Source organism: Gorilla gorilla, chromosome 12, assembly GCF_029281585.2.
Source record: "Gorilla gorilla gorilla isolate KB3781 chromosome 12, NHGRI_mGorGor1-v2.1_pri, whole genome shotgun sequence".
NCBI classification, from domain to species: domain Eukaryota; kingdom Metazoa; phylum Chordata; class Mammalia; order Primates; family Hominidae; genus Gorilla; species Gorilla gorilla.
Window position 1 is genome coordinate 90,366,464 of NC_073236.2, and position 72,089 is coordinate 90,438,552.

At 35.7% G+C, this 72,089-nt stretch overlaps 1 long non-coding RNA gene across 1 annotated transcript; it reads left to right on the top strand.

Annotated features, from left to right (window-relative positions):
* Window positions 1-10,230: 10,230 nt before the first annotated feature.
* Window positions 10,231-57,116, top strand: LOC129531818 (uncharacterized). The gene is made up of 4 exons (XR_008677242.2): window positions 10,231-10,326; window positions 28,756-28,803; window positions 31,623-31,917; window positions 56,987-57,116. It is a non-coding gene; the product is annotated as an uncharacterized lncRNA (long non-coding RNA).
* Window positions 57,117-72,089: the final 14,973 nt, after the last annotated feature.

Genomic DNA, 72,089 nt, shown 5'->3' on the forward strand with positions numbered 1-72,089 from the left:
GCACTGTGGTCTGAGATACAGTTTGTTATAATTTCTGTTCTTTTCCATTTGCTGAGGAGTGCTTTACTTCCAACTATGTGGTCAATTTTGGAATAGGTGTGGTGTGGCGCTGAAAAAAATGTATATTCTGTTGATTTGGGGTGGAGAGTTCTGTAGATGTCTATTAGGTCCGCTTGGTGCAGAGCTGAGTTCAATTCCTGGATATCCTTGTTAACTTTCTGTCTCATTGATCTGTCTAATATTGACAGTGGGGTGTTAAAGTCTCCCATTATTATTGTTTGGGAGTCTAAGTCTCTTTGTAGGTCACTAAGGACTTGCTTTATGAATCTGGGTGCTCCTGTATTGGGTGCGTATATATTTAGGATAGTTAGTTCCTCTTGTTGAATTGATCCCTTTACCATTATGTAATGGCCTTCTTTGTCTCTTTTGATCTTTGTTGGTTTAAAGTCTGTTTTATCCGAGACTAGGATTGCAACCCCTGCCTTTTTTTGTTTTCCATTTGTTTGGTAGATCTTCCTCTATCCCTTTATTTTGAGCCTATTTGTGTCCCTGCATGTGAGATGGGTTTCCTGAATACAGCACACTGATGGGTCTTCACTCTTTATCCAATTTGCCAGGCTGTGCCTTTTAATTGGAGCATTTAGCCCATTTACATTTAAGATTAGTGTTGTTATGTGTGAATTCGATCCTGTCATTATGATGTTAACTGGTTATTTTGCTCGTTAGTTGATGCAGTTTTTTCCTAGCCTCGATGGTCTTTGCAATTTGGCATGTTTTTGCAGTGGCTGGTACTGGTTGTTCCTTTCCATGTTTAGTGCTTCCTTCAGGAGCTATTATTTTAGGGCAGGCCTGGTGGTGACAAAATCTCTCAGCATTTGCTTGTCGGTAAAGTATTTTATTTCTCCTTCACTTATGAAGCTTAGTTTGGCTGGATATGAAATTCTGGGTTGAAAATTCTTTTCTTTAAGAATGTTGAATATTGGCCACCACTGTCTTCTGGCTTGTAGAGTTTCTACTGAGAGATCTGCTGTTAGTCTGATGGGCTTCCCTTTGTGGGTAACCCAACCTTTCTCTCTGGCTGCCCTTAACATTTTTTCCTTCATTTCAACTTTGGTGAATCTGACAATTATATGTCTTGGAGTTGCTCTTCTCGAGGAGTATCTCTGTGGCATTCTCTGTATTTCCTGAATTTGAACGTTGGCCTGCCTTGCTAGATTGGGGAAGTTCTCCTGGATAATATCCTTCAGGGTGTTTTCCAACTTGGTTCCATTCTCCACGTCACTTTCAGGTACACCAGTCAGATGTAAATTTGGTCTTTTCACATAGTCCCATATTTATTGGAGGCTTTGTTCGTTTCTTTTTATTCTTTTTTCTCTAAACTTCTCTTCACACTTCATTTCATTCATTTCATCTTCCATCGCTGATACCCTTTCTTCAAGTTGATCGCATCAGTTACTGAGGCTTGTGCATTCGTCACGTAGTTCTCGCGCCGTGGTTTTCAGCTCCATCAGGTCCTTTAAGGACTTCTCTGCATTGATTATTCTAGTTATCCATTCGTCTCATTTTTTCCCCAAAGTTTTTAACTTCTTTGCCATTGGTTCAAACTTCCTCCTTTAGTTCGGAGTAGTTTGATCTTCTGAAGCCTTCCTCTCTCAACTCGTCAAAGTCCTTCTCCGTCCAGCTTTGTTCCGTTGCTGGTGAGGAGCTGTGTTCCTTTCGAGGAGTAGAGGTGCTCTGATTTTTAGAGTTTCCAGTTTTTCTGCTCTGTTTTTTCCCCATCTTTGTGGTTTTATCTACCTTTGGTCTCTGATGATGGTGACGTACAGATGGGTTTTTGGTGTGGATGTCCTTTCTGTTAGTTTTCCTTCTAATAGTCAGGACCCTCAGCTGCAGGTCTGTTGGAGTTTGCTGGAGGTCCACTCCAGACCCTGTTTGCCTGGGTATCAGCAGCAGTGACTACAGAACAGTGGATATTGGTGAACCGCATATGCTGCCGCCTGATTGTTCCTCTGGAAGTTTTGTCTCAGAGGAGTACCCGGCCGTTTGAGGTGTCAGTCCGCCCCTACTGGGGGGTGCCTCCCAGTGAGGCTACTCGGGGGTCAGGGACCCACTTGAGGAGGCAGTCTGTCCGTTCTCAGATCTCAAGGTGCGTGCTGGGAGAATCACTACTCTCTTCAAAGTTCAGTTGAAAATGCAGACATCACCCGTCTTCTGTGTCGCTCAAGCTGGGAGCTGTAGACTGGAACTGTTCCTATTCAGCCATCTTGGCTCCACCCTCCTAGCGTATTTTTTATAAGTTCAAAGGGTTGGTCACCACAGGTTCTATCACACCTAAGTATCACCCATAAGTGCAGTGCTCCTTTTTGCAACTTTCTCATACAACATTGGTAAAGGCAACCCTGTGCCTTAGATTTAGGGATTTTGTGCCAAGTCATCTAATAATATTGAACACACTCTCTCTCTCCACCCCATATTCCATCTTTGCATATGTGTCCTAGGGGTAGCAAGTGTGTGTAATATTCAAGGACATAATGGTCATCATTTCTTACCTACAGGATTGAGTTGTGATTGATGCTGATTATTCTTCTGTATGTCATGTATTTTTAAAAGATATGGTCTCAGAAGTGGAATTCTATGCTAATTTTATTTTCTTTTTCATAGTTTTTATTTTCTGTGTTACCTGGTTTATTTTTACAAATGACAACATGTTTTTAAACAGACAAAACAAGAAACCTTTTCCATATGTATAACAATTATTAATTTTTTAAAGACGGAGAAAAGAAGATGCAAAAATGGTCCACATATTCCACATACAAATAATCTCACTGATATTTTTAAAATCAAAGTAACACTTTGAAAATTCAAACAAAAGAAACATACAAATAAGAACTAAAAATCTTCTCTCATTTCCCATCTCCAAAGATAACCATTGTTGCCAATACTTCTTGTATGTATATCCAGAAAATAATTCTACACATATGCCACCATATATATGTGTGTTTGTATATTCACTGTTTTTTCAATATAAGATATAGTTTAATATATCTTATAAGTCATTACATATATGCACATAGAAATGTAATAGGTATTTCTAAATAAATGTATACTTTACCGTTGTATCCCTAGTGACGGTCATTTGGGTTGTTTCTAGGTTATATTCTTTATGGACATTTAGGTTGTCCTGGTTTTTTGTTTCTACAGACTGTGCTAGAGTGAATATACTTGTTCATTTATTCTGAGATAATTTGTCAACCACATTGTACACTTACGTTACTAGCTATGGAACTCGGAATCAAAATATAGATGTATAAAAATATTTTATAGATATTGCCAAAATAGTTTCTAAAATGGCTACAGCAATTTATATTCCCATTAACAGTACATACTTCTATGTATTCTTTTTTTATTAAACACAAAAAATAGCATTTTATTGTAACTATATCTTTTGATGAGATGATATATCTTTTTTAGCAATTACTTCACAAAGCTGTTTATGAATATTACTGATTTATAAAACGAGACAGTTTAGCATCAATACTATCCCTATTTTTTTCCTTTTTTATTATACTTTAAGTTCTGGGATACATGTGCAGAACATGCAGGTTTGTTACATAGGTACACATGCGCCGTGGTTGTTTGCTGCACCCATCAACCTGTCATCCACATTAGGTATTTCTCCTAATGCTATACTTCCCCTAGCCGCCATCCCCCAACAGGCCCCTATGTGTTATGTTTCCCTCCCTGTGTCCATGTTTTCTCATTGTTCAGCTTCCACTTTTAAGTGAGAACATACGGTGTTTGGTTTTCCATTCCTGTGTTAGTTTGCTGAGAATGGTGGTTTCCAGCTGCATTCATGTCCCTGCAAAGGACATGAACTCATCCTTTTCATGGCTGCATAGTATTCCATGGTGTATATGTGCCAAATTTTCTTTATCCAGTCTATCATTGATGGGGATTTGGGTTGGTTCCAAGTCTTTGCTATTGTGAACAGTGCTGCAGTAAATATACATGTGCATGTGTCTTTATAGGAAAATGATTTATAATCCTTTGAGTATATGCCCAGTAATGGGATTGCTGGGTCAAATGGTATTTCTGATTCTAGATCCTTGAGGAATTGCCAGACTGTCTTCCACAATGGTTAAACTAATTTACATTCCCACCAACAGTGTAAAAGCGTTCCTATTTCTCCACATCGTCTCCAGCATCTGTTGTTTCATGACTTTTTAATGATCCCATTCTAACTGGCATGCGATGGTATCCCATTGTGGTTTTGATTTACATTTCTTTAATGACCAGTGATGATGAGCTTTTTTTCACATGTGTGTTGGCTGCATAAATGTCTTCTTTTGAGAATTGTCTGTTCATATCCTTTGCCTACTTTTTGATGGGGTTGCTTTGTTTTTTTCTTGTAAATTTGATTAAGTTCTTTGTAGATGCTGGATAGTAGCCCTTTGTCAGATGGATAGATTGCAAAAATTTTCTCCCATTCTGTAGGTTGCCTGTTCACTCTGATAATAGTTTCTTTTGCTGTGCAGAAGCTCTTTAGTTAAATTAGATCCATTTGTCAATTTTGGCTTTTGTTGCCATTGCTTTTGGTGTTTTAGTCATGAAGTCTTTGCCCATGCCTCTGTGCCGAATGGTATTGCCTAGGTTTTCCTCTAGGGTATTTATGATTTTAGGTCTTAGATTTCAGTCTTTGCTCCATCTTGAGTTAAATTTTGTAAAATTTTTGTAAATTTTGTAAGGAAGGGGTCCAATTTCAGTTTTCTGCATATGGCTAGCCAGTTTTCCCAATTGATTAAATAGGGAATCTTTATCCCATTGCTTGTTTTTGTGAGGTTTGTCACAGATCAGATGGTTGTAGATGTGTGGCATTATTTCTGAGGCCTCTGTCCTGTTCCATTGGTTGACATATCTGATTTGGTACCAGTACCACACTGTTTTGGTTACTGTAGCCTCATAGTATAGTTTGAAGGCAGGTAGTGTTATACCTTGGCAGTAATTAATAGCCTATCAACCAACAAAAGCCCAGGACCAGGCAGATTCACAGCCGAATTCTAGCAGAGGTATAAAGAGTTGCTGGTACCATTCCTTCTGAAACTATTCCAAATGATAGAGAAAGAGGGAATCCTCCCTAACTCATTTTTGAGGCCAGTATCATCCTGATACCAAAACCTGGTAGAGACACAACAACAACAAAAAAGAAAATTTCAGACAAGTGTCACTGATGAACATTGATGTGAAAAGCCTCAATAAAATACTGGCAAGCCAAATCCAGCAGCACATCAAAAAGCTTATCTACCACAATCAAGTTGGCTTCATCCCTGGGATTGCAAGGCTGGTTCAATATACACAAATCAATAAACATAATCCATCACATAAACAGAACTAATTACAAAAACCACATGATTATCTCAATAGATGCAGAAAAGGCTTTTGATAAAATTCAACACCCTTCATACTAAAAACTCTCAATAAAATAAGTATTGATGGAACATATTTCAAAATAATAAGAGCTATTTATGGCAAACCCACAGCCAGTATACTGAATGGGCAAAAGCTGGAAGCATTCCCTTTGAAAACTGGCACAAGACAAGGATGCCCTCTCTCACCACTCCTATTCAACATAGTATTGGAAGTTCTGGCCAGGGCAATCAGGCAAGAGAAAGAAATAAAGGGTATTCAAATAGGAAGAGAGGAAGTCAAATTGTCTCTGTTTGCAAATGACATGATTTTCTATTATGAATACCCCATCATCTCAGCCCAAAATATCCTTAAGCTGATAAGCAACTTCAGCAAAGTCTCAGGTTATAAAATTAATGTCCGAAAATCACAAGCATTTCTATACACCAATAATAGAGAGCCAAATCATGAGTGCACTCCCATTCACAATTGCTACCAAGAGAATAAAATACGTAGGAATACAACTTACAACGGATATGGAGGACTTCTTCAAGGAGAACTACAAACCACTGCTCAAGCAAATAAGAGAGGACACAAACAAATGGAAAAACATTCCATGCTCATGGATAGGAAGAATGAATATCATGAAAATGGCCATCCTGTCCAAAGTAATTTACAGATTCAATGTTATTCCCATCAAGCTGCCACTGACTTTCTTCACAGAATTAGAAAAAACTACTTTAAGTTTCATATGGAACCAAAAAAGAACCCATGTAGCCAAGACAATTCTAAGCAAATAGAACATGGATTCTTACTGGAACTGGGCTTACAAGATTTTTCAATTTTTCAACAACTTTAAACAGAGAAAACTATGTTAATTTGTTTTGTTTTGGATTTTGGATTTCTTTAATGGCAATTTTAGTTAAGCATACTTTTATAATTTTATTGACTTTCTGAATTTATTTTAGGTAAACTCTATGGCCTTATTCATTTTCATGTATAAGTAAATTGTCTCTTTTTCTTACTGACTTCTAGAAGGTATTTTCATTTTGGAGAAAATTAAAAAGGAAGAAAAGAAGAAAGAATGGAAGGAGATAAAGAGAGAGAGAGAAAGGATAAAAGTATTCCACCCAGAATGTATTTTTAAACACAATATCTTACCATAAGCTGATATATCAAATTAGTCCAATTTAAGACACATGTTTTGAATGAATACGTGCTATGTGGAAAAAACTGTGCAAAGCACTACAGAGTATGTAGAAGCAGGAGGAAAGTCACAGAGCTAGAGATCTCTCATCAAGAAATGTAAGAATTTTTTCTTTGCCTTAAAAGATCTAAATTTTAAGATCTACTCTGCCTGAGAATAGTATATTTTCTTTAACAAAGAATGACTTTCCATTTGTTTCAGACTGTTTTATTGTTCAAATTATTTTTTACCTCTCCCTGGGGATAATTAATACTTCTCCTTTCCATTGATGGCAGGCTTGACCCTGTGACTTGCGCAGCCACACTCTGAAATGTTTAAGACAGATATGGCAACCTGAGTTCTTGTGAGACTTCATGGTATAGTACAGCCACTGCTGACTCCTGATGGATACGTGACATGGATCCAAATTAAAACTTTGGCGGGCTAAGGCACTGACATTTAGGGGGCATTTGTTACATCAGTTTCTCAGTCTGTTTCCTGCTGCTGTAACAGAATACCACTGACTGGGTAATTTATAAGGAAATCCAAGAACACAGTGCCAGCATCTGTTCGGGGTGATCCCACAGTAGAAGGGCAGAAGGCAGAAGCAAGCACATTAGACAGATAGAGGAATCAGGCCAAACTTAAAAAATTTTTCATTCGACATATATTTATTAATGACTCATTATCTTCTAGGCACTATTCCAGTCACCAAGAATATATCTGTGAAGAATGCAGGTGAAGTTACCACCCTCTCAGAGATTAAATTCTTTCATCTTTCATTATTAATAGAATTTCATTATAGTCACTTAAAATACTTTGCATGAATTCCACTTATTTAAATTTGTTTAGGTTTTGTGTGTGTGTGTGTGTGTGTGTGTGCTTCATACATGTTAAAACCTTGTTGTTAGGTAGGTGCGTACCTGTTTAGGATTGTTATGTCTTCTCCAAGCTCCTTTTGCTTATTGTTTTCATGGTATCTTTTTTCATCCGGTTGCTTTTAATCTTTGTAAGTCTTTATGACTAAACTGGCTTTCTTGAGCCCAGCACCTAGATCTTTTTAAAAAGTTAATGTAACTACTTTGATCCCTTAAGTGGAATGATAGACAATTTCCATTGAATATAATTGTTGGTGTGGTTGGACTTAAATCTACCATTTTATTTTACTTTTTATTTTTATAGATTTGTGGGTACATGTGCAGATTTCTTACCTGCATATATTGTGTAGTGGTGAAGTCTGGGCTTTTAGTGTACCCACACCCAAATAGTGAACATTGTACCCAACAGGTAATTTTTAACCTTCACTCCACTGACTTGCCCACATTTGTAGTCTCCTATGTTGACTATTCCACTCTATATATCCGTTTGTCCACATTGTTCAGCACCCACTTTTATGTGAGAACACGTGGTATACTAGTCCATTCTCACATTGCTATAAATAACTACCTGAAACTGGTTAATTTATAAAGAAAACAGGTTTAATCGACTCACAGTTCCATAGGCTGTACAGGAAGCATCACTGGGGAGGACTCAGGAAGCTTCCATTCATGGCAGAAGGCAAAGAGGAAGCAAGCATGTCTTACATGGCTGCAGAAGGAGGAAGAGAGTGAAGGGGGTGGTGCTACACACTTTTCAACAACCAGGTCTTGTGAGAATTCACTATCACAAGAACAGCAGGGGGAAATCCACCCCCGTGATCCAATCACCTCCCACCATGCCCCTTCTCCATCACTGGGGATTACAATTCAACATGAGGTTTGGGCTGAACACGAATCCAAACCATATCATCTGGTATTTGACTTTCTGTTCCTGAGTTATTTTACTTAGTATGATAACTTCCACAAAGTTGTCCTTTTATCAGGAGGCTACTCCTGTGATAACTAACCCATTCCCTCAATAACAGCATTAATCTACTCATAAGGGTGAAGCCCTCGTAACATAATCACTTCTTAAAGGCCCCATTTCCCAACACCCTTACACTGGCAATCAAATTTCAACATTAGTTTTGGCAGAGACATTCAACCCACAGCAAACAGTGTATTTTAAGCTATGCTAATAGACACAATGGTAATATTGTAAAAATACAGGCTTATTATGCACACCCCAACCCATGGAGGGAAAAAATACTGCAAGAAAGCAAGAAATCATAAAAATTTCCACTATCCAGAAATAGCTACTCTTAATTTTAAGTGATATTTCTGGGATGATGAATTGACCGATGAATAAATATAAATAATTCAGAATAAAGTAATTATTCTTTACATAATATTTTAGCTTATAAAATATTACATTTGACTTGTTTGACTTAAAAAAGCCACAAAACACAAATTTAATGAACATCTCAAATTCAGATATGAGTTTATTCATTACAAGAAGTATATATTTTTAAAATATTCTGAAACTAAAAGATAATTTAAAATTTTTTAAAACATATTTGTTATTCTTCTAAAGCATGTGTATTAATTTTAGTTAGTGTCTTGATCCTGAGCTATGAAAGATGAATAAATTAGTATAATTACACTTTGTCTCTGACTCCTTTCTCACACTCCTCTCCCTCTTATTTTGTTACTATTATGCTGATGGTGGTTATAACATTACAATTCTGCTCTGATACTATAAATCTACTCTAAATAGTTCTCCATCTTAATTTTATATTTAAATAGAATCAGTGCTCACTATAATTTCTCCATTGCTAAGTTATTAAGGTGATTTTGTCTTAAAAGACTGGATTTTGCTGCTCAATAGTAGAAAGGCTGGTGGCTTAATAGTTATAGTAGTTTTGTTTTAGAAAGGTCTTATGGGGATGATTCCAGTATGCATGCTTGCCTTTCATACTTAAAGAACAACCTGCCTCAGAGTAAATATCCTAAGATTAATTTATCTCACTGATAAATGTGTTGACATTGTTTCACCATCTTTTGGTGTAAATATGTTGCTTTGGTTACAGCCTAAGGCCAAAATGATTGATTTTTTTCCTTGTCTGTGACATGCTTTTTCTACCTGAATATCCATTTGATTCTTTTTGTATTTGAAGTTCAGTAGCTTTGTTTGATTATACCTTAGTGTTGTAATTATTCAATATGATTTCTCAGAAACACATTTTATTTCAATTTGCATACCCAAGCCTTTATTTCAAAAATGCTTTCCTCTTTTTTTCTTTTGGGAGCACTTATTATGTTGAAGTTTTTCTGTTTTGTTTTGTTTTCTATATCCATTATCTCAATTAACAGTATTTACAATTTTCTTTTCACTTTATACTGTACATTTTCCTCAAGCTATCCACCATGCATCTTATTTAGCTTTAATCACAGTTAGTCTGTACTGCATGTGTGTTTTAGCTGTGGTATATTTTCATTTTTCTCTTCTATGTTTTCATGTTGCTCTGTTAGCCTTCATTCATCGCTTTCAGTTTATTGCATCTGAACCCTGAATCTCTGTAACCATATTGTCTTAATGATTCTGGAAAATTATTTGTCTAAAATCTTAATGTTAATTTGCATAAATGTTGCCTTTTCCTCATGACTCTTTACCCAGGCACCCCATTTTCCCCATTTGTTGGTTTTGTATCACTATTGCTACTGTTGTTGTTTCTGGTTTCCGTGGGGAAGTCTTTTGTGACTTTTTGTCTGATTATTATTCATTTTTGTATGGATTCAGTGCTTGCTGAATAATGGTGTGGTTGTAACCCAACACAGGTCTGCCACGTGCTGCTTGCAGAGTCCAGTGACAAGTGCAAGGTATGGTAAAAAGAAAGTTACTTTATTAACCAAAACTAGTGATGGGGAAATGCCCAGATTCTCGTCCAAAGTAGCCACTTTGAATTTCTGGGGAGGAGGCGGGGATTTCAAAAGGGAAACTTGATATGGGGAGGCATGCAGGAATTGTGCTGAGTACAAGGTCTGCATGTCTTGTTTCAGTGGCTATCTTGAGTCTCATTCCACCCGGAACATGGGCTGGAGTCATCTCAACAATGGCCAGGTTGTTGACTAGCCTCCTTGAGGTAATCTCTGAAATTGCGCAGCTGGGTCTCCAGACTTGGTTTGTCTGTCTCAAGATTAGCCCTTGGAACTTATAAGTAAGCACATAATTAAGTACTAGCGTACAGTTAGATAAATGTGAAGGGAGTATACAGTGGGAAAGGGAGGGAGGTAGAGTCTATTTTAAGGTTATGGGAAAGGCTTCTGCAGTTTGCTTTCAGGTTACATCTCAAGACAAAGGAGAAAAGAAAAAAGTTTTAAAATGCATTTTGAAGTCGAGCTGCTTGGTTACATGGGGAGTTGAAGAAAGTGTGCTGGGGGCATGATTTGGGGGTCTAACACTCTCCTGGAGAAATATATTTTTTCTACCTTCAAGATTGACATGGCCCACAGCAGTATACTGGGCACAAGCTCTTTGTGTTGCAATATGAAATCCACGATTTTTCTCCCTCCTTTTCCCTACTTTACTTCAAGAAATGGTCTTTGACTACAAGGTTTAGGAAAGCAATATCCCAGTGAACTTTGAAGAGGAAAGTGTTAGCTTTCAATACATTCCCTTACAATTTCACAGTACTGTTTTACTTGATATGCTTTATATTTTGTGCTTTAAATATAGATAGATAGATTAGATAGATAGATAGATAGATAGATAGATAGATAGATAGATAGATAGATAGATACACATATATATATTTAGGAGTGTGGCATTTTCTTTGTTTTATTGATACTAGAGAAGTTTTATCCTTTGATTTTTGATATTTCAGCTGTTGTCAGTTGATTCCTCTGAAAAGTAGGACAAAAAATACTTTATTCTTTGGTTTGTGAATAATGTTTTTAAATTTTTGGTAAGCATCACCATGTAACTTATTCCACCTCTTGGTAATTTAAAAACACATGAAGTTTCTTACTAAAGTAACATGCAAGTATTGATTCAGCACATATATATACATCCTTTTCTTCTAGGGTTATGGGAGATAGGCAAAAAAACAGTGTAAAGTTGCCCCTTGGTATCCAAAGGGGATTGGTCCCAGGACCCCCACAGACACCAAAATCAGTGCATACTCAGGTCCCACAGTGGGCCCTTCAGAGCCTGCATATATGAAAAGTCAGCCCTTTGTATTCATGGGTTTTTGCATCCCCCAAATACTGTTGTTTGTTTGAGATGGGGTCTCACTCTGTCACCCAAGCTTGAGAGCAGTGGTGGTCATAGCTTATTGTAATATTGAACTCCGGAGCTCAGGTGATACTCCTGCCTCAGTTTCTGAAGTAGCTGACTGACTGTATTTTTGATACACATTCAGTTGTGGATGTGGAACCTGCAGTTATAGAAGGGTGATTGTATTTATTTAAAAAAAATCTACATATGTGGGCCCACACAGTTCAAATACATGTTGTGCAAGGGTCAAAAGTATCTGCATTCAAGAAGCTAAGAATCTAGTTATTATTTTCTAGTTGTACAATAATAATAACTTTTAAAAAGATACCTGCTTGCCCTTCGAGAATGCAAAGTTTGCTTTACTCGATGTTAAGCACTTATTTTTTCCTAATCAAATTATTAATGTTTGTGAAAGGTGGGTGCTTACATTGCAGGACTTCAGTTTACATGCATGTAGATACAGTAAACTTAAGGAATAGGTACCATTAAATAGTTTATTTGAGTTGATTTCTGTAAGTGGTGACAGATAGGGGTTCAGTTTCATTCTTCTGCATGTAGATATTTTGTTTTCCCAGCAACATTTATTAGGGACTATCCTTTCCCTAATGTGTGGTCTTGGTGTGGTCTTGGTTGAAAATTAGTTGGCTGTAAATGTGTGAATTGATTTCTGGGCCTCTATTTTGTTCTGTTGGTCCGTGTGTCTGTTTTTATGTCACTACCATGCTTTTTTCATTACTATTATGCATCTAGCTTTCTCTCAGTATTGCTTTGACTATTTGAGGTGTTGTGTGGTTCCATAAGAACTTTTCAATTATTTTTTTCTATTTCTGTGCAAAATGTTGTGGATATTTTGATAGGGATTGCACTGAATCCACAGATCACTTTGGATACTGTGAACATTTTAACAATATCAATTCTTCCAATCTATAAACATGGGCTATATACCCTTTTATTAGTGTCCTCTTCAATTTATTTTATCAATGTTTTATTGTTTTCATTGTAGAGATCTTTCACTTCCTTGGTTAAATTGTATTTTTAAGTATTTTTTTGTAGCTATTGTAAATGGGGTTGCTTTCTTTGTTTCTTTTTCAGGTAGTTTGCTATTGGTGTATAGAAACACTACAGATTTTTGTATGTTAATTTTAAATACTGCAACTTTACTGAACTTGTTCATTAGTTCTAACAGTTTTTGGGGAGTCTGTAGTGTTTCTATATATAAGATTATGTCAATTAAAAATAAGGACAATTTAAACCTCTTCCTTTCCAATTTCAGTGCCTTTTATTTTTTTTCCCCCTTCTTAACTGCTCTAGCTAGGACTTCCAGTACTGTGCTGGACAGAAGTAGTGAAAGTGAGCATCCTTGTCTTATTCCAGTTCTTAGAGGAAAAACTTTTAATTTTCCCCCATTTGGCATGTTAAATGTGGGTTTGTCATATAGGGTGTTTATTATATTGGGTATATTTCTTCTATACCTAATTTGTTTAGGATTTCTATTATGAAGGGATGTTGAATTTATCAAATGCTTTTTCTGCGTCTGTGGAGATGATCATTAGGTTTTTGTCTTTCATTTAGTTAATGGGATGTATCACATTTATTGATTTGCCTATGCTGAACCATCCTTGCATCCCTGGGATGAATTCTACTTCATCATGGTGAATGATCTTTTTGATGCAGTGTTAGAGTTAGTTTCCTACTATTTTATTGAAGACTTTTGCATTTATGTTCTTTGGGGATATTAGACTGTAGTTTTCTTTTTGGTTGTGTTCTTGGCTGGCTTTGGTATCAGACTAATGCTGGCCTCATAGTCTGCGTTTAGAATTCCCTCCGCTACATCTTTTAGGAATTGTATGAGAAGAATTGGTATTAGTTCTTTTTTAAATATTTGATAGAATTCAGCATTTAATCCATCAGCTCCTAAGCTTTCGTTAAACAGAAGACTTTTCATTACTGAGTCTCATTACTTGTTACTGATCTGTTTAAGTTTTTTGTTTCTTTTGATTCAATCTTGGTATGTTTTATGTATCCAAAATTTATCCATTTCTTTTAAGTTTTCCAATTTTTCGCCACATACTTGTTAGACTTAAATTTATGACCTAAAACTATGAAAGTACTAGAAGAAAACATAAATGCTTCATGATACTCATCTGGGCAAGAATTTTTTTAATAAGCTCTCAAATGCACAGGCAACAAAAGGAAAAAGTAGACAAAATGGAATTACATCAACTGCAAAACTTGTGCACAGCAAAGGAAACAATGAATAGAATGAAGAGACAACCTACAAAATGAGAGAAAATAGGTACAAATTACGCATCTGACAAGGAATTAATATCCAGAATATAAGAAACTCAGGAGGGGACAGAGCAATAAGGACAAATAGAATCCTCCACCACTTATCCTTCCTGCAGGCACACCAAATTGAACAACTATCCACACAAAAAAGCACTTTGATAATAACAAAAAATCAGGTGAGTGATGAAAGTACCTGATTTAACTTCATATCACTAAAAGAAGCACTGATGAGGCTAGGAATGACAGTCTTAAATTCCAAGGTCACCCCTCTCCATTCCCTAGCAGTGGCCATGTGACTGACAGAGAATCTGTGCACTTGTAGGAGGGAGAGCACAGTGATTGTGGGACTTTGCATTGGAACTCAGTACTGCCAACACCAGGCAGAATTTAGCTGACACCCACAGTGGGAGCATTTAGACAAGCCCTAGCCAGAGGATAATTGATCAGTCCAGCAATCCGAACTTGAGTCTGACAGCTTTTTCACTGTGGGCTGAGATGCTATGGGGGTCTTAAATAAACTTGAAATACAGTCTAGGCCACAAGGACTGCAACTCCCAGGCAATTCCTAGTGCTATACTGGTCTCAGAGCCAGTGGACGTGGTAGTTACATTACATAGTGAGACACCAGCTGGAGTGATTGAGGGAGTGCTTGTACCACGCCTCCGCCAATCTCAGGCAGAACAGCTTACAGCTCTAAAAGAGACTTATTCCTTCCGCTTGAGGAGAGGAGAGGAGAGGAGAGGAGAGCACTGGAGTAAAGAGGACTTTGTCCTGCAACTTGGATATCAGCTCAGCCACCGTAAGACAGAGCACTGGGTAGAATCTTGAGGTCCCATTCCAGGCCCGAGTTCCTGGACAACACTTCTAGACACACCCTGGGCCAGAAGGGAACTTGCTGCCTTGAGGGAAAGGACCCAGTACTGGTAGGATTCATCATCTGCTGACTAAAGAGTCATTGGGCCCTGAGTAATCAACAGCAGTAGCCAGATGGTACACCCTATGGGCCTTGGGTGAGATACTGAGGCGTTTTGGCTTTAGGTGTGTCACAGCAAACTCACAGCTGTGAGAGACTCCATCTGCTTGAGAAAAGCAGAGGAAGAGTAAAGCAGACTTTGTCTTTCAGCTTAGGTACTAGTTCAGTCACAATAAGACAAAGTAGAAAGGAGCCTCTTGGTGCCCTCAATTCCAGGTCTTGTGTCTTGGATGGCCTTTCTGGACCTACCCTGGGCCAGAGCAGAGCCCACTTCCCTGAGGGGTGAGTCTCAATCTAGCAATATTCACCACAAGCTGACTAAAGAGCCTTTGGGCCTTAAGTGAACATCAGCTGTAGACTGGCAGTAATCCCCATGGACCTTTTGTAGTGGTGGACATGGGGAGAGACACTTCTGGCTGTGGAAAGGGGAGGGAGGAGTGGGAAGAACTTTGTCTTGTGGTTTGGGTTTCAGTTTAGCCACAGTAGAATAAAGCACCAAGTAGACTTCTAATATTTCCAACTCCAAGCTCTGGACCTACCTGGGGCCTTAGGAAACTTGCCACCCTGAAGCAAAGGACACAAGCCTGACTGCTTTGCCACCTGTTGATGGTAGAGCCCCAGGGCCTTGAGTGAACATAGGCCATAGCCAGGTAGTGGTTACATCAGGCCTTGATTAAGACCAAGTGCTGTGCTGACATCAGGTCTGACCCAGTGCAATTCCAGTAGTGGTGGGTCCAGGGGTATTTGTGTCAACCCTCACCCAGATCCAGGCAGTTCAGCACAGAGAGAGAGAGACTACATTTGTTTAGGAGAAAGTAAGGGAAGAGAACAAGAGTCTCTACCAGGTAAGCCAGAGAATTCTTCAAGATCTTATCCAAGACCACTAAGGTGGTATCTCTATGAGTCTGCAGGAACCACAGTATTACTGGGCTTGGGGTGCCCCTTAATGCAGATCTGGCTGCAGTGACCTAAAATTTATATCACAACTCCCTAGTCCTGGCCAGGTGCAGTGTCTCACACCTGTAATTCCAGGACTTTGGAAGGCCAAGGCTAGCAGATTACTTGAGCCCAGGAGTTTGAGACCAGCCTGGACAACATGGTGAAACTATGTCTCTACAAAAAATATAAAAATTAGTCAGGCATTCTGGCATGCACCTGTACTTCTAGCTACTCAGGAGGCTGAGGTAAGAGAATTGATTGAGCCCAGGAACTCAAGGCAGCAGTGAGCCATGATCATGCCACTGCACACCACCCTAGGTGACAGACACTGCCTGAAACAAACAAACACATAAACAAAAAGCACCCAAATCCCTTGAAATATCTGGAAAGCCTTCCCAAAATGTATGAATACAAACAAGCCCAGACAACAAAGATTACAATAATAACCTATCTGTTCAATGCCCAGACACCAACGAATATCCACAGGCATCAAGACCATCCAGGGAAATATGACCTCACCAAACAAACTAAATAAGGCATCAGGGACCAATCCCAGAGAAACAGAGATATGTGACCTTTCAGATAGAATTCAAAATAGCTGTGTAGAGGAATCTCAAGCAGAAAAGAATTAGTGAGCTTGAAGTCAGGCTATCTGAAAATACACAGAGAAGACAAAACAGAAAGGAATAAACAAACAAACAAAAAACATACCTACAACACTTAGAGAATGGCCTCAACAGGGCAAATCTAAGAGTTATTGTCCTTAAAGATGAGGTTGAGAGAGGGGAAAGTTTATTCAAAGAGATAATATCAGAGAACTTCCCAAACCTAGAGAAAGATATCAATATCCAAGTACAAGAAGGTTATAAGACATCAAGCAGATTTAACCCAAAGAAGATGACTTCAAGGTATCTAATAATCAAACTTCCAAAAGTCAAGGATAAAGAAAGCATCCTAACAGCAGCAAGATAAAATAAACAAATAACATACAATGGAGGGCCAATATATCTACCAGCAGACTTTTCAGTGGAAATCATAGAGATTGGCATGACATATTTATAGTGCTGAAGGAAAAAATTTCACCCTAGTATAGTATATCTGCTGAAAATATCCTTTAAATATAGAGAAATAGAGAATTTCCAGACAAACAAAAGGTGAAGTGTTTCATCAACACCAGACTTGTCTGACAAGAAATGTTAAGGGAAGTTTTTTTAATATGAAAGAAAAGGACATCAATGAGCAATAAGAAATCTGAAGGTATAAAACTCACTGGCCATAGTAAACACACATAAAAACAAAGAATATTACAATACTGTAATTGTGGTGTGTAAGCTACTCATATCTTAAGTAGATATACAAAAAGATGAACAGATCAAAAATAGTACCTACAACTTTTCAAGACATAGTACAATACAATATAAGTAGGTACAAACTTTTAAATGTGAGAGAACAAAGTGTGGAGTTTTTATTAGCTTTCTTTTTCCTTGTTTGTTAGTCTGTTTATGCAATCGGTGTTAAGTTGTCATCAGTTTTAAATAGTGGATTATAAGATATTACCTGCCACCCTCATAGTAACCTCAAATCAAAAACATATAATGTATACACAAAATATAAAAAGCAAGAAATTGAAACATACCACCAGGGAAATTTACCTACTCTAAAAGGAAGACATAAGAAAAAGGGAAGGGAAAGGAAGGGGAAGGGGAAGAGGAAGGGGAAAGGGAAAGGGAAAGGGGAAGGGAAAGGGGAAGGGAAAGGGGAGAGGGAAAGGGAAAGGGGAGAGGGAAAGGGGAAGGGGAGAGGGAAAGGGGAAGGGGAGAGGGAAAGGGAAAGAGGAGAGGGAAAGGGGAAGGGGAGAGGGAAAGGGAAAGGGGAGAGGGAAAGGGGAAGGGGAGAGGGAAAGGGGAAGGGAGAGGGAAAGGGGAAGGGGAGAAAGGGGAAGGGGAGAGGGAAAGGGGAAGGGGAGAGGGAAAGGGGAAGGGGAGAGGAAAAGGGGAAGGGGAGAGGGAAAGGGGAAGGGGAGAAGGAAAGTGGAAGGGCAGAGGGAAAGGGGAAGGGGAGAGGGAAAGGGGAAGGGGAGAAGGAAAGGGAAAGGGAAAGGGGAGAGGAAACGGGAAAGGAAAGGAAAAGGAAAGGAATAAGAAAGGAAATAAAAGGAAAGGAGAAAGGAAAGGAAAAGGAAGAGACAGGCAAGAAGGAAGAAAGGAAGGAAGGAAGGAAGGAAAAACAACCAGAAACAAAATAACAAAATAACAGGTAAATTCTTATCTATCAATAATAACATTGAATGTAAATGAACTCTCCAATCAAAAAACATAGAGTGACTGAATGGATTACAAAACAAGACCCAATGATCTGTTGCCTACAAGAAACACATTCCATGTATAAAGTCAAACATAGACTAAAAATAAAGGGATGAAGAAAGGTATTTCATGCCGGTAGAAATCAAAAAAGAGCAGGAGTAGCTATATGTATTCCTACACAAATACAACCTAACAAGATAGAGGTCAAAATATATTTTAAGACAAAAACAATAAAAAGAGACAAATAAGGTCATAATATAATTATAAATGGGTCAATTCAATAAGAAGACATAACAATGGTAAATATGTGTGCACCCAACACTGGAGCACCCAGATAGGTAAAGCAAATATTATTAGTGCTAAAGGCAGAGATAGACCCCAAAACAATAATAGCTGGAGGCTTCAGTACCCCACTTTCCACATTGGATGGATCTTCCAGATAGAAAATCAACAAAGAAATATCAGACTTAATCTTCACTGTAGACCAAATGGGCTTAATAGATATTTACAATGCATTTCATCCAGTGACTGCAGAATACACATTCCTTTCCATAGCACATGGGGTATTCTCAAGAATAGACTATATGTTAGCCACAAGGCAAGTCTTAAAACATTCAAAATGAAATAAAATCAAATATTTTATCTGACCACAATGGAATACAACTAGAAATTGACAACAAAGAGGAATTTTGGAAACTATAGGAACACATGGAAATTAAACAACATACTCCTGAATGACCAGTGGGTAAAAGAAGAAATTAAGAAGAAAACTGAAAAATTTTTTGAAACAAATGATAATGGAAGCACAACATACCAAAACCTATGGCATACAGTGACAGCATTACTAAGAGGGAAATATATAGGTATAAGTGCCTACATGAAAAAAGAAGAACAACTTCAAATAAACAACCTAATATTGAATTTTAAGGAACTAGAAAAGTGAGAGCAAGCCAAACCAAAAATTAGTAGAATAAAATAAATAATAAATATCAGAGCAGAAATAAATGAAATTGAATTTAAGAAAACAAAAGGTCAATGAAACATCAAGTTGGTTCTTTGAAAAGATAAACAAAATTGACAGACCTTTAGCAAGACTAAGAAAAAAAGAGAGAAGACTCAAATAAATAAAAATGGAAATTAAAGAGGAAATATGACAACCAATACCACAGAAACTTAAAAGATCATTAGAGGCTACTATGAGCAACTATATACTAGTAAACTGGGAAATCTAGAAGTAAGGAGATTGAAGCCTTAATAAAAACTCTCCCAGTAAAGAAAAGCCTGATGATTTCACTGCTGAATTCTACCAAACATTTAAAGAACTAATACCAAATTTACTTAAACTATTCCAAAAAATAGAGAAGGGGATAATTCTTCCAAACTCATTCTGTGAGGCCAATATTACGCTCACACCAAAACCATAGATGCATCAGAAATAAACAAACAAACAAACAAACTACATGCCAATATCCCCGATGAACATTGATGCAAAAATCTTCAACAAAATGCTAGCAAACCAAGTTCAACAACATTTTAAAAAGATCATTCATCATGACCAAGTGGTATTTATCCCAGGGATGCAAGGATGGTTCAACATACACATATCAATCGATGTGATAGCTTGTATCAACTGTATGAAAGACAAAAACAATACAATCATTTCAATTGACATGAAAAATGCATTTGATAAAACTCAATATTTCTTTACAATTAAAAAACTCAACAAACTAGGTATAGAAGGAACATGCCTCAATGTAATAAAATCCATATATGACAGACCCACAGCTAGTATCATATTCATTGGGGAAAAACTGAAGTCTTTCCTCTAAGATCTGGAGCACAACAAGGATGCCCACACTCACCACTATTATATAACATAGTAATGGAAGAGTAGTGAGAGCAATCAGACAAGAGAAAGTAATAAAGGGCATCCACATTGAAAAGGAAGAAGTCAACTTATTCTTGTTTACAGATAATATAATCTTATACTTGCAAAATCCTAAATGCTCCACCAAAAAATTATTCGAATTATAAACAAATTCAGTAAAGTTTCAGAATACAAAATCGACATACAAAAATCAGTAGCATTTCTATATGGGAACAGTGAACAACCTGAAAAAGAAATTAAAAAATAATTTATCTTACAATAGCTACAAATAAAGTTAAATACCTAGGAATTAGCCAAAGAAGTAAAAGTTTGCTACAATGAAATCTATAGAACTTTGATGAAAGAATTGAAGAGGATACACACACAAAAGGAAAGCTATTCTATGTTCATCTATTGGAAGAATCAATATTGTAAACATGTCTACTACCCAAAGCAATCTACAGATTCAGTGCAATCCCTATCAAAATACCAATGGCATTCTTCAAAAAAATAGAAAAAACAATCCTAAAATTTATATGGAATCCCAAAATACCCAGAATAGCCAAATCTATCCTGAGCAAAAAGAACAAAACAGGAGAAATTACATTACCTGATTTCAAGTTATACTACAGAGCTAAGTAACCAAAACGGCATGGTGTTGCCATAAAGACAGACACATCATTCAATGGAGTGGAACAGAGAACCCAGAAACAAATTCATACATCTAAAGTGAACTTATTTTCAAACAGGGTACCAAGAACATACATTAGAAGAAGGACAAACCCTTCAATTAATGGTGCTGAGAAAATTGGATCTCCATATGCGGAAGAATGAAACTGAACCCCTATCTCTCATCATATACAAAAATCAAATCAAAATGGATGAAAGACTTAAATCTAAGACCTCGAACTGTGAAGGTACTAAAAGAAAATATCGGGAAACTCTCCAGGACATTGAACTGGACAAAGATTTACTGAGTAATAACCCACAAGCACAGGCAACTAAAGGGAAAGTGAACAAATGGGGGATCATATCAAGTTAAAAGGATTCTGCACAGCAAAGAAAACAATCAACCAAGTAAAAAGACAACCCAGAGAATGGGAGAAAATATTTGCAAACTGTCCATCTAGCAAGGGATTATAATAATAACCTGAATATATAAAGAGCTCAAACAACTCTATACAAAAATATTAATCCCACTACTGAGTATATGTCTAAAGGAAGTTGAATCAATGTGTCAAAGATATATCTGCACTCCCAGGTTTATTCCAACACTGTTCACAATAGTCAAGATATGGAATCAACCTAAGTATCCAACAACAGATGAATAGATAAAGAAAATATGGTATGTATATATATATATATATATATATATATATATATATATATATATATATATACAGAATGTCATGAAATAAAGCATTAAAAAATAATGAAATCCTGTCATTTGCACAACGTGGGTGAACCTAAAAGACATTATATTAATTGGAAAAAACCAAGCAGAGAACGACAAATACTTCCATGATTTCACTCACGTGGAATCTTAAAAAGTTGGCCTATGGCCGGGCGCGGTGGCTCACGATTGTAATCCCAGCACTTTGGGAGGCCGAGGCGGGTGGATCACGAGGTCAGGAGATCGAGACCACGGTGAAACCCCGTCTCTACTAAAAATACAAAAAAATTAGCCGGGCGTGGTGGCGGGCGCCTGTAGTCCCAGCTACTCGGAGAGGCTGAGGCAGGAGAATGGCGTGAACCCGGGAGGCGGAGCTTGCAGTGAGCCGAGACTGCGCCACTGCACTCCAGCCTGGGTGACAGAGCGAGACTCCGTCTCGAAAAAAAAAAAAAAAAAAAAAAGTTGACCTCATAGAATTAGAAAGTAGAATAGTGGTTACCGAGGAGAATGTAGAGGGGAGAGTAGAGGGGATGGGGCTGAGGAGAGGATGGTGAATGGGCACAAAGTTAGAGTTAGATAGGGGAATAATTTCTGGTGTTCTATTGCACAGCAGGGTGCCTATAGTCAACAATCATGTGTACTTCAAAATATCTAGAAGAGAGGATTTTGAATGTTCTCATCACAAATACATGACAAGTGTTTGAGGTGATGAATTTGCTAATTATCCTGACTTGTTCATTACACAATGTACTTATGCATGGAAACCTCACCCTGTACCCCATAAATATGTATGATTACCATATTTCCATTAAAAATGAAGTGCAAACATATAAGTTTGAATAGATGAATTCATTTTTGACCTCACTTCAGTTTAAATCTAAATTGTTTTAGTTCCTTCACTGAAGTTCTTCTGGTCAGAAAACTAGGCTATATCAGAACAAATATGAAAGGAAAAGTTTATTAAATTGGTGAACTCAAACTAAACAGGAGAATAGACTAGTGAAGCTTTACATTTATAAAAGAAGAAGAAAATATATGGCAACTTAGGACATTGAGGCTAGGACATTATACCCCTTAGTTCTTTATGTGGAGACTTGAAGCATGTCTTCACCAAGTATAGGTTTGGTAATTGTAGTGTAAATTAGAACAATGAATATTGTTGCTCCTTTTTTTGGTAAATACTGAAAGATAATATTCAATGTGCCTGGGGGTATCAGATTATTGAGAGACCTTAAAGATAGTTTAAATAATTCGGAATTTATCCTTAGAGTAATGGAAAACCTCAGGTTTCCTAAACACAGTGTATCTTCCATTTCATGTCTGTAGGTAGAGGTGATTATGAGTGAAAAATACGAGCAGTTGAAAGAACTTATTACATTATTAAGAATGAAACTTGAGAAAGCTGTTTTATAGTACTGATAATAGAAATAGAAAAAAGAGGAAGCAAAATCAGGTAGGAAAACAAACAAAAAGAGAGCATTCTAATTTAGTTTCATGTATTGGATAGAAGTTTTAGCTTAAGAATTCTGAAAATTTCACAAATTGGATCTTTCAGACCTAGCGTCTACCATCTGGGGCATTTCTTTGGAAACATCTGGGTAGTGATTAAATATTGTGGTTCCCATATAAATGTCTAGAATAGTGTATACACAACCTTGGAATAGAATTACAATCAATTTCAAAGGAGAATTAAACTGACAATTACTAGGAATGTTTACAGTTATGAAATTAAATAACTATAAATCTTGTAATTTTTTACTTTAACCCAGATGTGGTAGCAATATATGTTTATGTAATGATATCCAATCATCATGTGCTCTCAGAAAATTTTTTCCCTGAATTGTTTTTGTTTTTTTTTCTTAAAACTGTCAATTTTCATGTTTGTTGTTGTTGTTGTTATGTGTGTGGGTTTTCTTTTTTGTATGTTGTTAGAAATTTGATTCAATGCTTTGGGTTGGGAATAGTTTAGGGTTTAGAATTTGTATCCTGCTTGAATCCCTAACTTTTCCCATCCTTGCATTATTATCCCAAATACTGTCACTTCAGTTCACTTCCCTTCAAGGATAAGGGATATTCAATATTCTAGGATCTAAGCAGTCATAGGATGCATTATATACTTCTGAGTGAAATGATAATCTTCCTCATGGAGTTTACATGAAGATCTAATGAGACATGCATTAAAGCCTCTAGAATAGCGCCTGAGTGACTTAGCACTCATTGTGTGTCAGTTATTCTTATTGCTACAAAACTATGAGAATAAACTTTGGTTGAGTTTTTCTTCATTAAACATTCTTACACTTGTACAGGAAGAGAAAGAATCCATGAATTCTTGGCTCAGTGGCTTTCACTACTCCTAACAGACAGCAGGGGGAAATTTCAACTTCAAAGTTTTCAACTTCTGTGATATCAGGACTTCATAACTATAAGAATTCATCTAAGTGAATCTGGTTGCTTAAATATAGGGGAATGGGAGGGGGAAAAACAGAAGTTTCTGGAAAGAAAGCAATGAGAAACCATGGAAAGAAAATCTTAGATAATGCCTATATTTAGGAAGCAAATAAAAAGGAGTCAGCAAAGGAAGAGCAACAATAAGGAAGACAGTAGGAGTTATACAGCACTGTAGAAAGATTGCCTGGCAGAATCAGTTTCTTTCTTTTTGTGTTTCTTCCACCCTTCTTCCCTCTTCTTCCTTTCTTCCTCCATTCTTTTTTCCTTCCCTCTTTCCTTTTTTTTTCTTCCTGTCTCCCTGCCTCCCTCCTTCCCTCCCTTTCACAAATGTTAGCTGACAATCAACCATGTGTCATCACTACACTAGGCATTAGGAATACAACAATGAACAAAACAAAATCTCTGTCCTTTTGAAGCAAAGCTTCAAAAGGGGGAAAACATTCACGTGTAGACATTTAACATATTGGCAGATAGTAAACCCTATAAATAAAAATGGTGCTAAAGAGTAGAAACAAAATGGTATTTTATCGGGGATACTGAGGAAATTTCTTTCTGTGTGTCATTTGAGCTCACACTTGAATGAGATTAGGAAGCAAGGGAAGCCCAGTGGGCTCTGAGTCAAAGTGTAACATCTCACTTATGTTTAAAAATGCTAGATGTGTAGCACTGGAGCCAGAGGCCTGTGTATGAATTTGTAGCCCTGGAACAAAGTCCAGGGCTTGTTTACTCTGGTTCTCAGTTTCTTCCTGAGCAGGAAGGGGTTAATTACAATAAGTCTACAGAGATATTGTGAAGATTTTACAAAAGATCATTCAGATAAAGCGCTTAACACAATCTCTGAAACATAGTCAGTGTTCAATAAATGTTATTTATTGTTTTTGTTATTAGTATTAGTATTGTTGCATCATCATCATTTTTATTGAGTCTATTAAAAGCCTCAAGAAGACAGGAGACAACTTTGTCAGGCTGAAGTAATTTAATGTAAGGGGAAGATTAAGAAGCTATTGGATTATAAAATAGGAGTAGTTTCTAAGTGCTGAAATAATTTCAAAAATGGATGAGAGCAATGACTAACTAAAAACGTTCCTTTTTTTTTAACTACATCAAGAGATATTTTGCATCTGATTTTACTTTTATTACTTTTGCTTATCTTTTTTGTAAACTATAACAGTGCAAAAACCAAGTAGGGTAATACGTGATCTTTGACATAACTCCCATAACACATTTAGTAATTTTGTCTTATTTGCTGCAGAAGTGTTAAAAACAGGAATATGTGTGAAGCAATTAACCAAAAATATGTGATTACTTGCCCTCACATAGTCCTTAAGTTAGTGAATGTGATTTTGGTTAGATCTGTTTCTCTCACTTTATTTAACTTTTTATCAAAATAAATTTGATGATATACAGTCACTACAAGTGAAGTATGAAAATGGAAGATTTTTTTTAACAGCCATTGTCGGTAAAGACAGTTCTATTTATTGCATTTTTAGTTCAGATTCTGACATTTATTTTATGTCTAAAACTGTATCAGCCAAGAGTAATAAATTTAGAGAAAGCATAGTACCACTGAATAATTTAGTAGGCTGAAAGCCTTTTCCCATTTTCATATGAGGACCAATTAGAAAAAAACTGGAATGCCTTTTTAGCTATGTTGTATATTATTGTGATACTATCTGGAGCCAAGTTAGGCTGTTAGGTTGTCTATATAAGTTTTATAGAAAATTAAAATGTACGTAGTTTCAAGTAGGGTTATAATGCTTTTAAATATTTGGGTTTGATGACTTAGGCTCAGAGCCAGAGGTGGGCAGTGGAATAGAGGATGGGGCTGCAGCTCTGAGGAACAGAGTGATATGAAAGCCCATTAGGTAAAATTACCTTGTAATAGGCTGAAAGAGGTTTTCATACCCGAAGTCATCTGGCCAGCCCATTAGGCAGCCATTTTAGATGACCGTTTGAGAAAGTCAGAGGAGCATGCTCTCAGACAGAGGAGACTGTTACTGACTGACAGAGGTACTAACTCCAAATGGAAACCACATGGGGAAATGAACACTGCACCTGTAGCCAGAGCATTTCAGCCTGTTAATCAGTAAAGATGTCTTTCATTACAGTATGACTTTTTAGTCTTTATATTGTTAAACATACCAAAAGAGAGGCATGATTATTATTTCCTTTAATTATTTTTTAGATTTACACATCAGGGAAACAAAGTTTAAGGCTAACAATGGATATACACACCTAGGTGCCGCCTATACATGAACACGCATGGTTTTGCCAGGTCTGTTTTTTCTAACTTAAGGTAGGTGAATGAGCTCATATTAGTAGTAGTAGTAGGGTTCAAACCTTACTCCTTCCAAAACGTGCAATATATCTTTGGTTGAAATCAGTCTTGAAACTGTTTAAGAGAGCTTACCAATGGCATTGAATGAAAAGCCAGTATTTGCTAAACTAATAGTAGATATGTATGTATGTATGTGCATGTGTGTGTATATTTGTATTTATAGATATTTATTAATATACGAGGGAAAAAGAACATGGAAAAATTTAAATAAGCAATTTCTATTTACATAACTAGGTTATGTACACCAGCAATTACCTCTTTAAGGAATCTTGTTGCAGAATAATGATGATACTTTCAAGATGCATGGGAAGTAAACAAAAGGAATAAGCACTGAAGCCTGAGGTGGAGAAGAGGTGGGAAGGGAGATATTTCCATGTTCAAACAAATCAATCTGCTTTCCTCCTTTCTGAGTAAGCTTATGGGTTCAATTCCCCCCAATTCAAAGAATTGTACATATTGTCAGTCCAGCTGCTGTGGTCACCCTTGTAATCTTTATTCACCATTTAAAAAGTTGCATTAATTGGAGAAGGCTCTAGATGCAAACTAGAAATGCAATACATTTTCTAATTTTTAAGTGAATATAAGAATTATTCATCTGCATGTCTGGATGCAGTGATGCTGCAGAAACTTACATTGAAGAGAGCTGTGAATTGCTACAATCCCATTAGGTGCTGTGTGAGACACAGGAGGCTGTGTAAGGTCAAGAAGGCTTAGTGCAATAAGTATGGATTATCATAGCTAGACATCCTTGAATATTCTCTGAGAATTGTTCTTGAGCTACAATAAAATAAATCTCTATGTTACTTTCATTGGGTAAACTTTGCTGATTTTCTAGTTGAGGTTTTGCCATTGAATTGCAGGTACCTTTGTAAGATAATTTATAACGATTGATTTAGCAAGATTGATGTCCAACACCAAATGTTTTGAACCTGTAATTGCCTCTGCAGGCAGCAAGCCATATTATCTCATACACAAGATGAGGTTCATTTGGAAATTAACCCACTATTTCATCATTAATATATGGCATATCTTAGGCCACAGACTTTCCATATTAAAGCATGAAAACCTTTACTAAAAATTCCTTTTATAAAACTTTAAAGACAAACCTACATACGCACAGCAAAGATAAAATAAAAACTGCAAAATGTATTTGACCTTCAACAACTAACTTTATTATATGTTAGTTTGCTTCTCCATTTTCTCTCCCAACTGAATTTCTGTAATCCATCAACCTCATCTTTTACTTTTTATTGATATCCTCAGTTGTTGATGCCAACCCAATGCGTTTTTAAAATGTATGGTTATGCTTCTCTTTATAGTGATGCTGCTAAATGGACCTGCTAAATTCTTTAATTCAAAGGAATGGATGCTCAACTTCTACACTTTCTTCATGGGTTGAATGCTGAGCATACCTGAGTAGAGTAGAAAACATTAGTTATAAGTCGGATTTTATAGTTAGCTTATTGAAACTTAAGCCAAAAAATCAATTTCTTAGAATGCCTTCTCTGAATAGGCATAGAATTTGAGAAATATATACTCAATGCAAATTTGTTACTTTTACAATTTAGAATAAACAACAGGAAAGGAAAACAGAATTGGAAATATAATGAAAAAATGAACATTTCTTTTTAGATCTTTACTTTAAAATGTTTTTTATAACATAGAAAATACTTAATTTCTTACTTCATGATTTTCTGCCTCTTTCCTCAATATGTCACCTTGTTAAAATCCCAGACACACAGATATCTTGAAGAAATTGATGGTGCTGTCATATCAACTAGTATTTTGTGATATCAGCTTTAACTTGCTAGAAAATTAACTTCTGGAATTTTGCCTTCTAAGATGTAACAGTTATTTTCAGTGCTGTGTCAACTCTTCATTTACATCTTAACTTTTTGATCTGACTGTGAAATTGTATGGTCTTCTCTTGACCGTGGTTACAGAATTGAGCAAATATGCAACAAATTATTAGTAGAGTTGGGACCAACTTTAAGAAAACCTACTATATGCAAAAATAAACTTGCCTAAAATATGTAAGAAAGGATAGGCATTTATAGTATGATAGGATTTTTAACTTTGTATAATGATTCACCCTAAATTTTCATCAAAATATGATGGTTTGTTAAATGTACTTGAATGATGATTCGACGTGCAAAAGTGGTCAGCAACTATTAAATTTATGTTGAAGCACTTTTCCCCCGTCATGTGATTAGACAGAGGCATCCTTTTCTGTTTATCTTCCTTTTCTGTTTTCATATCTTGTTTATACATTTTAAATACACAAACCCATACACATATGCAATGTTTGAAAGTTAATAGAACAACATAAAAGTCATTTGACTTTAACAATAGTTTTATGTTTCTTCATAGTGTAATTGTTGTGTACTTCACATGTGTGTATTTTGACTTTTGCTCTTCTCAGTAAATTTAAGTTCTTTGGTGTCATTATCTATGATAATTTGATTTCATATTCTTTCTTTCAGAAATGAAGAATTCTCTCCTATTCATCTGGTTTTGGATTCCGTTTCAAAGTAAGATCCAGTCAACAATTGGTGCCTTACCTTGGAGCTTAAGCAACACAAATCTACTCATAATACACTATAGACTTCCATATCGATTCTCTGCTTCATGCTCTTGTTCACTGAAAGCATTTTTTTCCTCTAGGGAATGACCTCACAAAAATTGTTTCATCTGTCTTCTGTTTTATCTCCTTCTCATGAGTTCAAATTTAGCTTGAGCATCTTAAATATTCAGATTTCTGTGTTCCTCATTAAACTTCTAGTTTCTCCACATCATATTTGTGTATTTCTAGGGCATATAGCGGTGCCTGACACAGAGTATATACCAGGTTAAGTGTGTGTGTGTGTTTTTAAGTTGTGATTTCAATTTCATGATCCCTTTCTTGAAGGTAATATTGGGCTAACATTCAGCTTTTCTATATTAGTAAAGTGGATTAATGACAAATCAGAAGTTTTTCAAAAATCAAAGATTTTGAAAAAATAATTCCCCTATAATGCAATTTTTAGGTAGTCCATCTTTTGTTATATATTTACTTTTCCATACAAGTATTTAATATGCAATATAAACTACTTTGGTTGAAATTCTAAGAGCCTCTGTCTCTTTAGAAAATCAGAGTACAGCCTCCCATTTATATCATCACTACTTGAGACCTACGTTTTTGATTCAACTTTACCTGGAACCAAGAATGGTGCAGTAACTGAGCCCAGAGTATCGGCTTGACTATTTTCCAGAACTTTTATTAATTTTGTCTATCCAATGAATAAAAAAAAAATTAAGAAATAATTACAATAATTTTTAATTGATTTTGCAACTTAAAAATTACTACAAATTTTTAAAAATATACCAAATAGAATAGTACAACTAACTTCTATATATTCATCACCTAGATTTAACAATTATTAAGATTTTGTCATATTGGTTTCATTCATCCTTTTCCTTCTTTTGTTCTTTACTAAAGTATTGTAAAGTAAATGCCAGACTTCATGACAGTTCACCCATTCATTCTTCAGTAAGCATCTATGTGGGCATTTTCTTGCATAACCACAATGTCATTGTCAAACATTTTAAAAACCAGTTTCTTGATATCAATATGTAATTCATGCTCACATTGTAATAATATTTTTAAGGCAACATTTTGTTCACGGTTTACTTTTGAGTGACATGTCTCTTAAGACTTTAACCAGGAGCTGATGCCCTCCTTTATTTTTATGCCATTGACTTTTCACAGAAGCTCTCCTATAGAATGTCTTCCATTTACATTTGTTTGTCAACTTCGTCTTAGTGTGGTTTAATTTGTTGCTCTATTCCTTATATTTCATATAAAAACAAGTTAATGATAAAGACTTAATTAGATTCGAGTTTGCCCTCGGTTTTTTGTGTTTTTTTTAGTTGTTGTTGTTGTTGTTGTTTTTGGTCAAGAATGCTTCAAAAATGGTACTCTGCCCTTCATGTTGTCTCACATAAAGAGAAAAGTGGTATTTTATTGTCTCATATTCAGTGATACTAAAATTGATCGGAGGATTCAGGTGGTAGTTGATTGATGCAATCATTATGAAGTTCACTGTCAATCTGTCAATTTTTCAACAGTTTTATATCCACTGACAATAATTGCCTGAATCAATAATTTTGTCAGAGGTTTAAAACGGCATTCTGTTTTTTTTTAAATTCTTTCCACAAAATACAAAAAACAAATAAAAATCCCTCATTACCTTGGACCATTTGGTTACGTAGAAATAGAACTCATGAAGGAAAAACATGATAAATGTTTAACCTCTTCTTTTGTCAATTTTCTGAGTAAGGAGTTGATGCTCTCATTGCTTCCTATTGCGTTTTGGCCGGTTTTGTTTCCTGTCTTGTTTTCCCCAACCCTTTATGTTTTTGAGTAACCTTATGAACACATGAATTTGTATATTTTAATATACTACAGTCAATTGTACTCATTATGATTTTTCATGTGCCAGTTTTCTAACTCTTGGCCAGATTTCCTTTATGTTTTTGTTCCTATGTCCCTTTAATATAATTCATTTATATTTGATCACTTTCTGGATTTCTATTACAACTAGATATTCCAAATTCATCTTGTATATTTTCCACCCAGATATGGAATGATTCATTACCTCAAGTTGCTCAGCTTTCTTATGGTATTTAAATACTGCATTCCAGGCATTAGGTGTGCTTATTGCTATTGAGTCATCATTGCTTCATGGAATTACCAAGAAATAAGTATTTTTTTAGAAAGAAAAAAAATTTGCATTTCACACATATATTTCCAATTCAAATTTATGTTGTCTTATTCAAGATTTGGTTTTTACAATTGTATCTTTTTTATCTTAAGCTAAATTTTGTTTCTTAACAAAATTACTTATTTTCATTAATCTACAAAATACATCAAGTAGTTTCAAAATGATATCAATACTACCACTCTCAACTAGACTACTGATTGAAGTTAGATTTCTTTTGTTTTTAGTTGTTCTTATTTTCTACTAGGTCAATGCAGCTAAAAGTTGCTTAAAAAATTCTTATCTCTTTGTGGTTTATATTACTAACTGGATATACAGTTAAATTTTTTTCTTTGTTTCTGATTTGGTTTTAACTTTACATGTTGCTTTCTATTTTTATCAGATTTCATTTTAGATGTTTTAAAAACACTTAAGAATGAAAAGCTTTATAACAAGTTATATTTTTAAAGGCTTTCATCTTTACTTGCCTCCTCTGTTTCTTCTTCCTCTCCATTTTTATTGACTTTTGGTTCATCTTTTTAGTGTCTTTTTGCTTTTTGTAATATTAGATCTATTGTTACATAACTTCTGCCTATTTTTTTTTCTTTGAGATGGAGTCTCACTCTATTGGAGTACAACTGTGTGATCCTGGTTCACTGGCAACCTCCGCCTCCTGGGTTCAAGCGATTCTCCTGCCTCAGCCTTCCAAGTAGCTGGGACTGCAGGCACTTCCCACCACGACCAGCTAATTTTTGTATTTTTAGTAGAGACAGAGTTTCACCATGTTGGCCAGGCTGGTCTTGAACTCCTGACCTCAAGTGATCCGCCTGTCTCAGCCTCCCAAAGTGCTGGGATTACAGGCATAAGCCACCACGCCTGGCCCATAACTTCTTTCTTTTAGTAAAGGTAATTATGTTTTATATATTGTTCTTTGCCTTGATTTTTTCAGTTATATGTAATGGAGAACCCTCCATATCTGTGATAGATGTTCTTCATTTCTGTACACTGTTGCATGGTATTTCAATGTGTTGGTATACCAGAATTTGTTCCGTCATTGTGTATTTCGTGAATTGGGTTGTTTTCAATCTTCCATTATTATAATGGCAGAATAAAAGAGTCTTTTCATATCTTTTCCAGTGTAAATTGGTATAGATACTTAGACATAATGTCAAAAACCCAATTTGGCATATTCTTACAAAAATTGCCAAATTCTCCTCAACAGAAGTTGAACTGTTTTGTATTCCCAAGAACAATGTTTTAACTGTCATGCACACTGCATGATAGAGAATGAGTTGAATGACATAAAAAATGTATTCAAGCTTCCTTTTATAGAACTTTTATTACTTTTAATGTGGTAGTATCACAATTATACTATGTTCACATGATCTGGGTCTTCTGGTAACTTGTTTCCCTTTTAGCTGAATAGGCAGATTTTAAATCTGAAGCAGGGACTTGGTTTGAGTAGCAGTTGATTCTTTCAAGAGTTGGTGTCCAAGAATTACTCTTATTTATTTAGTGGCCAATTCAAGTCATTATTTTCCACCTTCATTCAGATGGCTGGCTGAGCAAAAGCTCTTCCTATTATTACTTCACAAGATTTAATTGTGGGTTGTATGTGATGAATGGTTTTTCCCTCCCTATTATTTCTAAGGCATAATACAAAGGTTGATATTGAATTCCTATTCTTTGAAATAAAACTCTATTTATTTTTTAACACTCTGCTAAGAAGGAAAATGTTATTAATGACCCTAAAGTGAAAATATTAATTTCCCTCCTAGCTTTCTTTTATTTTTCAATATCCCAGCATCTCTCATCGTAAAAAATACATTTTTAATCTGACATGTTACTATAAAAAAATATTTTGAGGGTGCATTTCTTGATAAGCTTTAGACAGGAAAATACTTTTACAGAAAACAAGAGGAAGACACTCTGGTCAATTGAACCTGATCTCATTTTGTATCAGAGGACTTTACTTTTGCTTTGTTTTCTAAAATCTTCTGTTGTACCTGTTATAAAAAAGGAGAGGTGGGAAGCAATTAATGATTTTCACTCTCTCTATATACAACACTTATCTTGTGGCAATCATGTTTCTTGAGAAGAAAGAAGAAAATCACTACTTATTTTTCAGAGATAAAGACAAAGCCTTAAGTCTGTTTAGTCCTTACAGCTTCATTAGCGACAGGCAGGAAACCTAAGCAGAGAGCACAGAGGAGGATGCTGATAAACAGAACTGCCATGAGTAGAGCATGAGTTCTGACCTGACCTTTATTCAAAGACAAAATAACTGAGTTTACTGTGTATTTCAAATTATCTTTGTCATAAGTTTGATATCAAGGATTAATCTTAGGAAGAATAGTTGATAATCAAAATATGAAAAATTATAATATAGATCTTTACCAATGGAAGAAACATGATACCTGAGAAGACTAAAGCTCATTTATTTCTTATTTGCAAGTGGTTTTGTTATGCATAATATTTATTTCAAGATAATTGGCCACATGCCTTTTTGAAGAACAATTGAAAGACTCATTGATGTATACCTGTGTAAAGCAATTGGACAGAGTTTATGTTTCATTAATTGAAGTATAAATATTAAGAATATCTATCAAGAGAAAGCTAACCATCGATGATTTATATCAAACAGGAAATTAACAACAGATATCACATATTAAAATGCAATTTTATAGCATGAAAACCAATTATGTATTAGGAAGGAGTTACTATTTGAAGAGATTTATTGAGAACTTACAGGAATGTACTCTTTTTGAGCCCATTCTTATTTGTCTTGTTACGTGATGTATTCCTTAGTTGACATACATTTTTATTAATAATGAATGTATTTTATTTCACTGCTTGACTTGTTAAGAACACTGTGTATGCTTAAACAAACACTAAAAACTAGAAGCACTGATAATTGAACAGTTGCACAGATATCATATCTGACTTCCCCAAAAGTAGCTTTCTAAGGATTCTGGTGTTTCTCCTTGCCGACCATGTAAGTCAGTTGACCTTGGCTATAAGGCTGGTCACTTTTACTTTATATAGAAATTTTTAGCATCAGAAATAAATTCATACCTTAAATTGGCACAAGCGCAGTTGACAGGTAACAAAACTAGCAGTTGCTAGGATAAAGCCTCCTGCAACACAAAGAGACCTGACACTGAATTAAACTACCTGAAGTTTTTTACTACATCTTGAAAATTTAGTACTCCTACTGGTGAAAACTTAATCTCTGGAATAAGGTTTGAGACAAACGTAAACCTAAGTACACCATGTCCTTTATTCAATCACAAAAAGACCTCCTTTTGCAACTCAAATCCTGTATATACTTGTCAGTCTGTCTCCAAGACAGCCATCTCTAACCTGATTTTTACAAGGCAAGATGATCAGGGTATGTCTTCAATATGTGAGGCTTGTCAAATGTCTGGATCACTTTCAAACTATTTAACTTAGATATTTGAATTTACAATACAAAAGAAGCCACATCTAAGATGAGATAATATTTATAAGAAGCATTTTGTGAACTGGAAAGTAGCATATAAAGTTAGTTAATATAAAACTAATAATATTTTATGCTTTTTTTAAAATGTTTAACTTCTACATATTGAACTTTAGGGTTTGCTTCTAACTTCTGATGAGTAGAACCAGAGAGGTCATTAGTCTAGGGCAAATTTGTCCCCTCCACTGAGTACTTCACCTGACACTCTGAATATTGGTAGAGTTTTATTTTTCACTCTGGTTTTGGATATCAACCAGTCCGAGCCCTGTGTGAACTTCGGCATTGCTTCACCCCTCCTTTCAGCAGTTCTTTCCTCAGCTTACTGCATATTCGGATCAGTACACATCTGCACACTCAAGGAGAACCCTCTGCCTATCTCCAGAGCTCCTCTGATGTGCCACTTTCTCTTTCCCAGTCCCCTGCCCTGTGAACTCTAGCTGCTTTGTCTTCCCTGAATACTCAACTGGTCTCCTCAACCAAAGGAGACCACCAGGCTCTGTTTTGATTCCCCCTCTGAGCTTTGAAGCCTGAAAACTCTCCTCGGGCAATGGAAACTGAGCATTTGAGAGTTCTCAATTTTTTTTCTTCTTTCAGAAATTACTCATCTGTGCAGCCTGTTTTCAAAGTCTAAAAAGTATCATTTCTTATATTTTGTCTGTTTTTGTTAAATCGAAGATGGTAGGGCAGTTCTAGTCCCTATTAAATGCATTATGACTAAAAGTAAAAGCCACCAGTTTCCTTTCAATATTATGACTATGAACATATGAATATAGTCAAATTTATTAATACTGTATGTATTTTATGACTTTTGCCTTTCATGTCACAGATAGAACTTTCTATAAAATTATATAAATAATAAACTCCGTTTCTTCTAGAGCTTCCATAATTCCATTAAATATATATATATATAGTCCTTAAGCCACTAGGAATTTGCTGTAAAGTATGGGATAGGATGAGATTTTTTTCTTTTCTTTTCTTTTCTTTTTTAACATGGGGTTTCACTCTTGTCACCCAGGCTGGAGTGCAATAGCGCAATCTCAGTTCACTGCAACCTCTGCCTCCCATGTTCAAGTGATTCTCGTGCCTCAGCCTCCCGAGTAGCTGGGATTACAGGCACTTGCCACCACGCCTGGCTAATTTTTGTATTTTTAGTAGAGATGAGGTTTCACCACGTTGACCAGGCTGGGTTTGAACTCCTGACCTCAGGAGATCCACCAGCCTCAGCCTCCCAAAGTGCTGGGATTATAGGCATGAGCCACCACACTCCGCCAGGATGAGATTTTTATATGTTTTGTGTGTGTGGTAACCTAGGTATTCTCAAACCATTTTTGAATAATTCATTTTTTTCTCGCTGCTATAAATGTCATTTTAATCATTTAATTTATTTCCTACAAATACACTTACATCTTTTTCAACAGCTACAATTTTGATTCATTAATAAGTTTGTATTTTGTCACATTGCTTATATGCAGCCTTTAATATAGAATTTCAATATACTTTTAGCTTGGAATTTTAGTCTATATTCTATTTTTTTTGTAAAAATTTCCTAAGTAACTCTCAGATTTATTCTGTTTTGTAAATTATAAATAGTCACTTTCCTTTATTGATTAACCATTGTTGGATATTTTCCATGAGAGAAATACTAGCTTTGCAAAAATAAGTTCTGGAGTTTTCGTTCTTTCCCTATTACTTTAACTATTAAATTGATTAAAATGTGGAGTTCTTTTTTAAGTTTGAATGAAGTCATCTACAAAATCATCTGGACCATCATATTAAGGAAGTAAAAAGGTTGCAAAGGTAGGCTTCTTTTGATCATCCCTCAACTCCCCCAGCCCTTAGCTTCTGGTAACACCTTTCTACTCTGTGTCTATGAGAGTGACTTTTTTAGATTCCACATATTCATATACTTTGTCTTTCTGTGCCTTGCTCATGTCACTTAATATAATGGCCTTCAGGTACATCGTGTGGTTGTAAATTACAGGATCTCTTGTTTTTGAACATTTAACAGTATTCCATTGTGTATATATACCATTGTGTGTGTGTATGTGTATATACATTTTCTTTATCCATTCATTCATTGATGGACACTGAGGTTGATTCTGTATCTTGGCTATGGTGAGTAATGCTGCAATGAACATAGAAATGCAGATATCTCTTCAAGTTACTGATTTCATATCCTTTGGCTATAACAATATATTCTAGGCTAGAGAATCTAAGAAAGCAGACATCTAAGAAAGAGAATCTCTAAGAAAGTGTTCTTACCACAAAAAAGTATGTGCAATAATGCATATGTTAATTAGCTTGACTTAGCCATTCCACAATGAATACACATACCAAAACATGTTTTACATCATAATATATGTATTTTTTGTCAATTAAAACAATGAAATTGGCCAGCCACAGTGGCTCACACCTGTAATCCCAGCACTTTGGGAGGGTAAGGCAGGTGGATCACCAGCGGTCAGAAGTTCAAGACCAGCCTGGCAAACATGGTGAAACCCCATCCATCTCTACTAAAAATAAAAAATCAGCCGGGTGTGGTGGCAGGTGCCTGTAATCCTAGCTACTCTGGAGGCTGAAGCAGGAGAATCGCTTGAACCCAGGAGGCGGAGGTTGCAGTGATCCGAGATCACACCACTGCACTCCAGCCTGGGCAACAAAGAGCGAAGCTCTGTTTCAAAAAAATAAAAAATAAATAAATAAAATCCAATTACATTTTAAAAATAAGCTTTCCTAGGTTTTTATTTTTAGTTTTCAGAATGTATATAATTTTGTCCAAGGTTATTACTTTTATTTTGGAAATTTGTGATTTTTTTGGAAATTAACAAATTTTATCCATATTTTAAATGTATAATTATGCAAATTATTTAAAATGTGTATGTATTTAAAAGATTTTTCATATATAAGTTCTTGTATTCCCTCTTTCTTTTTACATTAAATATTTTTTTCTGTTTCTTTATAAACTAGTAGATTATCTGCTTTGTTGATTTTTGCGAAGTATTTGGGGTGACTATTTAAATCAGCTTATTTTTTTTCTGTTTTTCAAGAGCATTTATTATTCCATTACTTGTATTTGAATATGAGAGTTTATCCTTTTACTCATTACTGCATTTGAGTATTCTTTCTCTCTCTTTTTCTTCTCCTTTATGGAATTTTATTTTCTCTTGCTCCCTTTTATTCTTTTCTTCCTTTCTCTCTTTATTTTTGCTTTTAAATATACTTTTTTCCTGCCATGAGTAAGTAAATGTTACCAGATCTGTCTTCCCTTAATAAACAACTGTAAAACTGGACAAAGTAAATGAAACAACTGTTTTCCAACACTGGATAAAAGGAGTAAATGCTGGCAGCAAAGGTATGGAAGTGGAGTGAGCCCTATGCTAATCCCAGTTGACTGTATGGAGGGACTACCCAGCTCATATCGCAGATATAGACAGCCCCATCAGAGCATGATCATCTTGCAGAGGTGAGGAGGGAATGATTAAAGCCTGGGCAAGCTAACGCAGATGAAATTTGAGGGGCAGAGAGGAGGGAACGCCCCAGAAAAATAACTGATAGGAATTTCTTTAGTTAACAAATATACTAACTACTCATTCATTAATTTGATTATTTCCTCATAAAATAACCACTGGATTTATCAGTATAATTAATTTCTATTTTCATATGGATTAATTTCTGATTTTTATCAATTATTTTAACTATATTATTTACATTTATTATATTATTCTCTCTCTAAAATCTTGGAGACAATATTACTTCATTTTTTTTCTCTTTATTTTCTGATCTAAAACAAATAATTGGAGTGCTGAATCAGACTCCCCAAAGTCATGGATCTTAGGATGAAACTTTGCCAACAGTATCAAGGACACAGGGAATTCAAAGTCCTCAGATAAAGCCAAAAATGGTCTGAGACACTGAGTGATTCTCACATACTTTCTTCCCATATCAAACATGCACTCTGGTCCAGAATAATAGACAAGGTCTCTAGAGTGTTCTAAGTGACTTTACATGGCAAGAGGAGCATTGAAGTTAGGTTAAAAATAAATAAATAATAAATTAAAAATCTCTATTATATACCCAGAGAGTTACATAACTCATTTGCCATTTTCCAGTGAGCCATGCCTCATATTTCCAAATATATATATATATATTTACTTTCAGTAACCCATTAGCTAGTAATGTTCACCTAAGGGAATCCTGTAGATAAGCTCTCTTCCTCTCAGCAAATACTTTTAGTGTGTTTACCCAGAAGTCTAGTTGACAAGGAGATTAACCAGGTCACCCTTTTTTACCCCTCTGGATGTATCCCTCCACTAAAGGAAATGAATGAATCACAAGCCAGCTGCTTTAATCCTTTCCTTTCCAATCTCTGTCTCATTTGGGAATAAAATAATTATTTAATTATTAGGTTGTAGTGTTAATTTTTCTCTGAGGAAAATTTTAGTCACATATTTTACATATTATAATAATTACAATAATAATTAAAATCATTATAACTCATCCCTATTCTATTTTCTAAATATTGTGTTACAGTTTGATTTTTGCTTTGGGTCTAGTTGTTAAAGTGCACTTTATGTTTTGTTTTCAATGTGTTATATTGTGATTAGAGAATATAGAGTATGCCATTTTAAAATTATAGATTTGAGTGAAGATTCTTTATGACTTTGTATGTGAGTAATTTTTTAAAATAATTTGTAGGTGCTCTTTTAAAGAGATATATTCTGTATGATACCAAGTTGAATATATTGTGTGCTATTAACTTTATTAAAATAATTTTCAGCTTATCTACCTCAACATCATTAGCTCTCAATTCTGTCTGTACATTGCAATCTCCTGGGAGGCTTTTATAAACCAGCAGTGCCTGGGACTCACCCTAAACCAATCGAAACCGAATCTGTGAAGGCAAAGCCAACCATCTGCACATTTAGAGCTCTGCAGGTGATGCCCATACACTCTGAGGTTTTATAATCACTACTCCTTATCCTTTTTTTGTATTGGTCTTTTTTATCCCAGACAAAAACAGAAAAGCATGTTAAAAATCTTCTTCTAACTTTAGGTTACAGAGGGTGGGTGTGGTGGCTCAAGCCAGTAATCCCAGCACTTTGGGAGGCCGAGGTAGGCAAATCACTTGAGGTCAGGAGTTCAAGAGCAGCCTGGCCAACATGGTGAAACCCTGTCCCCCGTCTCTACTAAAAATACAAAAATTAGCAGGCCTTGGTGGTGGGTGCCTGTAATCCCAGCTGCTCAGGAGGCTGAGGCAGGAGAATTGCTTGAACCCAGGAGGCAGAGGTTGCGGTGAGCCAAGATGGTGCCACTGCACTCCAGCTGAACAGAGAAAGATTTCATCTCAAAAAAAAAAAAAAAAAAAATTAGGTTACCATTAAATTCTTTTTTTTTCAGTCTGCAAATATTTTTCTTTAAGTATTTCAGCACAGTTATATCATGAAATAGTTAACCCTTTATCTTGATCAGTCTCAATCAGCTTGGGCTGCTATAACAAATCAACATTGACCAGGTGGCTTATACAACGAACATTTATTTCTCAACAGTTCCGGAGGCTGAAAGTTCCAGATCACAGTATCAGCACGGTCAGGTGCTGGTGAGGGCTTTTTTCTAGGCTGCAGACTATCAACTTCTCTTTGTATCCTCACCTGGTGGAAAAAGAGCAAGAGAGTTATCTGGGGTTTCTTTCTTAAAGGCACTAATTCCATTAATGAGAAATCCACTTGCATAAACTAATCATTTCCAAAGGCCTCACCACTTAATACCATCACAGTGGGGATTAGAGTTTCAACATATGAATTTTGAGGAGACACAAACATTTAGTCCATAACAATTTCATTGTAGAGAAATTATAAATGAAAAACACAAATATTTAATTGATTTAATGTTTTATTTTTAATCATATCTTTTATTTTGAGAAAAAATATTTTAAATCATCCTTTGGGTTGCAATGTATGCTTTATTTCTTCATTTTTTTCTTATGAACTTTCTTAATTATTCTCCTATGTATACATCCTGAAAATAATATTTAATTGGGTTGAATTTTTAATCCTATCTGCTCATCTTTTTTCTCATTATAAATTTTTCAATTTATATTAATTGTTCCATTATATATGCCTTTTTCCTACCTCAGCTAACTTACTTTATGTTTTTTTCTTGTGTTGTCTTTTTGTTTCTGTGGTTTTGTATCTTTTGGTGTTTGTAATCTATATTTATTTCACCTATTTATTTGGAAAGGAGAAATTTTAATAACAATGAGGGTAATTTTTAAGTTTTAAGTGTACCTAAACCACTTTTAGTAATTCAAGACAATGTAATTTAGGCAAAAATTCCTGCAGAAAACACCCAGAAAAGACAGGCCAAATTTAAAAAAACAATTTGGACAGCTACTAAGACAGTGAAGATACATAGTATTTGAGACTACTATTCTCCTTAGGGCACCTACTGAGCCTAGACAATGTGGCCAAGAGCCTGAAAATAAGAGTTTTCAACAAATTGAGAACACAGAGAGTTCAAAATTAGAGTTCAGTTCTCATCAAGAATGGGAGGTCCCTAAGGGCTATCTATATATATCAGACTTAAATATAAAGAAGAAATTGGCTGGCTCTCTCAGGAACTAAGGGTCCACTTTATTTCAATAATAGTGATGTCTTGTGGAATTTTTGTTCTCTCAGCATGTCACAAAATTATTTTTATTAATGACTTAATTTTATATATTTGACATCCTTTTAAAATTATTCAAATTTACCGTTATTCCTTTTTATTAACTCTTACACCTCAAAGTTTCTATCAGAGATCATTTTTCTTCTTCCTGAAGTATATTTTCTTCGTTGCAAACTTGCTGGTGATTAATTATAATGATTTTATAGTCTCTGAAGATGTCATCCTCATTTTTATAGGGTGTGTTTGCTTGGCATAGACTTCTAGATTGGCAGCTGTTTTCTATCAGCTACTTTGAGAATATCGTCTTATTATTTGCTTGCTACTTCCTTTTAGAAAGTCAGCTGATACACTTATTACTTCTTTTTAAGTATTATGTCTTTTTTCTGGCCTTGTTAAGATTTTTCCTTATACTTTGGTTTTTGGTAGTTTTACTATGCTTTGCTCAAGCATTCATTATATTTATTTCATTTAGGGTTCCTAGTTCGGTGGCTTGAAACTTTTTGCAAGTTTTGGTGAATAAACAGCTGTTATTTCTTCAAATGTTGGTCTTCCCATTCTTTTTCTGCTCTTATTCTGGCATTGTAGTTACACGTATGTTAGAACTTTTCACCATGGTGTATATGCCTCTTATGTTCTTCTGTGTGTGTGTGTGTGTATACATGTGTCTTCAAGCTACATTCCAGCTACCTGTACTCATGTGTTTAATATTTGACATTAAAGTTCCTTGAAATAAGTTGTGCCTTGATATGATGTTATTATTTTACAGAGAGAAAATATGTTTGCTTCTGGCAGATTTTAGACATACAAAATCAGCCTCATGCAACCAGGAATTAAGATGGATGAAAATGTGAATAGGAGATACAGTTTCAAACCCTTGCTGTCAATATCAGTGCTATACCTGTCCTACCTTCCCTTCATGTCCTTGTTTCAGAATGTGATATTCATTGGTGGAATACTTTCTCAATCCTTGTATCTTTCTTTGGGACTTCTTCATATGAAAACAGTTTATTTCCATCTCAAATTCTTGTATCACTACTTTTGTTTACCCAGCTCTATATAGGTGCTCATGTATTAGTCAAATGTTAGGAAAGGGAAGTCTTCCACTATCCCAATGTCTCTGTCTCTATAAGTCAACTTAAAAAAAAAGTGCGATACGATGTTGTAATCTCACTCTCATTTTTAAATATCACAACTTTATTCAGATCTGTAGCTCCAAGTATTACTTTTTATAAAACTTAAAATTCTTGTAGAATAAGCCATTTTTGTCTTTTGATTGAGGGTTATATCAGGTACGAAAATTTTTCTTCTGTCTTTGAATACAGCTTCTATTTTATTGATATCATTTATTGTTATTGATTTAGGCACACCAATTACTCACAGGTAGTATTTCGATTTTCTGGTCTTCATATGGACCATCCATTCTTTTACAACTTTCAATAATTTATCCTTTAACTGGCATCCTGGGAGATTTTCACCAGCTTTATACTGTGAGATACATTTCTTGAAGTGGTCATTCTGCCATCTAATACTTCTACTGTAAATATTAATAGTATACATTTTAATCAATGTATTCCTTGCACATGATTAATCTATTATTACTAGATGGCTTACTGATATGGTTTGGCTGTGTCCCCACCCAGAATCTTATCTTGAATTGTAATCCTCATAATCCCCACCTGTCAAGGTTGGGACCAGGTAGAGGTAATTGAATCATGGAGGTGGTTTTCCCCATGTTGTTCTTGTGATAGGGAATGAGTTTGCTGAGATCTGACGGTTATATAAGGGGGTCTTCTCCCTCCTTTCTACGTTTCTCTTTCCTGCCATTTCGTGAAGAAGGTGACTTGTTTTCCCTTCACCTTCCACCACTATTGTAAGTTTCGTCAGGCTTCACCAGCCATGCTGAACTGTGAGTCAATTAAATCTCCTTTATCAAATACCCAGTCTTGGGCAGTTCTTTATAGCAGTATGAAAATGAACTAATACACTTAAAAAAAATTAAGTTACTTTTCCCAGCCATACACAGTGTTCTGCTCTCACAAAGACCACACATTTTAATAGTTTTTGCTTCAGTTCTTTTTTTATTATTATAAATGTCCTTTGTGTATTTGAATAAGACATTAAAATCTTTAATTGTTTACTTCATGAAGCATATTTCTTGACTTCATTTGTAGAATGAGGATATTAATATACCTACTTTTGCTTTGCCTGTATTTCCCCACTTTGTCTCCTAATTTCTTTTATATAGACAATGTTCATAACATTTATGTTCTTCTCCATGAGCACAATTAAATCTTCTGTGCTTTGTCCACATATTGATGCAAAAAGTTAGAAATCATTAAGTGAAATCAAGTTGTTATCAGCTTGGGAAGGTTCACTGCAGAGCCAATGAGTGTTCTGTGAACTTCCTTTTAGAGCTTTTTTGTTTTTCTAATTGTTTTTTTCTATTTCTTCTATATAATAACTTCATTATATATTTAAATTATTTCACTATCTCAGGCATTCTGTTGAAATTGTCCATAGGATATATAGTTTTGTTTCAGCTATCTTCCTAAGGCTCGGTGACCCTTTTCAAGTCTGGGCTGGTTGGTCTCTAGGATCTCAGCTGTCTGCCATTTGGGGAAGTTTCTTGCTTATGTTCTTAAAGTTAATGCACTATTTCCAGATTCCTAAATCTTTCTTGGTTTATTTTATTTTAATTTTTCTTACTGGAGGAAATCTTCAAGAAATTCCTTAACATAAAGTATGTGGTAGGTAAATTTCATGAGTTATTTTATGTCAAAAAATGTCTTTATCTTTCGTTCATACTGAAGAGTTTGGCTGTGTACCAGTTGTAATATAAACACACAGAGATGAGTTATTTCAAGTGACTTTAGATGACAGGGTTTGAACTATACAATCTTGTAGGATATATTTTATTCTATTTTTATAAAATTTTATTTATATGCTAAATTTTATGTAGTTTAATTATTGGTTGTATTAATATTATTATTTTAAACTATTTATACTATAGAAAATGCAAGTTAAGAATCATATTACTGTTTTTCGGAGCCAAAAGTTTCAGTATAAAATAAGATAAAAGGTTAAAATCAGACAAATTATGTAAAAATACCGTAATATTGCATATGTATTAGAAATACCATTATAGACTCTCAAATATTTTGTCCTTTTTTCAAGACTATGTATTTTCTAGCTTTGTCCACTTAAAAAGCCTAGAATCAATGATTAACACATTAATAAAAAGTAACTTGGCACCCAGGGCTTCTTGAAGGCTGATTCCAAGAAAACAAGGCTGATACCAAGTCTGGGCTGGAATATATAGGATTAAAGGATAAAATCTCTTGTGCCAGAAAAAAAGGATGTCTTCAAGAACAAGGGGCTATCTCAAGAAAACAGGAGACACATTGAAATGCTCCTTTGGCCAAAGGAAGAGCAATTTGATCACTAAAAATCTGATGAGTGCAACTGATGAAAACTAAATGCATAAAAATATGAGTTCAAAATGATTTTGATTTTAAAAAAAGAAAAAATATGCCTCAATGTGTGTCATAGGACATAACTAAGGCAAAAACTCTGAACACTGGCTATTGAAAGGCATTATCCTGCCTTTCCTGCATTCACTAAATTCCAAGATAATCAAATATTTCTAGTTGCTGAGGGGATATTTCCTCTTTGCTAAAAAATTCCAGCTATAAATGTGGAAGAAATGATAAAACACGAAATCTGTTTTGCAACTCCTAGCAGAAAAAAAAATAGTGAATTCAGGCAATGATTATAAATTAACAAAAACATCAGATGAAAGGTTAAGAGATACTTATACTGATGAGATTAGATTGCCAAGACCTGTCTCCACTGATGAGTCTTAGCATCACTAAAGGTGAACTAAGCAGTCAACTAAGGTCCTGAGATGTGATGAAATATGACACACATCATCTGTAAAGCACTCTTGGAAAACAAGCAAATGAAATAAAAACCTTGGAATTAAATCTAATTAAGATTCACAGCTAACTTAATTTACAGTAGATAAATGAAAGTTAGCTAAATGACACTGAAAAGAAGCAAATAAACAAATCTGGAATGTGGAATATCACTAATTCAGTTTTTGGAAAAATTCAATAGCATGAGGGAATTGAATAACAGAATTGGAAGCACCACAGAAGGAATAAAAAATCTGAATCACAAGACACATGAAGAACAAATGCAATGAGTGGAACTTATGTGAATTTTGATTCGAACAAACCAATCTTAATGAGGCATTTTTGAAATCATGGAAATCTCATTGACTGGATATTGAATGACAGCAAAAATTGCTTACTCTATCGGTTATGACCACAGAGCTTTATAAGAAAATGTCTGTTTTTAAAAAAAATTATATATGTAAATGTGAGATATGCTGTCATCTTTGATTTCCTTTTAAGATTCTTCAGCAAAGGCAAAATATAAAAAGAGATGAAACATATTACAAGATACTGATAATTTTTTATCTGAGTGATGGGTATGTGGAGGTTCAGTGTACTCCTTTTAAAAAGTTTTTTAAAACTTATAATTTTAGAGAGGCATTCTTTTTTTGTTTGTGCATTCTGTATTAGGTTTAATATCAACTTTATTTTCTTGTACTATGTATAAACTCTAATGTTTAGCATTTAATTATAATCCATATTGTTACTTTTTTTGTGTGGAGAGGAGTAAATGATATTAGGGGAAAATCTAAATTTTTCATTGTGATTCAATTCAATCAACACTTACTAAGCACCTAGTTTTTGCCAGATATTGGGATATGAAGATGCATATGAAGATACAGTAGAAATAATATCAGTTAGCACCCAGTAAATAGAAGTAAATAATTAATTTCTGTGAGGAAGCAATGAGAAACAGCTTCATATAGAATTTATAATTTCAGGTGGTACTTTAAGAATGAGTAAGAGCTTGTCAGAAAATCAGTGGAAAATTCCTCACAGAGGAAATACAAGGGTAAAAGCACAGCTTTGTGAAACTAAAATCTTAAGCTTTGGGCAACTATTTTTGACTGTGCTGGCAGATTAATGCAAGAGGAAAAAAGGTGAGATAAAATAGTAATGTAAGCAATGGCCCTGCTTTTCATAGGCAGATGCTGGGCCATATTTGTAAGAAAAGAATTAATTGGAAGGACTTAAAGACGGAACTGATTATTCTAGTAAAATTGTGAAAACAGGGATAAAAAACAGTAGGTGATTTAAAATAACCTAGGCAAGAACTGACAGCCTGAACTGTTATGATAATGAAGAAAGCAGCATACTTATTTTTAAGTTATACTTTAAGTTCTGGGTTACATGTGCGGATCGTGCAGTTTTGTTACATAGGTATACATGTGCCCTGGAGGCTTGTTGCACCCATCAACCCGTCACCCACATTAGGTATTTCTCCTAATGTTATCCCTCCCCTAGCCCTCCACCCCTGACAGACCCTGGTGTGTGATGTTCCCCTCCCTACGTCCATGTGTTTTTATTGTTCAACTCTCATTTATGAGTGAGAACATGTGGTGTTCGGTTTTCTGATCTTGCGATAGTTTGCTGAGAATGATGGTTTCCAGCTTCATTCATGTCCCTGCAAAGGACGTGAACTCATTCTTTTTTATGGCTGCATAGTATTCCATGGTGTATATGTGCCACATTTTCTTAATCCAGTCTATCATTGTTGGACATTTGGGTTGGTTCCAAGTTTTTGCTATTGTGGATAGTGCTGCAGTAAACATACATGTGCATGTGTCTTTAGGGTAGAATGATTTATAATCCTTTGTGTATATGCCCAGTAAAGGGATTGCTGGGTTAAATGGTATTTCCAGTTCCAGATTCTTGAGGAATCACCATACTGTCTTCCACAACGGTTGAACTAATTTACACTCCCACCAACAGTGTAAAAGCTTTCCTATTTTTCCCACCTCTCCAGCATCTGTTGTTTTCCTGACTTTTTAATGATTGCCATTCTTGTTTTTGTTTGTTTATTTTGTTTTTTTTTTTTTTGTTTTGAGACAGACTCTTGCTCTATCGCCCAGGCTGGAGTGCAGTGGCGTGATCTCAGCTCACTGCAACCTCCGCCTTCCAGGTTCATGCCATTCTCCTGCCTCAGCTTCCCGAGTAGCTGGGACTACAGGCGCCCACCACCACGCCTGTCTAATTTTTTGTATTTAGTAGAGACAGGGTTTCACCATGTTAGCCAGGATGTTCTCAATCTCCTGACCTCATGATCCACCTGCCTGGGCCTCCCAAAGTGCTGGGATTACAGGCATGAGCCACCACGCCTGGCCTTTAATGATCACCATTCTAACTGGCATGAGATGGTATCTCATTGTGGTTTTGATTTTGCATTTCTCTAATGACCAGTGATGGTGAGCATTTTTTCATATGTCTGTTGGCTGCATAAATGTCTTCTTTTGAGACGTGTCTGTTCATATCCTTTGCCCATTTTTTGATGGTTTTTTTTTCTTGTAAATTTGTTTATTTGTAGATTCTGAATATTAGCTCTTTCTCAGATGGATAGATGGCAAAAATTTTCTCCCATTCTGTAGGTTGCCTGTTCACTCTGATGATAGTTTCTTTTGCTGTGCAGAAGCTCCTTAGTTTAATTAGATATCATTTGTCTATTTTGGCTTTTGTTGCCATTGCTTTTGGTGTTTTAGACATGAAAACAGCATAAATTTATGAGATAGTTAGTGATTAGGGGAAAGAAGTGAGAAAATGACTTTATTGTCTGGGAACGGTAGCTCATGCCTGTAATCCCAACACTTTGGAAGGCTGAGGCAAGCAGATCACTTGGGGTCAGGAGTTCAAAACCAGCCTGGCCAACATGGCGAAACCCTGTCTCTACTGAAAATACAAAAATTAGCCGGGCGTGGTGGTGCATGCCTGTAATCCCAGCTACTTGGGAGGCTGAGGCAGGAGAATGGTTTGAACCTGGGAGGCAGAGGTTGGAGTGAGTCAAATTCAGCCACTGCACTCCAGCCTGGGTGACAGAGCCAGACTCCATCTCAAAAGAAAAAAAAAAATTACTTTATTAACACACTTTTGGCCTTATCTTTAGACCACTTTCCCCGAGAGTGCTCTGGATTTGATCTTTTGCCTGAAAGTCAATCTGTTACCATCATTTGCCATCTGGAGATACTGGTAGTTTTCTAGACCAGCAAGGATATACAAGTTGACCACTGGGACAGAATAGAGAAACTAAAAAGAGACCTGCATAAATGTGGTCACATGATTTATGAAAAATATTCCACTACAGTATATTGGTGAGGTTATGATTTTATGAGTAATTGATGTTTGTTCAATTGGATAATCATAGTGTTTTTAAACAGAACACATACACGCATCCATACATATACAAACACACACATACCCCAACACACAACACAAAACATATACCCCGACACATAACACAAAACATGAAACATTAAAAAAATTGATAAATTGGACCTGAATAAAATTAAAATATTTGTTAATCAAAAGATGAGACTGAAAAGGTAAATAGAAAATATTTGCAATATAGATGGCTAGATAGCAGAGAAGAAAATATTTCCAATATAGATAGCTAGATAGCAGAGAAGAAACTCATCTAGAACATAAAAATAACTATAAATCAATAACAAACAACCAAGTAGCAAAATGGCCAAATGACTTGAACCGGTGTTTCATCAAAACAATGTCCAATAAACATATAAAAGGTTTTTTAAAATTTATTAATCATCTAAGTAATCCTGGGTAATATGACGGTGAGAAACCACTATACAAAAATCAGAATGGTGAATATTAAACACACACAAAAATAAACTGGTAATATTTTAAGCATTGGCAAGAATTTGGAGAATTGGAATCCTCCTACACAGTAGAAAGAGGTATAAATTGGAGTGATCACTTTCGTAAGCCAGTTTGTGATATCTACTAACAACTTAGTACAGGTATATCTTATGACAAGAAATTTCACTCCTAAATGTTTGCCAAATAAATGTGCATGTGTACACCACAAAGAATGTTCACAGAAACCATATTAATAAATCCAAAATTTGCAAACAATAAAATTGAATAAAATGGATAAATTGTAACATATTCATATGATGGAATACTACATAGAAATGAAGTGGGAAAATACTTTTGTGTAACGTATGAATCTCAGGAATACAATGCTGAGTGAAGGAAGCTACAATAAAATAACACATTCTGTATGATTCCATTTATATAATGTTCTAAAGAAGGCAAGACTCTGGCGATGGATGTCAAGATATTAGTTCCTGTTGAAGACAGTGACTGGACAGAGAAAACCTGGGGGTTTCTAATGCTGGAAATGTCATATTTCTTAATCTGTGTGGTGATTATATGGTGTGATCACTTTGTGAAAATTTATTAAGATGTTCAAATTTATAACTTGTACACTATTTATGTATATATACTTGATCAAAATTTATAGAATTGGAGTTAGTACAGGGCATTATTACCAAAGTAAAAGGATTATTTGAGAAAAATTGAATCCACCCCCAAAATGATCTATATACAGGTTGCTAATCAATTAACTGACTATCCAAGTGTATGTTTTGTATGAAAATATATTCATATATTAAGCATACTTTTCCACATATGCATAGCTAAGTAAACAGTGACATATAGGCAATATGTAATAAATACTATCCATCTTTCAAAGTCCATTTCAAATCGGTACTTTTAATACAAAACCTCTCACCTATTCCAGTTACTTAAATCGGTCTACTTTCTAGTTTTCATCAGCAATTATCAGCTGTAAAATTTATTTATACTGTCTTACAGCGTTCCTTAGATATTCCATGTAGACTGATCTTATCTCTCAAACTACACATTTCTGAATGGGCAAAAAAGCCTTTTGTATGCAACACAGTTAAGTATTTGTTGTTTATGCAATAAATACCAAATCAATATATAAGATATTTTAGACAGAATGTAATGTCAGTATCATGTTACACAGAGCAAAATAAATGGAATCTAAGCACGTATACACAGACACACACACAGCATGCACATGCATATCTGTAAATCCATGGTTCATTTCTCTTGTTTTTGAGGGATGCATCTGTTATGTGTGTGATGGTTGCCTCCCACTACAGAAATTGAAATCAAATCGCTGTTTTCCCTCAGTCCCCTGGTAGCCAAGGCTAGGATCAAAAATACAGGTTTGTCTAATCAGATGTGACCCAAAGAAGCCAGGACACAGGAGAATTCTTTCCAGCAATCACAGTGAGAACATCTCCAGAGGCAGTAATGGCAGTGAAAAAGTTTCTAAACAGGATTTGGGTTATGGTTTATATCACTTAGCCTGCCTTGATTCCTTTTATTGTGCCATCCTTCTAGGGAATCTGTGACCCATCCAATACCCTTTCAAACATTTCTCTTCTATTTATATCACAATCATTTCCTTTTAGTGGTAACTAAAAACTTTAGAGATCCATATGTATGTGTATGTATTTGTGTGTAGACAGTTGTACATATACACACACATACATTTCAAAACCATATCTCTTCTAAAGGAAAAAAAGTACGTGTGTGTGTTGCATGTTGATGCCACACAGCTAGATTTTTAGTAACTAAAAAATACTGGTTATAAATGGTTTTTACTTTTTCAATCATATATAAAAAGCAGGTTTTGTTCTATTGTTTTTTAAATAAATAGACTTCATTACTTTTTGTTTGCTTGTTTTAATAAAAATTTTACTGTTTGAAGAAATAGAGTCATTCTCTGAATGGCTTTTTGCATACCAGAAATTTATAAATATTTGTCTATATTTTTAAAGCAATTTTATGTGTTGTTTAAATTTTTTATTTCTGCACGATATGTGGTATGAGAAAATAATCTAACTATATTTTTCTAATGGATCAGCCAGTTGCCTAACAGTAGTCATTGAATAATCTTTCTAACTGATCTGAATTGCTGCCTTTATAAAGTAGTAAAGTTATATATACATCTCGGGATTCTATTGAATATTGTTTTCAATTTAATTAGTCTATAAGTTTATTCCTGTGCTGATATGCCCCCCATTTAATTTTTGCAACTTCATAGTGTGACTTATTTTTTGGTTGAGCAGATGGTATCTTATTTTTATTGAAATAAGTTCTTTGGTATCTGTGATTTTTTTTATGTACTTCCTCACTTGTAATATTACTATTTTTTTCATTTATTTTTGTAATAGTTTTACCTACAATATTCTTCTCAAATAATTAGTTGTTCATCAGTTTAGTTTTTCTATCCACAATTTACAGTTTGTCTGAATATATTATTTGAATATATATTCAAATACCTAATATCATTATTTAACCAGTTCTATCTACACTCAACTCTTTCAGGATGGTTCTAATTTGGTAATTCTTTTTTTTTTTTTATCCTTTAAGTTGTAAGGTACATGTGAACAATGGTGCAGGTTTGTTACATAGGTATACATGTGCCATGTTGGTTTGCTGCAGCTATCAACTTGTCATCTACATTAGGTATTTCTCTAATGCTATCCCTCCCCCAGTTCCCCACCCTGCAACAGGCCCTGGTGTGTGATGTTCCCCGGACTGTGTCCAAGTGTTCTCATTGTTCAGTTCCCACCTATGAGTAAGAACATGTAGTGTTTGGTTTTCTGTCCTTGTGATAGTTTGCTGAGAATGACGGTTTCCAGCTTCATACATGTCCCTGAAAGGACATGAACTCAACCTTTTTTATGGCTGCGTAGTATTCCATGGTATATATATTTGCCACATTTTCTTAATCCAGTCTATCACTGATGGACATTTGGGTTGGTTCCAAGTTTTTGCTATTGTTAATAATGCTGCAACAAACATATGTATGCATGTGTCTTTATTGTAGCATGATTTATAATCCTTTGGGTATATACTCAGTAATGGGATTGCTGGGTCAAATGGTATTTCTAGTTCTAGATCCCTGAAGAATAGCCACACTGTCTTCCACAATGGTTGAACTAATTTACACTCCCATGAACAGTGTAAAAGCTTTCCTATTTCTCCACATCCTTTCCAGCATCTGTTGTTTCCTGACTTCTTAATGATCGCCATTCTAACTGGCGTGAGATGGTATCTCATTATGGTATTGATTTGCATTTCTCTGCTGGCCAGTGATGATGAGCATCTTTTCATGTGTCTGCTGGCTGCATAAATGTCTTCTTTTGAGAAGTGTCCGTTCATATCCTTTGCCCACTTTTTGATGGGGTTGTTTTTTTCTTGTAAATTTGTGTAAGTTCTTTGTAGATGCTGGCTATTAGCCCTTTGTCAGATGAGTAGGTTGCAAAAATTTTCTCCCATTCTGTAGGTTGCCTGTTCACTCTGAAGGTAGTTTCTTTTGCCATGCAGAAGCTCTTTAGTTTAATTAGATCCCATTTGTCAATTTTGGCTTTTGTTGCCATTGCTTTTGACGTTTTAGTCATGAAATCCTTGCCCATGCCTATGTCCTGAATGGTATTGCTTAGGTTTTCTTCTAGGGTTTTTATGGTTTTAGGTCTCACATTTAACTCTTTAATCCATCTTGAATTAATTTTTGCATAAGGTGTCAGGAAGGGATCCAGTTGCAGCTTTCTACATATGGCTAGGCAGTTTTCCCAGCACCATTTATTAAATAGGGAATCCTTTCCCCATTACTTATTTTTGCCAGGTTTGTCAAAGATCAGATGGTTGTAGACGTACGGTGTTATTTCTGAGGCGTCTATTCTGTTCCATTGGTCTGTATTTCTGTTTTGGTACCAGTACCATGCTGCTTAGGTTACTGCAGCCTTGTAGTATAGTTTGAAGTCAGGTAGCATGATGCCTTCAGCTTTGTTCTTTTTGCTTAGGATTGTCTTGGCAATGCAGGTTGTTTTCTGGTTCCATTTGGACTTTAAAGTAGTTTTTTCCAATTCTGTCAAGAAAGTCACTGGCATCTTGATGGGGATGGCACTGAATCTATAATTTACCTTGAGCAGTATGGCCATTTTCACAATATTGATTCTTCGTATCCATGAGCATGGAATGTTCTATTTGTTTGTGTCCTCTTTTATTTTGTTGAGCAGTGGTTTGTAGTTCTCCTTGGAGAGGTCCTTCACATCCCTTGTAAGTTGGATTTCTAGATATTTTATTCTCTTGGTACCAATTGTGAATGGGAGTTCACTCATGATTTGGCTCTCTGTCTGTTATCAGTGTATAGGAATGCTTGTGATTTTTTCACATTGATTTTGTATCCTGAGACTTTGCTGAAGTTGCTTATCAGCATAAGGAGATTTGGGGCTGAGAGAATGGGGTTTTCAAAATATACAATCATGTCATATGCAAATAGAGACAATTTGACTTCCTCTTTTCCTAATTGAATACCCTTTATTTCTTTTTCTTGCCTGATTGCCCTGGCCAGAACTTCCAACACTATGTTGAATAGGAGTGGTGAGAGAGGGCATCCCCGTCTTGTGCCAGTTTTCAAAGGGAATGCTTCCAGTTTTTGTCCATTCAGTATGATACTGGCTGTGGGTTTGTCATAAATAGTTGTTATTGAGATACGTTCCACCAATACCTAGTTTATTGAGAGTTTTTAGCATGAAGGGCTGTTGAATTTTGTTGAAGGCCTTTTCTGCTTCTATTGAGATAATCGTGTTTTTTGTCATTGGTTCTGTTTATGTGATGGATTATGTTTATTGATTTGCGTATGTTGAACCAGCCTTGCATCCCAGGGATGAAGCCAACTTGATTGTGGTGGATAAGGTTTTTGATGTGCTGTTGGATTTGGTTTGCCAGTATTTTATTGAGGATTTTTGCATCGATGTTCATCAGGGATATTGGTCTAAAATTCTCTTTTTTTGTTGTGTCTCTGCCAGGTTTTGGTATCAGGATGATACTGGCCTCATAAAATGAGTTAGGGAGGATTCCCTCTTTTTCTATTGATTGGAATAATTTCAGAAGGAATGGTAACAGCTCCTCTTTGTACTTCTGGTAGAACTGGGCTCTGAATCCGTTTGGTCCTGGACTTTTTTTGGTTGGTAGGCTATTAATTATTGCCTCAATTTCAGAGCTTGTTATTGATCTATTCAGAGATTCAACTTCTTCCTGGTTTAGTCTTGGGAGGGTGTATGTGTCCAGGAATTAACCCATTTCTTATAGATTTTCTAGTTTATTTGTGTAGAGGTCTTTATAGTATTCTCTGATGGTAGTTTGTATTTCTGTGGGATTGGTGGTGCTATCCCCTTTATCATTTTTTATTGCATCTATTTGGTTCTTCTCTCTTTTCTTTGTTAGTCTGGCTAGCAGTCTATCTGTTTTATTGATCTTTTCAAAAAACCAGCTCCTGGATTCATTGTTTGTTTTTTTTTTTTTTTTTTTTTTTTTTGGAAGCACTTTTTATGTCTCTGTCTCTTTCAGTTCGGCTCTGTTCTTAGTTATTTCTTGCCTTCGGCTAGCTTTTGAATTTGTTTGCTCTTGCTTCTCTAGATCTTTTAATTGTGATGTTAGGGTCTTTACTTTAGATCTTTACTGCTTTCTCTTGTGGGCAGTTAGTGCTATAAATTTTCCTCTACACACTACTTTGAATGTCTCCCAGAGATTCTGGTACGTTGTTATCTTTTTTCTCATTGGTTTCAAAGAACATCTTTATTTCTGCCTTCATTTCATTATGTACCCAGTAGTCATTCAGGAGCAGGTTGTTCAGTTTCCATGTGGTGTGTGGTTTTGAGTGAGTTTCTTAATCCTGAGTTCTAATTCGATTGTACTCTGGTCTGAGAGACAGTTTTAATTTGGTAATTCTTAAATATGTTTTTTCCTAATTTATTTCTTTGGTTTACGTTAATTCCATTCTATAAATTGTCTTTCCTCAAATTAAACTAGCTAAAGTCCACCTTTCTTCATGGCCTATTTTAATGTCACAATGAGGCCATCCTTCTCCTCTTGGGCTGAATACGTTTAGTACAATCTTCTGTTCTTACTCATATAATACTGTTGTCTAATCTGGAATTTTTGTATGTCTCTAGCACCCTCTCTCCTCATAGATTGAATTCACTGGAAACAGGAACTAAATTCAAAATAATTTATCACAATAGTCAACAAAGTTTTTTAAGTAATTATTAAATAAACCATTTATAAGCATATGCTAATAGTCTACTTTTTTATTTAGTCATCTATCACTTGATAAAAAAGAGATACTATAATAAAACATGTTAATAGGTTAAAAAGTAAAGTCAGAAAAAGTACAAATCAAATCTGGGGAAAAAACTGAATGGAATTATAAAGTTAGAGGCCTTTATTTTAAAAGTATCCGACATTAATTTACCCTAGGGCATCCCAGTAACTGAAACAAAAATTGATGCATGATTGGGATTTTGTCTGAGAAGAGTGTAGCATATCTAGTGTTTGCTGCTTTGTAAATGAAAAAGAACATGTATGTAAGTTGAAAATCTTGATCGTTAAGGTTTTACAGTAAGCTAGAATCACAGGATACATACCTTTGAAAAATACAGGTAACAATGGGATCTAAAATAAAGGCAAGTAAGTGGCCTAAGCCAACAGAGAGAGCAAGTCATTACTGGCTAAAGTGGTGTTCATGTAAGTACACATGAATCTCTAGAGATTAGACCCAGAGAAGTTGAATATCATGGTAAGAATATTCCAGATAGGAGTCCTGTTAAGAAGATGTATTATACCATTCCTATTCTGTAAAACAAAAGTAGTTATATCAATAACTGATGCTGAAACATAAGATAAGCAAAGCTGTAACACCATCCTTTTCTTACTTGAGAAATTCTAAAAGAATATGGAGAGAGAGGACTGTTACAGGTATAATTTTTTGTGGGGTAAGTCATGATATCACACTGGCTGGGCAATCTATGTAAAACTTTCAATTTTGTATGATCCTGCTTTATGTCAACCTTACAGTAAACAATACATCTAACTTTAATTTTCCTAATGTTTTCCAATGAGAAATGAAAGTGTCTGGTGGAGCCAAACAGTTAAGATTTCAACATGTGAAAGAATAGTTTGTTCTCAAAGTGTGTGTAATTTATCTGTGTTCATCAAAAGGCCATAAAGCATTAAAATAAATAATCTCGTATACGAAGGTTTCGTTTAGCTATAAAGTCAGGTCAGACTCTTAGGTGTTTAAAATGCAGAAGTAAAATGGTCTGTAATGTCTAAGTGAAAAAGCTTTGAGACTAGTCAAAGAAGACCTTTCAGCAATGCAAACATGGATAACAAGATGCTAAATCTGAATGACAAGGCTTTTGCCTGGGTATGCTGGTTTTGTATTCTTGAATGAAGTATCTTCATTGTTTGCTGCCTCTTCATGGGATGTTAAGCATTCAGAACAATTTATGAAGCCATAAACCCACAAGATTCCTTTTCCTGCTTAAGCTAAATCAAGGCAATCTTTATTTTTATTTGCCTAGACAACACCACTAAAGTTAGTGTCTCATTGACTGAAGTGACCATAGTTTTCCCCTCCAGGATACCATTATAATAATCCTTTTTATTTTTATTTCCTACTTTACTGTTTTGCTAAAATCAATATTTGAGGCTTCATTAAATTGACAACTAAATCTGAAATGCATTTACTATCATTTAAAATGCAAATGACTTTTTGGTGCCTTTAATTCTAACAAAAAAAAAACTAAACATGTCAGTGATATTATAAATGTATGTTGTTTATTTTGAAATTTTCTACTCAGCAGGTTTCTTTATACTTCTGTAGATAAGTCTTTTATATGAACATAAATTTGAAACTGCATTCCCTGATTTACTTTGCTACCATAGTTTTTTCAAAAAGTTAAAAAAAATAAAATTATAAGAGTCACTACTGATGATATATGAATTATGTTTTTGACAGAGTCATGCACACCTCTTGAATTTCTTCTCAGCTTTCCTGCCATCCGTGTGATTTTGAACGAGGAATCTTAAGAATACAAGGTGAGAATTTGCCTTATTTGTCACCATGCAGCTTGGTTCTGTCATCTTCCACATTAATAGGATTTTGTGACTGAGTGACCTTGTTAATACAGCAATATGTTTTCTGCCATACCATCAGTAACAATCATCTAAATAGGAAAAGCTATCATTAAAAAAAAATCACAGTTGATTTCACTCCATCTTTTTTTCTTACTTTAGCAAAAGCAAACAACTTTCATTATATCATAATGCAACCACCAGCATAAAAAAGGCTACTTTGACTGTGGAAAATCCACTGTGTTGAAATAGAGGACTAAAAATCTTCTGTCCAACAGTATAATCAGATGGAGACAAGTGGATCTTTGACAGTGTTTTAGAGAGAGACAGAGAGGACAATCTAAATATTTTGTATCAGACAGAAAAAATGGAAGATCTGTAAAGATTATTGTGAAAAAAATGAGTTGTATTAACATGGCTAAAATATTTTATTTCCTTTTTAAATCTTTGAACTGATGTCACATATGTCAGTTTTTGTTAACTCCCCAGTATCACATCAATCGATTCTGGCTACGTGATGTAGTACTAGAGAGGTTGCCTCTTAGCCAATAAGTGTACAAAAGCTGGATAAAACACAATTTTCTAAAGGGAGACCAAGAATCCCAGTAGTTTGACCTAATTAGCAGCTGAGAACCTTTGCCCTTGAAAGAGGTAAATAACCTTTATTGGGAACATGCAGCATGAAGTTTCACTTGCTGATCTCTCATTTCTCCAATCCTGACCAGTCTTCTCCATGGGCTCCCTGTGTTCTCTGGCAACTTTCTACAAATGTATTTTTTTCTGATTATCATCCCTTTAATTAATTCATTCATTACTTCTCAAGACCCTTGTTCATTTCTCCATCCCAAAGATTCTTTATCTTTACTCACATCCTTAAATCAACCTTATCTCTAACTCCTTCTCCCTTCATGCCGCCTTATCCTTCACAGTGTCCTTTGTTCTCCACCATGGTCATGTAGGTCCCTATCTTGCTTTTCAGTATAAGCTCCTATAGGAGAGAAATGATTTCTTTTTCTCACCCATTGCTAAGTTCATGGCTGAGACCTCTATAACTAAAGAAAGATTAACAAGAGAAAAGCATACACATTTATTTGAGTTTTATGTGATTTTTTGTGACACACGAGACTTCAGAAATGAAGACTTAAACAAGTAAACTTGTATATTTTTATGCTTAGGTTTGAAGAAGAGGTCATAGAGAAGTCTGACTGGACAAAAGAGGCTATAATCTAATGGTAATAAACTTAGGGAGGTGGATTTACCAAGGCCTGATTTTTTCTGATTCTCCTCTGTATTCCCGTGTCTTCAGAGATAAGGATGTTCCTTTCCTTGAAGTATAGGGAGGGCGCCTCTCAGAAGAGAGTGTTATGATCTGCTTCAAGCGAGAAGAGGACAGGGAAGATAAAAGTGGCCTTCCTGCTTCTCTGTTTTCCAGAATACCAAGGTGCCATAATTTAGGGTAGTGTGTCTTGAATCCCATCATTGCCACAGTTTCCATTCACTCTGACAGCAAATGGTCCAATGCCCAGAAGAGCGGATAACAATCCACAGGCACAGCAAGGTCTGTATATGGGTAGTTTTGCCTAAAGCAGAATAATGGGCCAGTTATAGTCTGATAGATGGTTTCAAAATTTGTTACAGAAGACTTTGGCTTTAATTACTTTTCTTTTCCTCCTTTGAGCTAGACCTCCAGTGTCTCAGGCTAATGATCATGAGGCTTGCATAAACTGTTTTTACTTTATGAGACTGTGAGAAGATCACTGTATTAGTTTGCTAGGGCTGCTGTAACAAAGTTCAAGCTGGATGCCTTAAACAACAGAAATGTATTGACTCAGTTCTGGAGGCTAGAAGTCTGAAATCAAGAGGCTGGCAGGGTTGGCTCCCTTTGAGAGCTGTGAGTGAAGGATCTGTTCCAAACCTCTCTACTTGGCTTGTAGATGACTGTCCTCTCCTTGTGTCGCTTCACATCTTTTTGTCTGCATAGTCCCTATATCTATTAGGAACTGAATAGTGTCCCTCCAAAGTTCATATGTCAAAGCCCTTGCCCTAGTGTGCCTCTGTTTGAAGGTAGAACCTATAACAAGGTAATTAATGTTAAATGAGGTCATAAGCACGGGCCCTTAATTCGACAGAACTGGTGTCCTTAGAAGAAGAGAAAGACAACAGAGATGGCCTTTGGCCTCTTTTTGTGTATGTACAAAAGGAAAGCCAAATGAGGACCCTCTTAGAAGGTGGCCATCAGCAAGCCAGGAAGAGAGGTGTTACCAGGCACCAACCCTGAGGGAGCCTTGATCTTGGACTTCTAGCCACCAAATAAATTAATGTTATTTAATACCGTCTAGCCTGTGGTATTTTGCTATGGAATCCTTACCAGACTGACACAGTGTCCAAATTCCCCCTTTTTATAAGGGCATTATTTGTATTAGATGAGGGTCCACCCTAATGACTTACTTTTAATTTGAATACCGCTACAAAGACTCTATCTCCAAATAATATCACATTTTGAGGTACTGGGCATTCGGACTTTAACGTATCTTTTTGGGAGTTACAATTCATCTGATAATACACACCAAACCTTAAGCACACCTCTTGTTCTTTAAGGAATTCTCTTTAAGGAACCTTTCCTATACTTGGAAAGAATCCAAGTATAGGAATTTATACTTGATATATGAGGCTACTGAAACAATCTCTGCAATAATTAACCTGGATCATATGAAAAGATACCAGCAGTAGCCTAATGAGTAGGATTATTTGATTAGTGCATGGCATAATTCTGATTTTACAGCAAGTATTTACTTTTCTACGGACAGGTGATAGATAGATACCACTTTAACATACAACGTAGAAACTGATGAATGAGTATTAGCAGAATGAATGAATGAATCTCATGTGGTTGTAATGAGAAAGACACATCCATGGACAACAGATGAACTCAAACCTGACCAGACCTCACATTGCCAATATAGCATCTAGTAGTTTCTCCTAAAAGAAGTGTCCTCTTTTAAATAACTCCAAAACAATGGACTTTGGCTCTGGTGTTTTCCATCCAAATAGTTCATCAATCCTGACTACTGCATATCCTTTATGAAATATAAAATTTCTCTTACACCACATCATTCGTCCAATCTATCTCTTAAACACAGTAAACACATTGGGAACAATATCAGCCCTAAGGGAGTATATGTACATGGGGGAGTAAAAATAAGTTTTTATGTATAGAATTTTTATGTATAGAACACAGATGTACCTACAGTGTAAAAATAGGTATAAGGGGGGTGGGAACAGCAGTTAGGTAGGGAAAAAAGCATAAGAAGGCAAAACATTGCTTTAGGTGTGATAATAAAACAAAGTTAAAAACAGTGAAACAATTGTCAACGAAAAGAGGCAAACTCCATAAAATATTTAAAGAAATTTATTCCTTGCCAAATATGAGGATCATGACCCACGACCCAACCCTAGGAAGTCCTAGAAAATGTGCCCATGGTTGGTTTCCAGGTTGATTTTATATATTTCAAGAGGGCAGAAGCTACAGGTGGACATCAGTCAATACATGTAAGGTCCACATTGGCTCTATCCAGAAAGATGGGACAACTCAAAGCAGGGGCTTCCAGGTCACAGGTGGATTCAAAGATTTTCCAATTGGCAGTTGGTTGAAAGAGCTATATTATATAAACACCTGGACTCTATAGAAAGGAGTGTCTAGATAAGGGATTGTGGGGACCCAGGTTTTTATTATACAGATGAAGCCTCCAGGTAGCAGGCTTCAGAACTCTTATCAGACCTAAGAAGGTGCCAGACTCTTAGTTATCTTCTAGATCAGGAAGACATCCTGGAAAGGGAACAGAATTCTCTACAGAATGCGGATTTCCCTCGTAAAAGATTGATTTGCAGGGCCATTTCAAAATATTTCAAAGAAATATATTTGGGGGTTAAATACTTCAATTTCTTTAAGGACCTGCTATCTGCCATGTGATGTTATACTGGAGTCATGTTGGAATTGGATACCTTATTATTACAAAGAGTCTATTTTGTCGGTCTTAAGATCTCTGTTTTAATATTAATGCTGGTCAGTTGTGCCTAAATTCCAAAGGCAGGAGGGTATGATGTGGCCTGTTCAACCCTCCCTTGTCAATGTGGCCTGAACTAGTTTTTCAGGTTTACTTTGGAATGTCCTTGGCTGAGGATGGGGGTCCATCATCAGTCAGTCGGGGGCTTAGAATTTAATTTTTGGTTTACACAATGTATTGACATGTGCCCTAGCCATGGCTCCTTTCAAACATCAAACACCAAATTCCAAGCCCCCAACTCCCTGCCCCCACCTTGCCCTCCTTACATAGCCAGCGCCCTGTTCCCAGATCTTTTTTCTCACTCCTTTTACTTTATTAAATACAGACATGATAAAGGAATTCAACATTGAATGCCTTTAAATGGAAGTTCCCTTAGCATATGTAAGTTTGTGTTTACAAATGATTAATAATGGGTAGCTGAATAGACTAGAGGGCAGAAAAACCATTTAAAATGTTACGACACATCTTTAATGGAAAAAGAGCTTAAAAAGAAAATGATCATGTAGACATATTTCAATCATAAAATAAAAATGATTTGTTTTTATAAAGTATTTTAAGTAAATTCTAGATGCTAATTTTCCAAGCTCATATTGTTTAACTACTTCAGTGACATTTGTGACATATTCATGGAAAACCAATTGAGAGAGGGAAGGCAAGGACATTCAAGGTGCTTGTTAAGAATATTATAAAAACTAAACAAACAAATACTATTTACAACTGCCACTCATTCCTAGGAAGGAAAAGAAAGAAATCCAAACCCAAGCAGTTAATAACAATATTTATAGATTTCAGTATAGGTGCCAAAATCAGAGTACGGTTATCTTTCTCTTCTGTTTGTGCGTGTGAGTATGTATGTGTGCATGTGTGTTTTAACGTTCTAGAAAGAAACAAAACACCTTTCAATGGCTTTTTTAAAACTGTGTTTCGGCCGGGCGCGGTGGCTCACGCCTGTAATCCCAGCACTTCGGGAGGCCGAGGCGGGTGGATCATGAGATCAGGAGATCGAGCCCATCCTGGCTAACACGGTGAAACCCCGTTTCTACCAAAAATACAAAACCAAATTAGCCGGGCGTGGTGGCAGGCGCTTGTAGCCTCAGCTACTCGGAAGGCTGAGGCAGGAGAATGGCGTGAACCCAGGAGGCGGAGCTTGCAGTGAGCTGAGATCGGGCCACTGCACTCCAGCCTGGGCGACAGAGCAAGACTCTGCCTCCAAAAAAAAAAAAAAAAAAAAAAAAAAAAAAAAATTGTTTCTTAGGTTTTACTATGTTACTAGTTTTTGTTCTTTGTTTTTCCTTAAAGGAACCAAGTTTCTGACTTCTTACAAAGTACACTTAAGAATCAAGACATTTAGTCTCAATCTTAATTAAATCCTAAGAAGCAGGGTTTGGGGCTTTTAAAAAATCCAAGTGATTAATCATGAGCCACTCTGTTAGCTGTCACTTGGTCCAGAATTAGCAGTAAGTGAGGTTGTTTAAAGCTGAGATGCTATGGCCAGTGCATCTATCTTCCCAGGCAGCTCTAATCCTGCCTGGTCCACTGGTTCTCCTTTTATTAGTTATTTTGATTGGTAATTGAGAGAATAAATCTTTGAAGAACTTACATGAATGCAAAAATACATATATTAAGAGTTCAGTAATAAAATACCTTCCAAAGTATTTTGTGCAGCCACCTTTCAGGACTCAGCTATTTAATTTATTTTGCTAGACAAAGATTTGCAATTGGCATTCAGGTATAGAATTTTTGTTATTGTCTTTTTGTTTTTCTGATGTGTAGTTAGGCAATTCCAAATTTTTATTTTTTATGCCAAACTGAGTTATCTATGTTTGAGTAGGGAATAGGATCTAAGGAATCATCTCAAAGACTTAAATAGAAGTTGTATCTACATAAGTGGAAAGCTACAGGCAGAATCAAAGGGTTAATGTGGAATACATGAGGTGTGATAGGGAAAAGTTAATAATATCAAAGTTATTTAACCTGGGGAAAAATACAAGATTAATTATTAATTCTCTTAGTACATTGCTTTCATTAAAACACTCTATTGCTCTAGAATCATAAAATGATCTTGATTATCTGGAAACTGAAAGGTAGAATTTGAATAGATGCTCATATCCTATTAAATCAGGCTACAAACTTCACTTGAATTTATTTTTCATGTTTTCCTTTATGACATCTTCGTATCCCCACCCCAACCCTGGGATATTTCCCATTATCCCTAAGGAGAACCATATAATATCAGGTTTAATACTCATAACAATATTGATAATAACTGTTATTTAATGAGCATTCATTGTGTGTCAGGGAATGTTCTAAGCACATTACACTTTGCAGTTATTAATTCTTATTCTCAGAATAGCACTACAAAGTAACCATAGTGATTCTTATTTTATATTTTAGGAAACCAAGGCCCAAGAGAAGTTAGATACATTGCTTAAAATTACCAGCTATAAGGAGCAGAACTGAAAATCAAAACCAGTTCTATTTAACTCCAAAGTCTGTGTTTTGTCCACTCCATTTCACTCCATTCTCAGTGATTATACAACAGAAAAATAGTATTTTGTACAAAGATCTTAGTAGCAAAACGATTTATACAAATTCTAATTATAAGGTTACTCAAAGATAAAACTATGTATGAATTATTAAATAAAACTTTGGCGTATATATACTTGATCAAATGAGATGTATAACATAAAAAATCTTATGCAATAATAAATTTAAAAGTTCACAATCAAGTCTATATTTGGGTGAAAGTATGCCTTTTAAAGTGCCCAAAACAAGTCTGTAATAAACAAGGCTAAAACATCAATAGGGAGGAGGGAATAGTGTGATTAGAGATCATTTTTGTTGTTCTTTCTATCTTAAATGTATTTATATTTTAATGAGTATGCATTACTCATAATTATTTAATAAATATCCGTGAGTAGCCTATAGATCTCTGGTGTTAAGAATAAAGTTAAATTTTACCCTCAAACTAATCCTTTATCATCCTTCATTCATGCTGCTTTCCTTCCCTCCCCAACCTTTTCTTTTTTGCCCATCTTTCTATTCTGTTTGAGGCTCACACATTTCATTCTCTCCCACATTCTTGTCTTGGCCTCCACTTCTCTTTGCACTTTTTCACCTGAGCTTCTTGGCCTTTATATAACTGGGCATTGTTACTTTGCTGTTTGTTTGTTTGTTGTTGTTGTTGTTTTGTTTTGTTTTTTGCATGTATGTCTTATTTCCTAGGGTATAATTCAGCGTCTCATGAACCTCAACAAATATACCAATAGTTTAATTAATGTAAGCCGCTAACATTTTTCTTTCTTGAAGAACAGCCAGACTGTCTTCATCTTTATTGAATCAAGAACAAGAAAATGAGACCTAGTATTCACAAGAGAAGGAAGATTTAACATTTGTTGCTAAGAAATATTTACTGACATTAAAAGCTGTTATACACTGGAGTAAATGACCAAGAGCATTTTGGATTTACCACACTGGAGAGCTTTACTGATTATTTGGCTTGACAGATAAAGTTTTTGGTGAAGGCCATAATTATACTAAGTGATATATAGTCATTTTCCATTTCAAGAGTTACTCAGTGTTCCACTCCTTTAAACAAACAAACAAAAAAGGTGGTTTTGCTCTGCAACAAAAATGCAATTGACAATGATTTCTAGGCTACAGTACTTAAGTTAATGATGAGTTCCCGTGAAGTAAAGAGAACCTCCTTCGAAGATGTTTTTGCCTTCTATAGGTTTTTCTGAGGGTCAGCAGAAGATAACCTGAAAATTTATGAACATGAATGAGCCCTTTTAGAATTGTATGGCTCTAACATGTTATTTCCTTTCATTTGCTTCTCTTTGATAAGATAAACCCTTAGTTTTTCAGCCCCCTCCATATTCATCTCAATGTTGCTAGAAACTAGAATGGTGTTTTGACATGGCAAATACTATATACTAAATACTCTAAATACTGAATGTTTAAATGAATGTATGTTTATTTCCCATTAACCCATAAAGGCAAATCTTGAGCTTCATCCTAGACCAGAAATACAGAAAAAGCCTTTCCTTTAGGAATAGAAAATACTGAAAAAAGTGACACTGTTTATTGCAAGATCTATCAGATAGTTTCATGTCCCTTCTATGTGACACCTTACAGAGGCTAACACGTGTGCACAATTGATTGGCCAATCTCATAGATTAACAATCTCACGGAGCTCTAAGATTCTTATGTTTCAGAGTCAGTTCTATTACCTTAGCCTTTTAATAGATTTCCTGGACTCTTGTATAACCAGTTTCCTTTTTCCTTGTGACTAATACCTTCTTGTTCTCCCTTTCCCCCATATTTATCTCATATAATACCCTACCTGAGTTTCTGCCTAGTTAATTAATGAAAAAAAATTTAATTGAGCTTCTGTTAGGTGTCAAAGATTGTGTTTGGACCTGGTGATTGTTGCCTCCTTTATAACATCCACCAGATAAACCTGTTGTTTGGCAAAGCAGAATTTACTAAACATATTGCAATAAGGGAGAAAGCCACATTAACAGGGTTTTATCAGTCTCAAAAGGAGACAACAGAAGGGTATTAACAGGGTTTAGGGGACTGTACTTAAATGGTTTGAGGTTTGTTTTTTAAGGTGTGAAGGTTGTCAAGATTGGGCAACATTCATGACACAATAGTTTGAGATAGACATAAGGCTCTTTGTGACAAAACAGTTGCCTGAAAATTGAGCTGTTTGCCCAAGTGAAAATGATGTTGTCCAATAAGAGAACTGTTTGCCCAGATGGGCAAACTGTTGCCTGGATAAATTGGTCTGCAATAATTTCCTGAAACAAACAGCAAAATTATTTATTAGTTTACAGTTTTATCTTTATAATCAAGTTATGTTAACATAGGCAGTCTCAGTTCTCAGTTCTGTGAATATAAAATTAAATAGGATGTTTTCCTGATTTAAACACATTTATTATCTAATGTGATTGAAACACATGTAAACAAATAATTTTGGTTGGAGAAGGTGAAAATATAGTATATTAGAGACATAGGGTCAAAAGGACCTAATTGTTAATTGAACACGGGCATAAGGGAGAAGAAGAATCTAGAATATTTCCCGATTATTTAATTGTTTTAGCAAATCTTGGCAACACAAAATAAGATAGAAAATATGGGGAAAAAAGGTAAAGGAGAAAGATAGATAATAGTGTCCATTCTAGACAGGCTAACTTTGAGATAATCAAGTAGTAGGTAGATGGCAAAATGGGTTAGTATTTCATGGAGAGATCTGCAGCAAGGCCTTAAATGTAAATATCATTCAGCCTTAGCTGGTAGCAGAATTCAGGACATAGACAATATCTACTAGAGAATATGCAGAATAAGAAGAAAACCAAGAATTAAACCCTAAATAACTTCAGGAATTAAGAGACAGGCAAAGAAGAATCCAGACAAAAAATTCAAGGATATTGCAGAAATCAAGAGAATAAAGAATTTTAAGCAACAGAGAGTCAGTGGTGTGAAATACTGCAGAAAAGTCACCAAAATATAGGCTAGAAGGAGCCACTTGATAATTGGAACATTAAGAATAACTTCAGTACTAATAATTTCATTGTAAATTCAAAGTAAGAAGAACAAATGTGTCGAATGGTGGAACTCTCTTCTAGTTATATATCTCAATACAAACTCCCTACTGTTTTAGAACAACATAGAAAATAACTTTTCCTTTCTCTCAGTAATTTTTGTAATAATCTCTGTCACTTTCCAGATCACCGACTGCAATATCTCAGTGTAATGGAAATTTCTTATTCCTTTTGTCTAACTGAATTTTTTCCTGTGTTTGGGGAATCACCTCATTGTGAAGTTTGGTGGGAAGCAGGTCCAATCTCCCATTACAGAAGCCAAAAATGTTAGATACTCTCCTTTCCATCTTGCCTTTAGATCAAGCACAGTCAGCAATCTACATTTCACCAATCAGTTACATCAACACTAGACTTTGACCCAAGGGGTAATGATGCCAAGAATCAGAACCTTGCAGGAGTCTGTTCCTGGAAGCAGGAGCCAGACGACTGGCTAAGCAGCTGGGACAATTGGAGAGTTGACTCCTTGGTTACAGCAGCAGCAGGAGCAGCTTCCTCAGCAGAGTGGTTCTATGTTATCCTGGCTCTATAGTCATAAAAGCAATAGTTGACACTGAGAGCAAACTATGTACTATGTACTGTCCTCAGAGTTTCATTTTTGCACTCTCACAGGGCTTTTCAGTCTCAGCACTGTTGAAATTTTGAACTGGATAATTCCTTGGTGTGTTCATTGCAGGGCAGGGAGTGGGGATGTCCAGTGTATTGTAGGATGTTTAGCAGCATTCCTGATCTCTACTCACAAGATGCCAGTAGCGCTCTCGTAGTTATGACAACCTATTCACTAGAAGCCAGTAGCACTCTCTTAGTTAAGTTATGACAATCAGATTTGTCTCCAAGTATTGCCAATTGCCCTCTGGAGGGCAAAATAGCCTTTGGTTTAGAATCACTGCGTTAACTCATTCAGTATACACAACCACTCTAAAGTGGGGACACCAAGCTGAATTCTCCAGGCCTCCAGAAGATTCAGTTCAATTTCCTTTTGATAACTCTAGCAGTTGGGTCTAAATAAGGTTTTGTCTAAATCCATTACTTCTGGCTTCTGCTGTTAGAAAACTAAAACCCACCTGGCTGGAATTTCTCATGCCTTTTAATTCTATTCACACAGGAATCTCAAAGTAGTTGCTATTTTCCCTTAGAATATCTCTCTGGGTCTTAGATAGTCAGAACTTTGATGCTAAGGGGATGTTTCTGCATGGGAGTGAGTAGCTTGAGAAAGAGGTGGTTTTCTCTGTCTATCCAATCCAGTAAAATGATTTCCAAACTTTAATTAAGTCTCTTATTTGACTGGGGCCAGTGCCTCTGCAGCTCTCAATAAAGCATTATCAGCAACACTGAAGATTCCACTCTCGCCTTTTAGTGAGGCAACTTCACATCCCATTTTCCAAATAGTAGGTCAGAAGAAATAACTAACTCTTTTTTTTCCCTTAAATGTGTGGATGGTGGGCAATTGGATAATTTGTTCATCCCTTGACTGAGATCTCCCCTGGAGAGCCTGCTTAGTTCTTTGAAGCACTCGTCTTCTCCTGGGGCATCACCTTCATAAGTACTTAACACCACCGTGCCCCCACCACCCCACCCCCGCCCCCCGCCCCCCACCACTGCTCAGAAATCACTGGGTAAGTCATGAAATCAGGCTTATGCTTGCTCAAAAGACCATCACTTTCCAATATATTGAACCCTTTGGGTGGTCAAGGCAGGTGGATCACCTGAGGTCAGGAGTTCGAGACCAGCCTGGCCAACATGGTGAAACCCCATCTATACTTAAAAAAAGAAAAAAAAAAAATTAGCCGCATATGGTGGCACATGCTTGTAATCCCAGCTGCTCTGGAGGCTGAGGCAGGAGAATTGCTTGAACCTGGGAGGCAGAAGTTGCAGTGAGCTGGGAGTGTGCCACTGCACTCCAGCCTGGCTGACAGAATAAGACTTTGTCTCAAATATATACATATATATATATAAAAAATTATATAATGTAATATAAATACATATATGTATGTATATAGCACCCAAACCTCCAAGAAGTTTTGTTTTTGTTAAAGAAGCAAGGTCATGTGGTCAGTTAACAATATGGGCTTGCAGTGAGACTGATAAGTTCCAAATCTTGCCTTAGCTCCTCCTAATTGCTTGGCCTTAGAGGATTTTCCTAGCCTCTCAAAGTGTCAGTTGCCTCACTCAGAAAACAGAGGTAATGATGTATAAGGTCATTGTGAGAATAAAATGAGAACACCAAGAACACAATACACATTCAGCAAATGGTGGTTCTTGTTGTTATTATTGTGTCTTTTTCCCTAGCTTATAGATAATTCCTGTTCATTCCTTTTTTAATATGAACTGTAAACAAGTTTCCCCAAATTCTCTAAATTGTTTCCTAGGATTACCCAGTCTATAATTTTAAACATGCCTGCATCACTGTCTGAGTCTTGGGTTTTATTTCCCTGCAGCCTTCATAATTTTTAAAGAGCTTTCATAAGCATCATTTCATTTGACCTTTGAACTATGAAATTACAAAGGGAAGGCAGGTATTATACCGGATGAATCCATGATGTAGAAAGGTCTTGAAGAATCTCCTCAAAGCTTGTTGACATCTGGTTGGTTGCTCATGGAATCATCACAGTGTCATATGTGTCTCATTATGTTTGTTTTTCATAAAGTATCTTATTCATTATGTGTTAAATGGGGGGGTGAACTACAGGATCACTCAGTTTCTCTGCTACTTGTAATGATCTATGAACTCACAAAACAGGTTCAAGTGAATGGACACCATGTATTATAAGAATAGACAGTTGACAAAGGAGGTCACCTTTAAGGCAAACTAGGTGAAAGAGATGTCAGAACCAGATGTAGCCAAAGGTGGAAAGCCATCAAAATATTTTACCATGCTGCTGGCATGATCCTCTGATCCTACTCTTTACAGTAAGCGCTACCAAACGACTTCTGCATTCACCCCTGCTCAATTTGGTGTTGCCATTCAGACCCAGCTTTCCAGGATTATGGCCTCATTTGTGGCTTCTCTCACTGGCTCAAGTCAACACTTCATTTCCAACTCCAGCCACTGGAGTGTAACTCCCCACTGCCTACTATGTGGAACATTTTTGTTACTATGTCTAATTTCTGACAGTCTTAACCCCCCACTAGCTATCGATCCTTACTTATTCTCTATCTCCGAGGTCCCAGAAGCAGGAAAACCCCAGAATCTATCTACTAATTTCTGGAAACTGAAAATTTGTGTTTCTAGTCTCTAGAAACTCACTGAATGAGATTTTTGTATCTGAATTTTTCTTATTTCCCAGCACTTCTTAGTATCGATTCAACTGTGTAACCCCAAGTCTGTGTAAATAAAAGGAATCATTCTTGGTCGGGACTATGGCTATCACCAAGTTGGAATGTCTGCAGAGATACAAATTTCCCACTTAAGGGAATACAGTGTTTTCCTTTATTGAATCTTCAGGGCATAGTGCATTCTCTGATTAGAAAGAATGGCATGTGTGGAAGACAATAACCTTTGCTAGAGGTAGATGAGAAGCCCCACCTACTACAAACAGGCTGATTGTTAGCCTTTTAGAGGGAGCCAAGAACCATGGACTAGATAATACACTGTAAGAATTTTGTACAATTTTTAGAACCTTTGTGACTTTCCTGGTAATGTTATTTTTGCTATTACCATCTGTTTTTCCATAGTGATTAGTACTAAACTTCTTAAAATAAAAAGGGTCTGTGTGCCTATCCTCAGGACATTAAGAAAGAGAAAACAGAAACTTGGTTGCTTACTCTGCAGGCAGGCTTGCTAGGAAATAAACCCAGAAAGTAGAGTGGGTGTTAACAACTTCCAAAATAAAGGAAAGCAGATTGAATCCTTGTAGCCTGTAGAAAAGGGGAAAAAATGTAGAATTAATTAGGGCCTGAGAAGAGACTCGGGACTGCATAGAACAAAGTCCTTAATGAGATTTCCCAAAAATTTCCCTCTGAAATTTACTGTAAGGTGAACAATTCACTACTAAAAATGTTCTTGATGGTGAGAGTTAGGGGCTGCTCTTTCTGGATCCTTTGGGATGAGAGTATGTATCTTTTTATTTAGGATAGGTTAAGTGGGAATTTTACTCCTGAGAGACAGAATTTATGGGAAATACACTAGATTGTGTGTCAGGAGATTTAAGTACAACTCTGAAATCTACCTTTCAGTGGGACAAATAAGTTTATAAATTTGACCTCATCAAAATTGAGAACTGTTCTTTGAATGTCACTATTAAGAGAAATGAAAAGACAAACCGCAGACTGAAAGAAAACATACATGTGCAAGGCATACATCTGATAAAGGATTTGTACCCAGAACATATAAAGAACAACTCTCAAATCTCAATGTTAAAAGTAAATAGATAGTAGGCGGCAAAAAAGTCAACCATCACGTGTTGTGAGGTGGGGTGAGGTGGGAGGGATAGCATTAGGAGATATACCTAATGCTAAATGACGAGTTAATGGGTGCAGCACACCAACATGGCACATGTATACATATGTAACAAACCTGCATGTTGTGCACATGTACCCTAAAACTTAAGTATAATAATAATAAAAAAAGACAGAGCTGATAAATAAGCACATGAAAAGGTGCTCAATATCACTAGTCATTAGGGAAAGGCAAATTAAAACCTCAATGAAATACTATATACCTTTTAGGATGTCCAAAATTAAGACTGACCATACAAAGTGTTGATGAGGGTATAGAGAAACTGGAATGATCATACACTACTGATGGGAATATGAAGTCATATAAACACATTAGAAAAGTCTGGCACTTTTTTAAGAAGTTAATTTTTAAGAAGTCAGTGATCCAGCCGCTCCACTCCCATGTGTTTAACTGAGTGAAATAAAAGCATGTGCTTATAAAAACACTTCTACACAAATGTTCATAGCAGCTTAATTTGTAAAGCTTAAAATTGCAAATAAACCAAATATCTACCTACAAGGGAATAGATAAATAAATGTGGCATATCCATATAATGGAACACTAGTCAGCAGTAAGAGTGGAATAACAGACATTAGAGACTAGAAAAAGTGGAAGGGTGGGATGGGGTTGAAGAATAAGAAATTACCTAATGAGTACAATGGACACTATTTGGGTGGTGGTTACACTGAAAGCATAGACTTCATCGCTATGCAATATATCCATGTAACAAAACTGTATTTATATACACTAAATGTATGAAAATGTAAAATATAGTAGTAAACTATAATACATGTAAAAACATAGATGGCTGTCAAAATAATTACTCTGAGAAAAAGACCAAAAAAGTACATGCTTTGTGATTCCATAATTCCATTTTTA